The 72,089-nt window shown below is 41.0% G+C and overlaps 3 protein-coding genes across 9 annotated transcripts in view; 1 reads left to right on the forward strand and 2 right to left on the reverse strand.

Annotated features, from left to right (window-relative positions):
• The first annotated feature begins 761 nt into the window (after positions 1–761).
• mcfd2 (multiple coagulation factor deficiency 2, ER cargo receptor complex subunit) lies at positions 762–5,621 on the forward strand. 6 transcript variants are annotated; one of them, XM_060924659.1, is made up of 4 exons: positions 762–847; positions 1,330–1,496; positions 2,906–3,065; positions 3,462–5,621. In XM_060924659.1, the coding sequence occupies exons 2-4, from the start codon at positions 1,345–1,347 to the stop codon at positions 3,591–3,593; spliced, it is 444 nt and encodes a 147-aa protein (XP_060780642.1). In that variant the 5' UTR covers positions 762–847; positions 1,330–1,344; the 3' UTR covers positions 3,594–5,621. The 6 variants fall into 6 exon arrangements, with proteins under 6 accessions (XP_060780642.1, XP_060780643.1, XP_060780645.1 ...); XM_060924660.1 differs by having other exon boundaries at positions 1,333–1,496; XM_060924662.1 differs by lacking the exon at positions 762–847 and adding an exon at positions 858–1,162.
• On the reverse strand, positions 5,248–16,258 carry prop1 (PROP paired-like homeobox 1). 2 transcript variants are annotated; one of them, XM_060924658.1, is made up of 5 exons: positions 16,228–16,258; positions 10,339–10,422; positions 9,946–10,131; positions 8,901–9,127; positions 5,248–6,062 (listed from the first exon to the last, which is right to left on the reverse strand). In XM_060924658.1, exons 3-5 carry the CDS (start codon positions 10,001–10,003, stop codon positions 5,676–5,678), a joined length of 672 nt encoding a protein of 223 aa, XP_060780641.1. In that variant the 5' UTR covers positions 10,004–10,131; positions 10,339–10,422; positions 16,228–16,258; the 3' UTR covers positions 5,248–5,675. The 2 variants fall into 2 exon arrangements, with proteins under 2 accessions (XP_060780641.1, XP_060780640.1); XM_060924657.1 differs by lacking the exon at positions 16,228–16,258 and having other exon boundaries at positions 10,339–10,684.
• A 33,240-nt stretch (positions 16,259–49,498) lies between these two features.
• Positions 49,499–72,089, reverse strand: part of socs5b (suppressor of cytokine signaling 5b) — a 52,391-nt gene continuing 29,800 nt past the window's right edge. The window contains exon 2 of the mRNA XM_060924665.1: positions 49,499–52,808. Within this exon, the coding sequence (XP_060780648.1) occupies positions 51,112–52,791 (1,680 nt within the window). The 5' untranslated portion in view covers positions 52,792–52,808 and the 3' untranslated portion in view covers positions 49,499–51,111. The remainder of the gene's footprint in view (positions 52,809–72,089) is intronic.

Below are 72,089 nucleotides of genomic sequence, written 5' to 3' on the forward strand. Positions count from 1 at the left end.
TTTCATCCCTCAAAGATGAACACATCAGTGTGGATTATAACGCACGGGGCTGAGAGTTGATGTGTTGTTCACGAACGAGTCGGCTCTTTTACTGAACGCTGATTCAGAGTCGACTCGTGAAAGGTTAGATATGTTTGAGCTGTGTATGCGAGGGATAAGAAGAACAACCACTGGTCAAAATACCATAAACTCATTTTAGAAGAAAAACAGCAACGTGCAGTTTGGAAACTAAAAGAGTCGGTTCTTATTTGTGAGCTAAATGATCCGATTCACTGAAAAGAGCCAGAGTCGACTCCTAAGCTTTCAGGAATCGAGAGTCGACTCCAAAATTGAGTAGTTGATTTTACACAATGAAGCCCGACAGACGATGCCGTTACTGTCTGACATGACTTCCTCTAAACCTGATAGGGTTTTTTTTCCTAGAATCGACAAATTTATTATGTGGAATCGACTCTTTTAATATATTCAAGCAATTCACTCAACCATCTGGTCGTAAGCTTGTTTTTCCCATATCAATTCCGACAAACATTTTCTTCTGCGCTCGAATTGGTCAATATTGCTTCGACGAGTTACTTGCCCAATCAGGTCTTCTAACGTAAAACTACTGACCAATCATAGTGAAAGAAGGCGGGACTTTTGTCCGAAACGAGTGGGGAAAAAAAAGATTTTTTCATACACTAGAATGACGCGTTACTAGCAACCAATCAAAATTAGCTGTCGTGTCCAGAAGGTGAAAGGGAACTACGGCGAGCGAAGCGGACTATAAAGGTGTCGTCAGTAGAGTAGCGAGTTCTTACTGATTACTTTGGTGGACGAATCTGCAAATATTTAGGAGCTCCAGAAACAGGTGAGAGAATCTGAACTGCGCTTTTATTACGAGGATTACGTGTGTATTTCCTTAAAGTAGTAAACTAGCTGTTATTGAGGGGATTTTTAACGAATAAATCGCCTGTTGTGTCCTTAATTGATTAATTTGTGCCACTGTTTCTTTGGGTTTATTGTAGATTGATGTTTAGTTTCTGGAGCACATGCAGATCTTGTTGTTTGCATCATATGTATTTCCCCTGTAGCCTGCTTTCTTCAAACAAATCTTTGGTAAACAAGCTGTCAAGCAAAAAGGCTTTAAACATCTGGATATCCGTTTACACAGGTTTGCTTTGAAGTGAGGTTTTGTTCATCCTCATAAACTCTAATATGATGGATCATGGTCGTTTAACTGTTAAATTCCATAACCTGTTACAAACATGTAGCTCCACAATGGCTTATTTCAAGATCAATGGTCTTTTGAGGATGGACATGTTGGGATATTGATGTCCATTTGTCTTCTAGCAGGACATCATCATTATGGGATACGCCATGGGGCAGCTCTGGCGCTGCCTGCTGCTGTCCTGCTGTGTGCTTTGTGTTCACTCTCATGGAGATCATCATGGTCAAGTGTCAAGAGACCCACATCCTCCCATCACCCGCCTGGACAAGAACATGGTGCAGGACAAAGAGTGAGTTTCGCCTTAAAACTGCTATTTGTATGCGTGAAGTCTTTAACAACCCTGAAATGAAATGGGTTCATTAGAAAGAAAGGAAGCACAACTTTTATTCCTCACACACTTGTGAAATTCCTCTCTGCATTTAACCCATCCAAAGCAGTGAGCACGCACACACGCGTACCCATGCGAACAGCGCCCGGGGAGCAGTTGGGAGTTAGGTGTCTCGCTGAAGGGCACCTAAGCCCGAGGCCGTCCCATGTTAACCTAACCGCACGTCTTTGGACTGTAGGGGAAACCAAAGCACCCGGCGGAAACCCACGCAGACACGGGGAGAACGTGCAAACTCCACACAGAAAGGCCTCCGCTGGCTGCTGGGCTCGAACCCAGAACCTTCTTGCTGTGAGGCAACCATGCTAACCACTACACCACCGTATATGGCAAAACATAACGCCAAGTTGCAGAATGGAAGACCATGTGCAACACTTTGCTTTGTGAGGTTTCATAAAAAGTCTGGAGGAAAAATACAATGTGCAATCTAAACAGTATGGCAATATTAAAATAAATATGCAAATGTGGGTTGTTTTTAGGAGGGAATACAGAAGTGATTTAAATGATGAATAACTTAACAGGTGTCATAGTGGGTAGCTTTGCTGTCTCACAGCTCTATGGCCCCTGGTTCGAACCTGAGCTTGGGTTACTGTCTGTGTGGAGTTTTGCACGTTCTCCCCATGCCCATATGGGTTTCCTCTGGGTTCTGGGTTCCCTCCCACCTCCAAAACATGTGTATTGGCTACACTAAATTGCCTAGATGTATAAATGGTGTTTGACTGACGCACTGGCATCCTATTCAGGCTGTGTCCATGCCCGGTGTTGCTGAGAAGCTGAATGAATTAATAACTTGTTCATATACAGTGCAAATATTCGATCAGTGGTCTGATATGAGACCTAACTGGTTAATTGTCTCTTTTTATATAGTTTATCTAAGTTTCTTTATCAAACATGCATCTATGCTGTGTTTCTCTTCAAAGTATCCTTTTTATATGCATTATTGAACATAAAATGTGTTTAGTAAAAGCCCTTCTGTAACCGAACAATCAAGGGTGAATAAATCCTCGTGATTGGTCGTGAAATGTTAGGTCTTGGTGTGTCCTGTTATATTTGCATGAAAACTGAACTTTGATCCCTTTCCAAAACGACCTTTCTGCAAAACAAACTAAAATGCAGCTGACCTAATCTTGAATGTAATGTAAAACAATTCCTTTTCAACAAGGCTGTAATATACGCCATGCGGATGCTTTTAAAGCTCTGGAAGTAACTGGATACATGTTAGTGTAGTTTAAAAAAGAGAAAAAGTCACATTTACTTAGTTGTGCTGAACAGACTCCTTTTTGTTAATGCATGTCATCTGTTTTGTTCTTTAGCCACATCATGGAGCATTTAGACGGGGTGATCGACAAGCCAGAGTTGGACATGACGCCCCAAGAACTGCAGCTTCACTATTTCAAAATGCATGACTATGACGGTAATAACCTGCTGGATGGGCTCGAGCTTGCCACTGCCATTACACATGTACACAAGGAGGTGGGTGGTTTAAATCTCAGTCCTTACTGCTGTTTGCTAATGTAATATTTCAACGCCTGCGCTATCATGTCATTCCGCTAATCTTGACCGGGAGGGGGGAGGTTTGAGCCAGGTGCACTGACCAATCACTGTCACACACATGGTGTGTGTTTTTTATTTTTTAAAATTAAATATATATGGTTATTTCTTTAGATTTTAAGTTCAACATTTTTAATGTGGAATATCATGGAGTAGTAGTAAAGCAGCTTATTCTATAAATCTCTTGTCTTAGTGATTTTTTATTTTTTATTTTTTTAATATAAAGGTATTGCTAATGTCTTGTCTGTGTATGTAAAATGACCATTACAGTCTCAGCTTTGATTCATGCCTGCTGTCATGTCTTCCTGATTTTTCTAGGAGAAAGGTGAGAACAGTCCACCAATGAAGGAGCAGGACCTAATCAGTATTATTGATCAAGTCCTTCGGGATGATGACAAAAACAATGATGGCTACATCGACTATGCTGAGTTTGCGAAGTCTCTCCAGTAACTGGGAGGTGGGTGGGTGGTGTGGAGGAGTGTGCTGCATTACTGTGAGCTCTGATTTACCTCTAATCGAACGGTATCAGTGATCTGGGTGTCTGCGTTATCACATGCACAGAAAACCTACAGTGTTCCTTAGGCTGTGTTTCTTCTTGTAGTAGTGCACTTTTTTTTTTTTTTTTTTTTTTTCCTTCCACATTTTCAACACCATTTTATTGAACTCCTAAAGAACTTTAATTCAGTGATACCACAGTCCTCTCGGTCCATGATTGGACCTGAACAGCTCGGCTCTACTGATCATACTTTATCCTGTCAGAATAAACTGTGGGATGAAGTTAACTGGATTGTATTATGATGTGCGGCATCTAAAGAGAGTATATATTGCCTGAATTCTCCATTTGTCAGAATGAACCTGCCAAATACATCTGCTGTGAAGACACGTCCTCCTTTATTCTTGCTACATTGTGTTTGAAGTCCTGTTCTAATGCAGAGTAATAGCTGGAGTTGACGTGAGCTATGATTTACTTCCTTTCCTTACTGAGGAAACGTCCTCATTTAGCACTGCTGGATCATTTTGAGTTTACTAACTTTGAATGAAGTCACTTGTACGTTCTGATTTTTATATTCCACAGCACCAGATAAGTTTGGACACCCCTTCTAATTCAAGGTCTTTTTTGCATTAAAGTGCTTAAAGTAATGATGGATGGTGTTTTCTTTTTACTTAATCGAGTGGTTCTTGAAATAATATGGATTACTACAGTTGTGGAATAGGGCAATTATTATTTTTAATATTAATGAGGCACCCTTATTTTAATTGAAAAGCATTCCAGGTGACGACCTCATGAAGCTGGTTAAGATGATGCCAGTAGTGTGCAAAGCGTCATCGAGGTAAACGCTGGCTACTTTGAAGAATCTAAAATACGAAACATGGTTTGTTTGCTACGTAATGTTACATAGGTTATTGCATGGTTTTGTTGTCCTCAGTATTGTTTCTATAATAAGTCAAAAGACAGGGAAAATAAAAAACCTCCTGAATGTGTCGGTGTGTCCAAACTTGACTGCTACTGTAGACGGATGACTGGTCTAACAAACTTTTGCCAAATCCCAGTTCTTGTGTTATTTGCGTTTCAAGCCTAGAAGAGTTTCGTTCCTGGTGTTACTGTAAATGACCAGTGGCTACTTCTGGTGCTGTGTGTAATATCCCCAATCAGGGGCCATATTAATCACATTTCTCAACACTGATCCAGAATCAGTTTTTGCTTTTTGGTATGAATAAATGAGTCTGGAAGTGTGATTAAACTGGCTACCTAGTATGCTGTTGATCCCACAAATGTTTCCCAGAGCTGGAGTGCCGCAGTGGTTTTTTTTTTTTTGCTTTTAATTCCCTTCGTGTGTGTGTATAACCACGAACCTGTGTAGTGTAGCAGTTTTCTAGCAGTAACTGGGACTGAGAAAAACAAACTTGGGTGGAGTTTGACCTGTATTAGACTGATAAAGGAACTTTTTCTAGACTTTTTTTTTTTTTCTCCTTTCCATTACACAAGTTGAATGTAATTCAAGCCTGTCATGTTTGTCGTTACTGTTGTTGTTCGTTAAATTCCCAGCTTTACTTTATTTGTGAACAGGGAAGAAACATAAGTGACCATATGCCAAGTAATTTATTTCTACCAAAATGACAATGTTGAAAAAGTCGTTATTAATTAAATGAATGCTTAACAACCCATATTCAGGTGGTAAGAGGATTTTCTAGAAGGTCAAACATAAATCTAGTTAGACTATTCGGACTGTAAATGAGTGTTACAATTATTAAGTGTGATGCTAGTAGGGTTGTGAATGAAGTATTTTTGTTTTAGAGAAGTATATTAACTTTAAGGCAAGATCTGTTTTGGAACTGTAATAAAATGTGTGAAAACAATTTTTTTTTTTCTGTCCATATTAAAGACAGTGTGTACTGAATCTCACCCACACAAGCATTACTGTTAAATCATTGACCTAAAAAGAAAAGCAATAATATCTGAGCACGTGGCTCAAATAAACTAACAAAATAATAAAAATGAGCGGCTTTAGACTTTCATTCTTTCAGCCTACTCTAATTCCAGTGGACGGCTGGCTCCAGCGCTGGCACAGAGGTCAGGGAAAACACTGAGGCGTGGGGCAGGCTGGCAGCCGGTGCGCCGATATGCCTTAGCTGGCAGTACCAGTCCTCGTGCTGCCTGGCAGGCTGGGCCGCAGTGGGAGCTGAAGGGCAGGCCAGCTGAGTGCCGGCTGCTGTGTGGGGAGAGAAATCAGCAGAGGGCAGCACTGAGGAAAACTTGGGCATGTGTGGTAGGGAGTGAGAGCACTGGTACTGTCTTGCCATACCACCACGTGCACTGTTTGGGAGAATCCCACGTCCTGGCATCATACCTCCTTGCAGGGATTTCTGAGTGGCCCGCTCATGTTTCCGTTGCTTGGCACGGCGGTTCTGGAACCAAACCTGGAGAGGTTTGTGAGGAGAAAAGAAAGGAGGGGTGAGAGACCAGGAACTAGAGGCAAATATTTTATAAATATTTGTTTAAACAGATTATGCTGGGAAATCAAACTCAAATTGGAAAATGTAATCAACAAAAGCAATAAACTTTGTAGATTTCATGGTGTTAACAATCACATACTGTACAGAGTTGAGAATCAAAATATGTGTAGTTTTTTTTTTAATGAATAACTGCTACAAATTGTCAGATTGTATGACAAGTTTAAATGATTCTTTAATCAGAGCAAGAAAAGTCTGCTACTTATTAAAAGTAGCAACAAGAGGATTATGGTAATTGTGCTTCAAATGAGTGTTTTGGGGGAAAAACTCATTCAACTCTACTATAGCTTTGTGTTCTTTACACCAGCGTGCTACTTAAAGCATATACGCAGAGCCATGGCCTCACTTTCGTTTATAAATGCCTTGAGACCTCAAGAATGGTACAAGAATAGTTTTAAGCGTTAACAATAAATCTAATAGTAATTTTTACGATTAAAGTGATTTATATAGGTAGCCGTCTGAGTGAATGACCTTGACGTCCGTAACGTCACAGCAGGAAGTCTGTCGGTCTCATCGCCATTTCCGCTATACTAAAACACAGAGCTGACTGCAACTCCGATCCTCCATTTTGAGCTAATTTATTGCCATGCCACGTAGATGTGTTGCTGGCCGGTGCAGCAACACGACAGAAGGTGGATTTATGTTGCATTCATGGCCCAAGAATGTTCAAACTGCAAAGATTTGGACGTGTTTTGCGAGAAGTTCACGGGCACATTGGGCGGCTATGAAGAAGTGGTGCAGTGCTCTGCTCTGCACATTTTACTGAAGACTCGTACGAGACCTCTGATCTGTTGAGGAGCGTTGGCTATAAGCCCGTATTGAAAGAGGGTGCAGTACCAACAATTAAAGAAAACTACAGCAAAAGGAAAGTATTTATTTTATTTGTTTTTTTAAAAGGAAAGTGAGTTCAGTTGCACAAGTTCTCCCGGAGTGAGCCGAGGGTTGTTGCTAAAACCGGTGACGTCCCATTCCATCCCGGGTTTTAGTAATTGCCTGAGCAGAGCAGTAATGGCGGAGTACTCAGTCTGAAGAAAACAGTGAATGAGTGGAGCAGCCGTCTGATTTCTAAACTGGATATTGCTGCCATCTCGCCCTTACGTGGAAGAAGCAAATGAATGGAGAACTGAACGAACAACTGAAAGTCAGATTGTTTTTGAAACAATCAGCCACAAGATCGGCCTTCAAGAAGCGAGAACACAGACGGGTAAACTCCGACTCTCATTTGGATTAAAAAAAAAAACAAAAAACGTTGTTTACCTGCATTTAGATTAATACACGTAACTTGTACTGGTATAAGATTATTTAATTTGCTTCAGAATGTGATTGTCTCAGTTCATCTGATTATTTAATTAGCTTTTTACGTTTTATCAGTGAAAATGCATGCATGTACATGTATGCTGCATAAGTTATAACACCTGTCCTGTTTTAATGAGAGTCAACCCACAATCAATTAAGTCAAATCAGTCTTAGTTGAGCAAGTCAGTAACAGTGTTTCTTTCTTTCACCATAAATTTTTATTTATATGACTTTGGTCTATAGCTGTAAAAGGCCTCGGCCTTAAAACCGGTTACCGCTGTGACGTCACGCACTCAGGGCTGGCTGGCTCAGCGGGGCAGCTCCAATGCCAACTTTGCGGTCGATTTTAACTCTCAAAAAAATATTTGTTTTTACTCCCATTTATGCAGCATACAAGAGTCAAGGATGGAGATACTATCCACTCAGAAATGTATTTAAAAATAAAGGCTCTGCGTCTCTGCTTTAATTCTGATTGGTCAGAAGTGCAGCTCTGAAAGGCGGCCGAGCAAACCACAGGTTTATATTCATGTGATCTTTCTAATACGTTATAATTTCTATCATAACATTTTTGATCTAGTAGATCTCTATTAGCAGACGTTTATTTCACTTCTTGGACGGACTCACTAGTGTCAGATTTTTGTAACATTCAGAGGTATAGCCGTGACCTTCAGTTTTCTAACCTGGGAAAGTTTTCAGGGCAGGGGACTTTTTCTGGCTTCTTTCTCGTAACATGATCAGCTGAATTTTGTTTTTAACTTCAAAAGGGAGAAAAACAAGCTGGTGAAGGAACAACTCTTTAAAGCTGCTGTAATCTACGTAATAACAGGAACTAACTCGTTTCGTTCTACATGAAATGTAGCTACAAAAAGATAAAAAGGAATTTAATGGGACTTGTGTCCTGATGACGTAGGCAGCAAGAATAGGGAGCTCTGTTCGATTTGAAATAATTTATTATTATATTTAGATCAGCCCAGCTGTATAATTAGTGCTCGAACCTGTCCCAGGACTTGCAGTTATGTTTCCTGACACGAGCAAATATTCATGCAAAACAAATATGCTGAAAACTTTACAAATGCAGGCAAACGACAAAAGGAAAATGGCAGACACGAGACACAAAGGCAGATTTCGCCCATCTCGCTGCACGCACTTCGAGCCGAGCTTCAGTGGAAGGTTGGATATCTGTACATTTTTCAAACAACACCTTGAAACAAAATCTAGTCATCACAAGGAGCAAGCCGAGATTAAGGATGTACAGGCGAAAATGGGAAACATGCAGTTACTGGAAAATAATCCGTTTCAGGGTGGTCACATTTCTCTGCTTCACCGCTGATTATTTTCCTAGAACAGCATGCTCCATCGTTTGTGATTCCTCTGTCAGCAAGGACCACAAAATAATATTTTACAGGATTGTTCTAAAGGGGTCTCGCGCACCGTGAGAAGCCGTCTAACCTGGATGCGAGCTTCATTGAGTTTAGTTTGCTGAGCCAGCTCCTCTCGGCAGTAGATATCAGGATAGTGGTTGTGTCTGAAGGCTAACTCCAGCTGCTCCAGCTGCTCATGGCTGAAGGTGGTTCGATGTCTCCTGCGAGATGGAGACGGGTGGAGTCTTACTTGACCCGCCACATCCTCACTGCTTTCAGGCCCCGAGGGCTCCTTCTTAGGAGGACCCTGAACATCTGCATTCAACAAAGTGAAGAGGAAAAAATTTGAAAAGTTGAATCTTCGTGGCACAGATGTTCAATAAACAAACAAACAAACACTGTGTACACATTTCTATCTAGTTACAAGACAGAAAGAGATTTTTCAAAGTGTCATATACAGCTTGGAGGAATTTGGTTTGCAAAAATGCATCTTACAAATGGCAGTCCTGCGAAAGGGAAAGGGTTTAAGAGCATTAATGTTTCCGAACAAAAGGCCAGGAACCCAATCGGGTGCAGGCTTTGCTGCTTAAACCCAATATCGTGAGAGAGAGCGAGATACCACAGGCCAAAGGATTGAGACAAGATTAAGTGAACAAAAGCTAAAAAAAAGTGATTAATTTGTCAAATCGCAGGACTTGGATGCAATGGTTTCTTCTCACAATGTCAGTATGGGAGGTAGCGGGACAGGCAATACTAATCGAATTTAAGTTTAATTATCTTTCTGATTGTGTCCGACTGATTATAAATAAAGGAAGTAAAGGCAGGAATATCAGCAACCTCAAGAATATTAAAGTGGTCGAATTAATGAATATCAAATAAACACATTGCACGGTGAATATATTCACGTATTCCACGTAAATATTAACTGTATATACCAAAAGCGGTAAGATCTTTTATGTAAAAAGACGAATATTTCATCATATTTATTTATCGGTTAGTGTACAATGGTGTGGTGGAATATATTTATACACACTAAGAGAAAGCAAGGTGGGTCAAAGTCAAGTGAAGAAGTACATCTAGCACCAGAGGAGAAGGTCTGAAAGCTGGAAACACTGTAATAAAATCACTCTTACCTGCACTCGAGCTGACGATGACTTCAGAGTACAAGTCGGAGAACTTGGCAGGTTCCATAGCTGGTTTTCTCTGAGGGTTTCAGGTATGAGGAGAGACACAGTGGTCTCACCTGAGCTTTTCCATGACCACCCTCAAGTGACATCATTCAGCAATCACACCCCTCATTACCTGCTCTCCTGGTCCAACTAAAACATTTCAACCAAATACTGGATTTTTCTTTAGATTTTTAAGGAAGAGTGCTATCTGCCTCTTTTACCGATCTGCAATCATTCATTTTCTGGAACAGCACAAATAGTATAAGAACAATATTTGTCAGATTTATTAATTATGTGTATGTTGTAGTGAAGTGGCACAAAAAACCAAGCACTCTGTAGTTATAACACGCTATCTACCGATGTTACTGTCAGATGTGGTTCCTCAGAAGAATCATGAAAATATCCTGGAAGGAGATGAAGATGAACCAAGAAGTCTTAATCCTTGCAGGAGTAAAAAAAAGGAGCTTAACTGAAACAATAAGGAAGAGACAAATGAAATTTTTTGGACATGTAAACAGAAAAGGAGGACTAGAACAACTCAGTGTGATGGGTAAGATCCGTGGAAAGAAAAGCAGAGGAAGGTAAAGAATAAAATATGTGCAGAGCCTTGACAACTGGGCTACTAACAATAGCATCGACAACGACACGTTCATAAGGACCTCAAATGACCGAGAAAAATGGACGATCGTGATCATCAATGTCTGCTCCAGACAAGGCAAATAAAAAAGACGACGACTGTCAGAAAAAAGACTTCAACAGGAACAGGAAATACTATTCAGTTTAAAAGACCCAAAGTGTTTTTAAACTTTGGGCTGCAGTTGATGCAAGAGCGTTTGATTTACAAACGAGAGAATCTCACCTCCTCTTTTGTTTTATTCATTTATCATACAAATTACTATTGCAAATATCAGTCTAATTATGAAGGCAGGGTGGCACGGTGGTGTAGTGGTTAGCGCTGTCGCCTCACAGCAAGAAGGTCCGGGTTCGAGCCCCGGGGCCGGCGAGGGCCTTTCTGTGCGGAGTTTGCATGTTCTCCCCGTGTCCGCGTGGGTTTCCTCCGGGTGCTCCGGTTTCCCCCACAGTCCAAAGACATGCAGGTTAGGTTAACTGGTGACTCTAAATTGACCGTAGGTGTGAATGTGAGCGTGAATGGTTGTCTGTGTCTATGTGTCAGCCCTGTGATGACCTGGCGACTTGTCCAGGGTGTACCCCGCCTTTCGCCCGTAGTTAGCTGGGATAGGCTCCAGCTTGCCTGCGACCCTGTAGAACAGGATAAAGCGGCTAGAGATAATGGATGGATGGATTCACACACGACACATTTACAGCAGAGTGTACGGTACATGCTATTTTAGTCTTCTTCACTATTCTAACATGCTGCACAAATTTCTTCATCCATCTCTCTCCACTAGTTCCTCAACATCAAATGACTCTGACTCAGTGGAACAACAGAAGTCAAGAAAACAAACACAAGAAATTCTATCTGTTCAAGGCACTTCCTTGTTCAGTGCATTGTGCATTTGCTATTGCACTAGGGCTAGATTATCCCAAATATATAACGGTATATCTTCAGTTTGTGATCGATACAACCCCAATTTCATAAATTTGGGACACTGTGTAAAACGTAAAAAAAGCAGACTATGATTATTTGCAAAATTATGGAAACCATATATTTAATTGAAAATAGTACAAAGACAACATATCAGATGTTGAAACTGAGAAATTATTGTGTTTTGTTTGTTTGTTTTTTAAATATATGCTCATTTTGAATTTGTTGTCAGCAACACGTTTCAAAAAAGTTGGGACGGGCAACAAAGGACTGAAAAAGTCATGTAATGCTAGAAAAAAAACCTAATTTGGTTAATTGGCAACAGGCCAGTAACATGACTGGGGATAAAAAGAGCATCCCACCGCTCTGTGAAACACTGCGTGGGCAAACAGTGAGCAAACAATTTACAACGCCCTCCCTACCTTTAAGTCATGAAAATTTTTTTGTCCTTTAAGGTAGCACTGGAGTCAAAATCACCTAAACTGAGCCCAAGTCATAATCAAGACCAGAGTGTATCAAGACAGAGACAAGACCAAGACTTTGAGGGGTTGAGACCAAGTCAAGACCAAGACAAAGGGAGTGTGAAACCGAGTCAAGGCTAGGACCAGACCAGTGCGTGTGAAGGGGTGACAGCCGTTAACAGGAAGAAAAATTTAAAATTAGCAGTGATTGTATTTGAAGCAGGAAATTTTACATCCAATCACAGTAATAATGTTCACAAATAAATCAGAAAATACACTTGCAATTTAGTGATACAATGGTGCTTGAAAGTTTGTGAACTTTTTAGAATTTTCTATATTTCTGCATGAATATGACCTAAACCATCATCAGATTTTCACACAAGTCCTAAAAGTAGATAAAGAGAACCCAGTTAAACAAATGAGACAAAATATTATACTTGGTCATTTATTTATTGAGGAAAATGATCCAATATTACATATCTGTGAGTGGCAAAAGTATGTGAACCTCTAGGATTAGCAGTTATCTGAAGGTGAAATTAGAGTCAGGTGTTTTCAATCAATGGGATGACAATCAGGTGTGAGTGGGCACCCTGTTTTATTTAAAGAACAGGGATCTATCAAAGTCTGATCTTCACAACACATGTTTGTGGAAGTGTATCATGGCACGAACAAAGGAGATTTCTGAGGACCCCAGAAAAAGCGTTGTTGATGCTCAACAGGCTGGAAAAGGTTATAAAACCATCTCTAAAGAGTTTGGACTCCACCAATCCACAGTCAGACAGATTGTGTACAAATGGAGGAAATTCAAGACCATTGTTACCCTCCCCAGGAGTGGTCGACCAACAAAGATCACTCCAAGAGCAAGGCGTGTAATAGTCAGCGAGGTCACAAAGGACCCCAGGGTAACTTCTAAGCAACTGAAGGCCTCTCTCATATTGGCTAATGTTAATGTTCATGAGTCCACCATCAGGAGGACACTGAACAACAATGGTGTGCATGGCAGGGTTGCAAGGAGAAAGACACTGTTCTCCAAAAAGAACATTGCTGCTCGTCTGCAGTTTGCTAAAGATCACGTGGACAAGCCAGAAGGCTATTGGAAAAATGTTTTGTGGACGGATGAGACCAAAATAGAACTTTTTGGTTTACATGAGAAGCGTTATGTTTGGAGAAAAGAAAAATGCTGCATTCCAGCATAAGAACCTTATCCCATCTGTGAAACATGGTGGTGGTAAGATCATGGTTTGGGCCTGTTTTGCTGCATCTGGGCCAGGACGGCTTGCCATCATTGATGGAACAATGAATTCTGAATTATACCAACGAATTCTTAAGGAAAATGTCAGGACATCTGTCCATGAACTGAATCTCAAGAGAAGGTGGGTCATGCAGCAAGACAACGACCCTAAGCACACAAGTCATTCTACCAAAGAATGTTTAAAGAAGAATAAAGTTAATGTTTTGGAATGGCCAAGTCAAAGTCCTGACCTTCATCCAATCGAAATGTTGTGGAAGGACCTGAAGCGAGCAGTTCATGTGAGGAAACCCACCAACATCCCAGAGTTGAAGCTGTTCTGTATGGAGGAATGGGCTAAAATTCCTCCAAGCCGGTGTGCAGGACTGATCAACAGTTACCAGAAATGTTTAGTTGCAGTTATTGCTGCACAAGGGGGTCACACCAGATACTGAAAGCAAAGGTTCATATACTTTTGCCACTCACAGATATGTAATATTGGATCATTTTCCTCAATAAATAAATGACAAAGTATAATATTTTTGTCTCATTTGTTTAACTGGGTTCTCTTTATCTACGTTTAGGACTTGTGTGAAAATCTGATGATGTTTTAGGTCATATTTATGCAGAAATATAGAAAATTCTAAAGGGCTCACAAACTTTCAAGCACCACTGTATCCCCACAATTGTGGTCTTGACTGGTCCTGAACTAAAATCCCGAGTCCTCTATGTCTGAGACCGAGACAAAACCGAGTAAAAATGTGGTTGATTCTGAAATGAGACAGAGACCTTCAAAAAGTGGTGACCAAGACCAATCTCAAGTACTCCAACACTATAAAGGGTTCTCCAAACAACTTTTTTTTTTTAAAGGGCACCTTTTCTTCAATACTTTCAAAAAACATGTTTCTTATTTGGAAAATGTTCTCTGGGGTTTTATTTTAGTGTATTAAAGGTACTATTGCCATGTCCATTTGGGAGTGATTCATTAATAGGGTCATTTAAAAAAAAAAAAAAGATTTGGAAACTTCTTAATTAGCAGCATCCTGTCCAGAATTCACCAGTACACACCACTGAGTGCACGTGTATGTGTATTTAAATTACACATAACCTAATAGTCTGTGTTGAGGATTAACATGGCCCACAAACATGGACTATTCATTATCTAATAGTAGAAAAATTTTCCCTCAGATTAAATTCACCAATTACGAATGTCCTGAGAAGTCTGTGTCCTTGCTCCATTTCTACAGCAGAAAATGTGGAATGGAATTTAATTCTGTATATTTATCCCAAGTTTATCTGCCATGAACAGACTATTGACATCACCAGTGTCCTTCTCATATGCTCTCTGAAATGGTCCTTTATTTTCAGTGTTGCATGAGCTCCATAAATGATCATCGAAATGAGTATAAGACTATTAACTACAGACATTTGTGATGCATGAACAAATAGTTGGCGAGGGACTAAACCAGAATAAAGTGGTGGGTGATGAGCACAATGGAGCGGCTCTGTTCACAGTTTAACTGTATGTGACGCAGCTCGTGTGTCATCTGAGTGGGATGTGAGGAGTACCGTCAGCCAGGACCGGCTGCCTTCCATCAGCCTTGTACACACTACTGTTTTACTCACTTCTTTACTTATTCACGTTCATAATATTTCACTCTTCCGGCTGCTTGTTCCAGTCTAGTTTTGGTGTTTTATATAATCATGTTATATGTAAGTGGTACAGTGTATGTCCAGTATGTGTGTTTGCCATATGTTGTTGCCTGTGTTGTATATTCTTGCATTGATTTACATCCCAGCTTCATGATACCATGTACATCTGGTGAGTTTCTGATTCTGACCAGCTGGAATGTGAAATTAAGCCCACTTTGCTGCATGACTGAACAGATTTTTTTTTTTTTTTAGACACATGGATTCCTGTGAGCATGTCCTGCGTAAAGCTACATACTTCGTTCTTGTATATTTATCATGTAAACAATCCCAGATTATCCAATGTGTACAGATAAAGAGGGATGAGTTAAGGAATGGATGCAGGAAGTCAGAAATGGAACGAGGCTATAATATAAGCAGGATTTCAAGATGAATTAGACAAATCACGAATGACCTTTAAATAATTCAGTGTGACAAAAATGGAATGCCCACTGCAAAGACTGTTCTCACATTGCTGAAAAAGTCGTGTGTGTGTGTGTGTGTGTGTGAGAAAGAGAGAGAGAGAGAGAGAGAGAGCGAGCAAGAGAGACTGGGTAGTTATCTGAGACTGCAATTCTCTTCACCAGAGACGGGAATCATGGGGATTGGCTGAACTCTGCAGAGCCCCAGAACACTGTGGCCAGGCTGCCCAAGGAATTCTGGGAATTTCCAATAGTCTAAGAAGTTCTGAGTCAGACCCAAAGAGTACTGGGTGGAGGTTCTGCCTGTGAGGGCCAAAATTTAACCACATTCATACTCTCTCTCTCTCTCTCTCTCACACACACACACACATTGCACAATCATGCATATATGTTACACTGCTGTCTTCTTTGCCATCACTGCCAACTCAGATGTGAAGTAGTACAACACAACACAGGAGAGAGAGAGAGAGTGAGTTGGGAACTGAGCTGGGAGTGACCTGCCTGGCAGCTTCACAGCCCTGATGGAAGGAATGTAACCCAACTCCCCCCCTACCCCGTACTGCACTGGTGACCTGTGTGTGTGCAGACTTGAAGGAGATAGACAGATAGACAAAGTTTTCTTAAAGGATTATGTACTTTCAAAAGGACATTGTCTCTCCACACATTTCAGTGGGTACTGAAAAAAAGAACCCTTTTACATTCCCATCCCTGGGATTCATGACTCAAACAATGTCACCAGCCCACAGCTCTGGGTAAAGTCCCACCAATGTTCTTTTTACTAGTTCTGATATGAGCCTCGTAAAGTTTAAAACGATGCGTCAGTGAGGAGAGAGAATCTGGATGTAGAAATGAATGAGGATGTGGGATGCATGTGTGTATATGTGTGGGCTGTTACTGTACATGTGTAAATGCAAAACACAGGCGGCGCAGGGGCCCTGTAGGAAAGAAGACACCGCCACCGTCTGGACCGCACAAGCATCCAGACAACAGCTCTGCAAATCCGACCTGCCAAGCTCACCTGCCAACAACACACACACACACACACACACACACACACACACAGAGTAAGTTTGTCTTACTATCATTGTGAGAACCTTCCACTGACATAATTATTAATGCAGCTAATTATTGCTGTCTCTGCAACCAACCTCATTAACCAAAAGAAAACATTTTGCTTTTTAATATGCCCAAACACACACCCCTCTATGTTCCTGTACACTTTCTTCTACTAATCTCAGTACACCTCCTGCTCATTTAACTCCCATGGGGTTTAGAGCCTTTAGCCGTGTTGTTTCTCACCTCTGGAACTCTCTTCCAACCTTCAGATCCTACCTTCAAACACACCTCTTCAATCTTGCCTATTCTTTTTAAGATTTTTTTTGGGCTTTTTCCAACTTTATTGGATAGGACAGTGTAGAGACAGGAAATGAGCGGGAGAGAGACAGGGAGGGATTGGGAAATGACCTCGGGTCGGAATCGAACCCAGGTCCCCGGATTTATGGTATGGCGTCTTATCCACTTGAGCCACTCTGAATTTTGGTACTTGGACCTGTTACACTGGAGTAGACAGACCCCAGAATATTGGTAGAATGCAACACAGGAATTACATGCATTATTGCCTACATCAATAAGCTTACGTTGTGTACTGCATGTTAGAGCAGAAATCAGTAGGAAGCAGTGGTTTGCATTTATTTATAAGGCAAAGTTGTACTAGATAAGCCCTTCTGAATGAAGACATCTCCTGTCCAGAACTGCTGAGCTACAACACCATCACAGCATCATCATCTCTTGCAGCTGCTCTCAGGTGCAGTATCAACCTAATGTGTGATTTACAAACAAATATAAACACAATGATTACACAAGACAAATTGCTTAAGTTAAAAATAAATGTTTTTTATATATATATATATATATATATATATATATATATATATATATATATATATATATATAAAAAAGTGTTTCAACATTAAAAAAATACTATAAACAGCAGTAAGTTCATAATAAATGAAAAAGTCAATATCAGGAGTGAGATGACCCTTTGCTTTAAAAAACAAACAAAAAAACAACAGTAGTCTCAGGTACAGTGAGTGCAGTTTGATAAGGAAATGAGCTGTAGGTTTTACTGAGCATCTGACAGAACCAGCCTCAGTTCTTCTGGACACTTTGATTGTCACACTCGCTTCTTCATTTTGCACCAAAACCCAGCAGCCTTCATTATGTTTTCTTTTTTAATCTGAAAAGTGCTCTCTTATGTAATATGCTGCTCAGATACAAGCATTTTTTTTCTGTAACATTTAATTTTGTGCTGGAAAACGAACGTTTGGACTCTAAAATGTTTTTGTACTGACTCGATAATGTAGAAGTCATAAAATAGAAATCTTTAACAAAGTTTGTATGAAAAAAAATAGCGTGCCTTAGACTTTTGCACAGTACTCTGTTTTACAGTGCTGAGCGTAAATGAGTACACCCCCTTTGAAAAGTAACATTTTAAACAATATCTCAATGAACACAAACAATTTCCAAAATGTTGACAAGACAAAGTTTAATATAACATCTGTTTAACTTATAACGTGAAAGTAAGGTTAATAATATAACTTAGATTACACATTTTTCAGTTTTACTCAGATTAGGGTGGTGCAAAAATGAGTACACCCTACAACAAAAACTACTACATCTAGTACTTTGTATGGCCTGCATGATTTTTAATGGCAGCACCAAGTCTTCTAGGCATGGAATGAACAAGTTGGCGACATTTTGCAACATCAGTCTTTTCCCATTCTTCAACAACGACCTCTTTTAGTGACTGGATGCTGGATGGAGAGTGATGCTCAACTTGTCTCTTCAGAATTCCCCGTAGGTGTTCGATTGGGTTCAGAACAGGAGACATACTTGGCCACTGAATCACTTTCACCCTGTTCTTCTTCAGAAATCCAACAGTGGCCTTAGATGTGCGTTTAGTCATGTTGGAAAAGTGCACAACGACCAAAGGAACCAATGGGGGTGTACTCATTTACGCTGATCACTATATATATATATATATATATATATATATATATATATATATATATATATATATATATATATATATATATGTGTGTGTGTGTGTGTATATATGTATGTGTGTATATATATATATATATATATATATATATATATATATATATATATATATATATATGTGTGTGTGTGTGTGTGTGTATTTTATTTATATATATATATATATATATATATATATATATACACACACACACACACACACACACATATATATACACACACACACACACAACCCCGATTCCAAAAAAGTTGGGACAAAGTACAAATTGTAAATAAAAACGGAATGCAATGATGTGGAAGTTTAAAAATTCCATATTTTATTCAGAATAGAACATAGATGACATATCAAATGTTTAAACTGAGAAAATGTATCATTTAAAGAGAAAAATTAGGTGATTTTAAATTTCATGACAACAACACATCTCAAAAAAGTTGGGACAAGGCCATGTTTACCACTGTGAGACATCCCCTTTTCTCTTTACAACAGTCTGTAAACGTCTGGGGACTGAGGAGACAAGTTGCTCAAGTTTAGGGATAGGAATGTTAACCCATTCTTGTCTAATGTAGGATTCTAGTTGCTCAACTGTCTTAGGTCTTTTTTGTCGTATCTTCCGTTTTATGATGCGCCAAATGTTTTCTATGGGTGAAAGATCTGGACTGCAGGCTGGCCAGTTCAGTACCCGGACCCTTCTTCTACGCAGCCATGATGCTGTAATTGATGCAGTATGTGGTTTGGCATTGTCATGTTGGAAAATGCAAGGTCTTCCCTGAAAGAGACGTCACCTGGATGGGAGCATATGTTGCTCTAGAACCTGGATATACCTTTCAGCATTGATGGTGTCTTTCCAGATGTGTAAGCTGCCCATGCCACACGCACTAATGCAACCCCATACCATCAGAGATGCAGGCTTCTGAACTGAGCGCTGATAACAACTTGGGTCGTCCTTCTCCTCTTTAGTCCGAATGACACGGCGTCCCTGAGTTCCATAAAGAACTTCAAATTTTGATTCGTCTGACCACAGAACAGTTTTCCACTTTGCCACAGTCCATTTTAAATGAGCCTTGGGCCAGAGAAGACCTCTGCGCTTCTGGATCGTGTTTAGATACGGCTTCTTCTTTGAACTATAGAGTTTTAGCTGGCAACGGCGGATGGCACGGTGAATTGTGTTCACAGATAATGTTCTCTGGAAATATTCCTGAGCCCATTTTGTGATTTCCAATACAGAAGCATGCCTGTATGTGATGCAGTGCCGTCTAAGGGCCCGAAGATCACGGGCACCCAGTATGGTTTTCTGGCCTTGACCCTTACGCACAGAGATTCTTCCAGATTCTCTGAATCTTTTGATGATATTATGCACTGTAGATGATGATATGTTCAAACTCTTTGCAATTTTACACTGTTGAACTCCTTTCTGATATTGCTCCACTATTTGTCGGCGCAGAATTAGGGGGATTGGTGATCCTCTTCCCATCTTTACTTCAGATAGCCGCTGCCACTCCAAGATGCTCTTTTTATACCCAGTCATGTTAATGACCTATTGCCAATTGACCTATTGAGTTGCAATTTGGTCCTCCAGCTGTTCCTTTTTTGTACCTTTAACTTTTCCAGCCTCTTATTGCCCCTGTCCCAACTTTTTTGAGATGTGTTGCTGTCATGAAATTTCAAATGAGCCAATATTTGGCATGAAATTTCAAAATGTCTCACTTTCGACATTTGATATGTTGTCTATGTTCTATTGTGAATACAATATCAGTTTTTGAGATTTGTAAATTATTGCATTCTGTTTTTATTTACAATTTATACTTTGTCCCAACATTTTTGGAATCGGGGTTGTGTGTATATATATATATATATATATATATATACACACACACACATTCATATATATATATATATATATATATATATATATATATATACACACACACATACATACATACACACATACACATATATACACATACATATACATACACATACATTTTATTTATATATATATATATATATATATATATATATATATATATATATATATACACACACACACATATACATACACACACGTGTATATATATACATATATATACACACACATTATATATATATATATATATATATATATATATATATATATATATATATATATATATATATAAGTAAAACACACACACACAGTAGTATGAGATCTTAATTGTGCAGCTTACTAGCAGACCATGGAGAATAATACTGGTTGCAGCCCGGATAGTCAAATGTCTGATCTGATACGCAGTTCTTCAAAAAAAAAAAAAAAAAAGGAGCATATGTTCTGTACTTTATAACAATAAAATGACCTGTTTCCTTCAAAAAAGTTGAACTTTCTTTTTATAAAATTACCCATTTTCTGTGACTTTAGTCGTAAAACTTCACCACTAGATAGAGCTATTTTAATTACAGCTTTTAATTTTAATTTTAATTCCATATTAGTTGCAGTATGTAAGATGTCTCAGCTGCTCAGCTTTCTCAGTGCACAATCAAATGCAGTCAAAAAATGCATCAGCTTGTCACCAAAAAAGGTGGTGAGTCTCTGTCTCTGACACAAGCACTGATGAAAGTGAAACAAGTTTCTTACAGACTGCAACAAAAGTGGACTTTTTATAATGAGTGAATAAAGCTCAAAGCCTGCACAGTCTGCTCTGTACAGAAACAATTATTCTAAATTAAATTAAATCAAATCAATCTCAAATGAGAGTTTACAAATGAAAAAGTTGAAATTTAGCCTGTCTGATTTTAAAGGGAACCAGGGTTCTTTGATCTGCATGGGCTTCAATGAAAAAAATATTTAGAATAGAGAATATATGACCAGTATAGTGAATTCACACGGTCAGATCACTATATTGTGGTGGACTCAGTCAGAACTTGGCAATATAACCTATGACTCAGATCACTGCGTGCACACACACACAAAATTACACTATACTGTCTTTCTATTCTTGTGTGGACCTTCTATTGACCTTATTAGTAATGCAGACAATTAATGCCATGCCTACTACCGTAAATATAACCCTCACCATAACCTTTTGGCTCTTCTAGTTTTTGTTTAGTTTTAGGGAGTTTTCCTCTTGAGGACCAGACAACTGTCAGTACAAGGCCAAAACTGTCAGACGACATTTTACCCTCTTGCCAACTCCCCACACCACAAAAACAAACATTTGTCCTTTTAGCACCAGATTTGCCATACTTAGGCAGACTCTATATTTCATAACCAGTCATCTTTTTCCACCTTTAATGTGATATAGAAGCCAACAAATTGGAAGTGAAAAAAAACCCCCAGAAAGTTTTACAGAAAAAAAAAAAAGCAACAGCCAAACAACGAAGCCCTTTCTCTAAATAAATAAATACAAATACAAGCCTGTTTAAATCAGTCCAAACCATGTGGCAAGACGTGTTAAGGGCTGATAAGATCAAGATAGAACTTATGGGGCATGATTCAAAAAGATATATGTTTGGTGCAAACACAAGACAGGTTTATCACCCAAAGAATGACGGTGAAGCATGGTGGTGGCAGCATCATGCTATGGGCTGCTTCTCTTCAGCTTCATCTCAAAATATCAATCTTTTTTTAGTACAAACTCTGCAGGCCTCTTTCAGACAGCTGACGATGAAGAAAAGTTTTACCTTCCAGCACAATAATGACCCAAAGCCCAAATCCAAGTCAACAAAAATGGCTTCAGAAGAGGAAAATCAACATTTTTGAATGGTCCAGTGAAAACCCACATCTAAAATCCTGTTTAAAAAAAAAATTGTGGAATGACTGAAAGAGGGCTTTGCACGTACGATTCCCTCACAATTTGATACATCTGGAGCATTTTTTTACATGCAAGAAAGGAATAAAATTGCAAAATCAGCAGCATAAGCTAAATTATAGTCTCATACCCAACAAGATTGAGTCAGTTACAAGCAAAATGCTTCACCTCCCCAAAAAAATAAACCCCCATTTCTATTTGTTTTTTAATTTCCTAAATTTTGTTGGCTGCTATAATCACATTAAAAGTGAAAGAAATCTGACATGGGCTTAATTAAATTTTTACATTACAAAATTCCTGCTATTTTAACAGGGGTGTGTAGACTTCTTTTTATATCCACTGTATATTTAACAGTTATTCCACAAAATTGAGTCGGATTTGCGCCAAGCCTTTTATATATATGATATATAAGCCATATTTAACTGTTTCTATCCACATTCACTGGAGTTTGAGAAACAGAGCATTTTTATTTTTATTAAATTTGATAAATAAAAACTTTATACACAACGTCTGACAAAATCATTTCCGTTTAGAATGTAAACAAACTGGCGAAATGACAGGAGCAATTTGTGAAAATGCAATAATAATAATAATAATAATACTTGAAAAATGGCGGCACGGTGGTGTAGTGGTTAGCGCTGTCGCCTCACAGCAAGAAGGTCCGGGTTCGAGCCCCGGGGCCGGCGAGGGCCTTTCTGTGTGGAGTTTGCATGTTCTCCCCATGTCCGCGTGGGTTTCCTCCGGGTGCTCCGGTTTCCCCCACAGTCCAAAGACATGCAGGTTAGGTTAACTGGTGACTCTAAATTGACCGTAGGTGTGAATGTGAGTGTGAATGGTTGTCTGTGTCTATGTGTCAGCCCTGTGATGACCTGGCGACTTGTCCAGGGTGTACCCCGCCTTTCGCCCGTAGTCAGCTGGGATAGGCTCCAGCTTGCCTGCGACCCTGTAGAAGGATAAAGCGGCTAGAGATAATGAGATGAGATACTTGAAAAATAAAAAAAAGATATGCTCTTACCATCAAATACTTTCATTCCATATTTTGTTGCTTTTTTTGTATTTTTGGGAGTTTCGTTTTTGAGTAGAGTTTTTATCTTGTCCTCGGTTGGTTCAGTAACATGTGCCGCCATTTCATTTTCTTCTTTTTTTGGCGATTGGCAAACCAACTTAAAGGTGCATTACTGCCACTGACTGGGCTGGAGTGTGGAACAGGAGCTAATGGGGGGGATGGGGGATATATATTCTTTTATTTAGCCATTTCTGTTTCTTTTAAATACTTGATAACAAAGCGATATATCTGACTTGATGCGCGCCACCATTTTGTTTTTCTCTACTCATGGTATATGAGCTGATAGCCTAGTAGTAAAGCAACCAATCAGAGCATGTGATCGCTCATATCCAGGAGAGAATAATACCCTTTTCACTTTGTTGACTCCCATTAACAAATGTAACATCAATCCAAAACTTAACCTTCTGTTTAACATCAAAACGTATTTTGACACATAATAAGAAGTACCCCACAGTAAAACGTCAAATATGGCAAGTCGTTCAATAAAATAGCCACATAAAAATTAAAATGAATAATTTCTCACTGATAGTCATGTTTTATTCTTGACATCACAATTTTGGGGTATAATGGTATAAGCTAATATTTGTCTATTGTATACGTAAGTTGTTTTCTTGGTTGTTCATTATGATGTAAACTACCCTGTTCTGAAAATAAAAATTGTAACTCGTTTCAAAGGATGTGCAACAGAGTATGATGAATATTTTACCTGAAGGTATATAACAAGACTTTATTACATTTTGAGAACCAAAATATCAACTCACTCTTCAAGCTTATGAATCTCGAAATGAATCCTTGTAGCTGAACTATTTGAAGTCCCCCCCGTTTCTATTTCATAAATGTTATGTCCTCATTCACAGACATATGTGATGGGTGGTTACCATAAATAGTTTTTAAGGTTGAATTATTTCAATTAAAATGTACATGTTTTCGTTGTAGCTCTAAAATTCTGCGTTCGACTGTCTCGTAGTCGGCCCACCGGTTTTCAAAGTGGTTATAAAATGCTTTGCATATGAGCATAATAAGGCCTTCTGTTTGATGTACTAAATGACTTGCAAAAAGAAAATCAGACATGTGACAGATGACTGGAGCTAAACCTCTATTTTCTTTCCTGCGTTTTCTCCCACTTTGGTCATTTTACAATCCCCACCCAGCAGCTAACCGCAGCCTATCACATGACTTCATCACTTCATCCTAGACACATGAAGCCAGTCATCCTTTTGAACTGTTACTCATGCTATGTCAGGGACAGATGAAAACTGGGAAGGAAGTAACATCATCCCTCCATCCCATCCCAGAGAGCAGGGCCAGTTTTGCTTGTTTCGACTCCCGACCACAGATGGCTAAGGCATTTTTGGAATTTTAACTTGTGATCTCCTGACGATGAGATGAATGTTTTTCTGTCATGCCACTCAGGATCACCAAAACCTCTTTTCTTAGCAGGAGTGTCCTGCTTCACATGGCATGAATGAATAACTTGTAATGAATCCATAGCCTTAGGAGTTTAGTAGATGAAATGAAGGAGAGTGCCAGCTTCAGAGTCATGGCTGTGACTAGGAAAGCTGTTGTAAAGCAGGATGCAAGAGCCAATATCTATGACACAGTTTATTAAAAAAAATGAATAAGAATGGAGTTATAAAGTGATAGAGAAACATCTTAATTCTACTCAATTGCTTGTATTTTGGAAAAATCTGACCCTGGAATTGAAAACGTGTATGAAGCTAAGTAAAATGAAGAGGGCATGCTGTTGGTCCTGATGTCCAGACTTTTTTTTTTAGGATGATCACCTTATGAACTGATAGTAGATGGTTTAAAAAAAAAAAAGTTCTGACATAAGGAGCTACATTTAACTGTTTTTGGATACCATTTTATTCAAAGCTACTTCCAACAGCGAAAGAACAAAATCCAATCATGTATTAGCAAACCAGCAGCACGGTGGTGTAGTGGTTAGCACAGTCACCTCACAGCAAGAAGGTCCTGGGTTCGAGCCCAGTGGCTGATGGGTGCCTTTTTTTTTTTTAAAGATTTTTTGGGGGCTTTTTTCACCTTTATTGGATAGGACAGTGTAGAGACAGGACAGGACAGGAAATGAGCGGGAGAGAGAGACAGGGAGGGATCGGGAAATGACCGCGGGTCAGAATCAAACCCAGGTCCCTGGATTTATGGTATGGCGCCTTAGCCACCTGAGCCACGACACCTCCCGATGGGTGCCTTTCTGTGTGGAGTTTGCATGTTCTCCGGGTGCTCCGGTTTCCCCCACAGTCCAAAGACATGCAGGTTAGGTTAACTGGTGGCTCTAAATTGACCGTAGGTGTGAATGTGAGTGTGAATGGTTGTCTGTGTCTATGTGTCAGCCCTGTGATGATCTGGCGACTTGTCCAGGGTGTACCCCGCCTTTCACCCATAGTCAGCTAGGATTAACCAGGAAATTTTTAAATTACAGGGTTATGAAATGTCATTATAATACATTCAAACAAGATGTTCTTGACGAAAAAAAATTAAGTGGACTTTAGCATAAAAAACATGTTAAAAGTTGTAACATCAGTTTGTTGGGCCATTTCTCCGGGTGCGGCCATACTGGATTAGCCAGATATATGGATGTATTATATTAGGACACGAAAACAAGGGTGACGTTGCGTGATACAGGATTCCACACATTTTCTTCTTTCCGTCCTGGATCCGCCACTGTGTGCAGCCAAAGCTATTATCACCGTCCATTTATCTCATCTCATCTCATTATCTCTAGCTGCTTTATCCTGTTCTACAGGGTCGCAGGCAAGCTGGAGCCTATCCCAGCTGACTACGGGCGAAAGGCGGGGTACACCCTGGACAAGTCGCCAGGTCATCACAGGGCTGCACATAGACACAGACAACCATTCACACTCACATTCCGTCCATTTATTTCAAGCATTATTTTGTCTGTGTATTACATTTAAATTAGTATGATTCTAGTGGGGGCGGCACGGTGGTGTAGTGGTTAGTGCTGTCGCCTCACAGCAAAAAGGTCCGGGTTCGAGCCCCGTGGCCGGCGAGGGCCTTTCTGTGCGGAGTTTGCATGTTCTCCCCGTGTCTGCGTGGGTTTCCTCCGGGTGCTCTGGTTTCCCCCACAGTCCAAAGACATGCAGGTTAGGTTAACTGGTGACTCTAAATTGAGCGTAGGTGTGAATGTGAGTGTGAATGGTTGTCTGTGTCTATGTGTCAGCCCTGTGATGACCTGGCGACTTGTCCAGGGTGTACCCCGCCTTTCGCCCGTAGTCAGCTGGGATAGGTTCCAGCTTGCCTGCGACCCTGTAGAACAGGATAAAGCGGCTACAGATAATGAGATGAGATGAATGATTCTAGTGGTTTGTGAAGGAGTAGTGTCTTCATCTATATCTTCTCAAAGATGGGTAAATGCACCACCTACAAGTGTGAAAACCATGATTCGGGACCCAAGAAAACATCAGGATTGTCACGGCATGGCTATCCTTTGAAGGAACCAAGACGTTTGGCCAAGTAGCTTCATCAAGTAAAGTGAGAAAACTTTACTTCTGGAAGAAGCAGCAAATTGTGCAGGGAGCAGTTTAGAGAAGATTGTTTTGTTGAGGATTTGGATGAAAATCACACACATACACACACTATATATATATATATATATATATATATATATATATAAATAAACATATAAACTAGCCAGTACTTTATTTTGATTCCTTTTCTAACCCTGCATTGCCATAATTTTTGTCGAGAAATGCAAACAAATTGACCAAGAAGTCACGCTAGACCATATTATACTATAGTCAAGTATAGCATGCACTTGTACACCTCCGCTGTGCTCACGGAAAAAGACATCACACACGATGGAGTTAAGGCGGCCTCCCTGACAAAAAATAGTCCCATCTATTTTCATCACTTTAGTGGTTATATCATCTCATCTCATTATCTCTAGCCGCTTTATCCTGTTCTACAGGGTCGCAGGCAAGCTGGAGCCTATCCCAGCTGACTACGGGCGAAAGGCGGGGTACACCCTGGACAAGTCGCCAGGTCATCACAGGGCTGACACATAGACACAGACAACCATTCACACTCACATTCACACCTACGGTCAATTTAGAGTCACCAGTTAACCTAACCTGCATGTCTTTGGACTGTGGGGGAAACCGGAGCACCCGGAGGAAACCCATGCAGACACGGGGAGAACATGCAAACTCCACACAGAAAGGCCCTCGCCGGCCACAGGGCTCGAACCCGGACCTTCTTGCTGTGAGGCGACAGCGCTAACCACTACACCACCGTGCCGCCCCTGGTTATATCATTAAGAACAAAATTAACATGCAGCTTTTTTATAAAGGACAGAGACAAAGACTGACTTTTCGCTCAATTTGTTTATTTGTGAGATATTTCCTTTAAGGGCTCAACAGCAGCTTTCTGCACAATCTGAACCACAAAGCTACCACAGCCCAAATAATTCATTAAAACAACAACAAAAAAAAGTAAAGAAAATTCTTCAGTTTGATTGCAGAACTTGGCATCAATCCACTATATTTACACAAACTATTCCAACATCTGTTTGATGTCAGCGTCGAGGATACTGCACTTATTTTAGAATATGTACAGACATTTCTAAATAAACCCGCAGATATTTTCCTTACTCTGTTCTCCTAAATCCCTAGTGAACTTTGACCTCTGTGGATGTATGCCAGGCCACAAAAAGAACCTCTGCCCTAAAGAGGCCATGATGTTGTTTGAAAATGAAAACATGCAGCAAGGGAGGAAAAAAAAAACATAAGATTGTGGAATAATTATATAAAAGAGGGAGTAAATCAGGAAATAGCTCTTGGTTTGGGAAACATGGCAAGAGGGAGCTTTGCCACAGTTTAAATAAAAACAGGGTTTGAGAAAAGACGGGGGGGGGGACGGAGAGGGAAAGGGGTACGAAAAAGTTACCAGTGGTGACGAATAGAAGTGATCTGATTTTTTTTTTTTTTAAATTTGCACATGCCACTATGGTTTTTGTTCTTTCACGTCTTTTTATTTTCCTTTACTGTCACTCACACACACTTTCTCTTTTTCTACCTGTCTCTCTCTCTCTCTCTCTCCCGTGCCTGGAGCTCTTTCCTCACATTTTTAAACGGGTGTCTTCCCAATCAGGCTTTTACTGCAGGAAATTTCAGAACACCGCATTGCGTGAGGCGACGGAGTGCTCCATTCTTAGCTCAGCTCTGCACAGCGCCAGGCAGCATGGAGCTTGCCAAAGAACGAGGAGGGGGCAGTGACTTGGGTACAGTGCCAACATTACAGCTTGGCAAAAGTTTTCCTTTTCCCTTTTTTTTTAAACACAATAAGAAAGGTGAAGAAGCCACTCAGAAAAAGAAGAAAACACAGACAGTATTTTAGTCAGCGTTTTTTCTCAACTCTTGCTCGAGAATATAATTAGACCATCAATTCTGAATGTGTGTCTGTCTTGTACTTTATACTGAAGTGAGAAAAGCAGCTGCTGTCTTACTCTGCTTACTCATTTTTTCCTTCTCTTGCCCTTGCTTTCTGTGGTTTGCTTGGTCAGATATCGAGTTCTTGGGGCCCTTCTCTCTATATCCCCCATTCGGCTTTTTTGTTTTTCTACCTCAGGGTTGTGGTAGGCCAGCAGTTAAATGGGAATAATATTTGCTGTACTTGACCGCCTTCCTGGTCCTATTCTCCTCTAACAACAAGCCTTATTTTTAGCCCACAGTCAGGGTTTGGTCATTTCCTGCTGCTGGTGCAATGCAGAGCTTTATGTAGCTGGGCTGTGGTGGAGGCAATCGCAGTCCCCAGTGTAGGCAGAAGGCGTCATTGAGATCACATGCTGATCGAAGAACAGTTTTGAAGTTTCTTAAATAATGGTTAAAGCTAGGGTTGCTTCTATGATTAGTACAAGAAGGCAGTTTCTATCCAGAGCCTCAGTAGGCCCTGAGCAGACATATCAGTAATTAGGACCCAGAGGTAAACACAGAAATGGGTGTGCACTTGCACTCTCATTTACTCCAAGAGATAAAAAAGGATACGCTGACCTTAAGAAAGGGCCAGGATCCACTCGATTTAACATATATTACAGCGGGTCTCACTTACAATCACATTCTCGAAGCATTTTATTCTCATCAGGGTCCAGGTGGATCTGAAGACTGTACCGTCCATCACAGTATAGTGTCTCTAGAATTCTGAAAACTGGTTTGAATTCAAATTCATTTGAAGGATGGGACATCTCTCAAAAAGGTCCAAAACTCCTCTTTTGAACCTAGAAATGTCCATTTCTCACACACACACACACACACACACACACACACACACACACACACACACACACACACACACACTTCATAAATTCACTAAAAAATGTTGATTTAGAGTCGACATTCTGTCCCATGAGCTGAAATCCTGGCAACAGCTACCCAGACATCTGTGTGAGTCTGAGACTCCAATGAATCCCCCGGGGGCCAAAGATGGTTTGGTCCTGGACCTCCCTCAGTGCTTTAAGAGAGGGATGAAAGGAGCAAGGACCCCTCAGTGGTCACCCCTTTTTGATTCACCCTTCTGGGAAAGTGCACAAAAAAAAAAATCACATTATAATACAGTTAGCTGCAGAATTACAGGCCCCCCCTTAGTAAAGATGGGTGGAAAAAATCTATTAAAGCTAGATGGCCTTACGATTTCATAAAATCGATGAAATTTAGTTCCCTCTGAAATTTGGTCATTGTGATGCATGTTTATTTCTGTAATATCTCACAAAATATCAGGCCGTTCTGTGGCTGGGAAGTTATTTAATTTGAGGGGATTCCCGAGCAAATAATGCACATGAAATCGCTCACTTCGTGCAGTCACGCAGACAGAGGAAGTCCGGATGCGCAGGTTTACCTGCTTCTTCTTCTTCTTTTGGGTTTTATAGCAGCTCATCCAGTGTTGCATTACAGCCATCTACAGGTTTACTGTACCTTGACCGTGCACTGACAATACCATCATTCTGTCACACCGAGGTGCTCGCTGACCGCCGATATTTATTCGTTTGGTCCTGCGTTTCCTTTCCTTTGCAACATAACGTCTTTTCTTCTCACTTTCCGTGACTGTAGTCAGTCTTTCATGTTTCATTCACACACTCACGTCCTCCATTTCTCTCTCCTGTTTCAAATTTATATCCCACAATGCCTTGTGCGAACAGGGAAAGCCCACCATGTGATGCATGGCGTAGTATCTTGAATTGGTTCATGGTGAAGCAGGAAAAAATAGTAGAGAATTTAGGGCTACGTGGCCCTAAATTCATTAATTGTTCTATTAAAAAAAATAATAATAATAAAATTGAAGTCTGTGATTTGAATTCAGTAGCTTTTGGTCCACTGAACAAAAATAATTGGGTGTCAGGGAGAATTCTTTTTATGACCTACACTTGAAAAATCTGAAAGGCAGTCTACCTTTAAAAGAAAAAAAAATTGTGGTTAATTAGCTTAATCTCACACTTAAAAAAAAAAAAGACAGAAAGCTAAACTTTAGTTATTTATCCATAACGCCCTCTTTCACTGGGGACACAAAGATGGGATTCTTTTAGCCAATGATTAAAATGGGGAAGATTAGAGAATACACAAAGCAAATGAAACAAATATCTGTTGGGCTTCATAAATCAGGCAATGGATGTAAAAAGTAGTTCCACTCCTGAAAATGCTCACATTCACTTTTAGGGGATTAACTAATAAGTTTCAACAGATATAAAGCTTTAAAGGAGAACTGAAGTCATTTTTAAACTTGCTTTATTTCTTAATTAATGTGTTATTCATTTACATTTTTGGTTTTAGTAACCTTATATTGTGACTCGGGCAGCACGGTGGTGTAGTGGTTAGCGCTGTCACCTCACAGCAAGAAGGTCCGGGTTCGAGCCCCGGGGCCGACGAGGGCCTTTCTGTGCGGAGTTTGCATGTTCTCCCCGTGTCCGCGTGGGTTTCCTCCGGGTGCTCCGGTTTCCCCCACAGTCCAAAGACATGCAGGTTAGGTTAACTGGTGACTCTAAATTGACCGTAGGTGTGAATGTGAGTGTGAATGGTTGTCTGTGTCCATGTGTCAGCCCTGTGATGACCTGGCGACTTGTCCAGGGTGTACCCCGCCTTTCGCCCGTAGTCAGCTGGGATAGGCTCCAGCTTGCCTGCGACCCTGTAGAACAGGATAAAGCAGCTACAGATAATGAATGAGATATTGTGACTCGTATTGGCAACTAATTGCAATTAAATATTATACTTATCGGCCTATTCGGTTTTTAGCCATGTTGAATTTAGTTCGTTTGGTCCACGGCAGGCGTGGCTTATCCGCGCGATCTTCACGAGACTTGTGCGAGACTTCGAAACGTGACGTGTCAGCCAGGTGTCAGTGTTGCCATTTTGAAAACTGTTTTCCAAACGAAATATTGAACAAAAACGAGTTTAAATGACAATTACTGCCTACTTTTTTCAAACTCTCCTGATTGCTATCAAAACAAACAAAACTTCCAGCTTGATTATGTCAGCATTCGAAAGAGAGCGCGCGCGTCTTTTGACAACGTTGGCAGATGTTGATCACTTTGATTTCCGCTGTAGGTTTTACTTCCGTCCTATGATGTCTTGCACAGGTCTCAACGAATCTCGTTTACGGCCATTGCTTTGACATATGGACTGATATATTACAGAGCATTTTTCAAACACTCATAACTTGCTATAGCAGTGACAGAATAGCGATCAAAAATGCATTCCTATATTTAATAAAATGAGATAAATAGAATTTTGATCATAAAAATTTGCCTTCAGTTCTCCTTTAAGGGACCTGCTTGGAAGAGGACATGAGTGTATTTTTTCCCCATACACAGTGAGAAGGATATTTACGGAGACAACATTTTTTCAAGGATCATCGATGGAGATTTTCAGACGATGGTAGCATTTTTGGGTCAAAAAATCTCAAAATCTACAATCAGACGCCACCTCCACGCCAACAAAATATGTGGACAGTATGCCACAAGAAAGACTTTACTTTCATCTAACCATAAACGTGCCTCTGGCGTTTGCTTAGCGCTAATGGAACTTTTAGATGAGCCAGGATAAATGGCAAGATGCTTTTTTTTGGCAAAAAAACCAAACACTCAAGGTGGGTTTGGTGTAAAAATAAGGATGGTTATAGAGGGAAGAACCTAATCCCCACTGTTATGTATAAAGGAGAACTTGTGATCTTGTGGAGTTGTTTTATCTCCAAATGTCTTGAGAACCTTGTTAGGATACATGACATGTTCGGGGAGACGCATGAAGAGGTTTTAAATGAAAATCTGGCAGCAACTGCAAAGAAGCTACAACAAAGTCTTGGATCTTCCAGCAGGATAATGATTCAAAATATGCATGCAAATCCATACAAAAATGGTTCAATGACCACAGAATCAAGCTTCTGACAGTCATCCCAAGCCCCTGATCTAAACCATATTGAACACAGTGGGATAAGCTGAACAGGGGAGTGTACAAAAAAAGACCAATGACCTTGGAGGATCTCGAGATTCGGTATTGAAGAGTGGTCTCAGATCCCTTGCTCTATTCTCCAGCCACGTCAAGCATTATAGGACAAGACTTATGTGCTGTTATGTACTAAACACAGGGGTGCTAATAATTGTGACAAGTACTGTAGTTTTGTTTAAAAATATTTTTTGATAAGGGCTTTTTAAAAATTCTTTAAATAACATTTATTTCATTCATTTTCAACAGCACTAGCCTGCTCCATTGCAGGTATACCATGGTCAGGGTACACCCTGGACAGGTCACCAGTCAGTGCGTTTACATTCACATAGAGAAAATCGAATTTCTGCCGTTTTCGACTGAAATCGAAGTTCTAAATGGCATGGAAACACCTTAGCTCGGCTGAAATCGAACCGAACTTGATTTCTTGTAATCGAGCTACACGACCTAGATTATGCGATTGTAGCCGAGCTACTTAGTGCATGTATATCCTATCGAGCTACGTAGTCGAGCTACTTACTTCAGCACCGCCCCTTCCGGAAGTGACGAGTGACGAGACCACAAGCGGGAAACACAACAGCCTCGGTTGGCATGACAACGAATCATGACAACGGCATGAATCTTTTCTTTTTGTGGCATTGTTTGCACTGTTAAAATTTAGCTCACTTACTGTATCACCAAATACATCTGTACAGCTGTTGCATAGCTGTGAATTGTGTACATAAACAAGTCACTGTATTTGTGTGTATGTGTGTATATATATATATATATATGTCCAACATCTGAAGAATGTCAATAAAAACAAAACAATTGAACTTTGTGTTTATTAAGACACAAGTGAAATAGTAAGCAAAAAAAAAAATTTTTTTGTAAGCAAAAAATGGACTTTAGAAAAATATACAATTGTGCAAAATAAGTTGTCTTACAAAACAGTGGTCTGCGCAGGACAGTTTGTAGCCATACAGTCTGTTAGAGCAAGCCTAACAGCTTGAGCACGGAACTTGTGAACACGGAACTGCCAGTGTTGCCAGATTGGGAGGTTTTAAGTGCATTTTGGCGGATTTGAACACGTTTTGGGCTGGAAAACGTCAGCAGTATCTGGCAACACTGCTGATAACTTTGTGTATACTCTTGAATAGCTCTTCTTCATGACGACAACCGGACGTGTACCAACACGATGGGGCGTGTAGCGCCACCTGTGGCTCGGGTGCACAATGTACCTCACACAATAGCTCGATTTCCTTGTGTGCATGTAGGATTGGATTTCTCTGGCACCCCTGCTGGGACCCTTAGCTCGATTACCGACAGTAGCTTGATTTCGATGTGCATGTAAATGCACTGAGTGTATTACAGGGCTAACCCAGACACAGCCTTTCACACTCACTTTTACACTTATGGACAATTTAAAGTAGCCAGTTAAACTAATCTACAAGTCTTTGGTTTGTAAGAGGAAACCAGAGCACCAGGAAGAAACCCATGCAAGCTTGAGGAGAACATGCCAACTCCACACAGAAAGGCCCCAGTTCGAACCTGGAACCTTCTTGCTATGCAGCAACAGTGCTAACCACTGCACCACCATGTCACTAACTGTAATTAATTTAAAATGTTATATTTCTCTCATTTCCATTTAATTGAGCCATTTCATAACTTCTTTTCATCTCGAGAGCTGACTGATCTCTTACACTATAGCAGTGAATGCTGCACTTATAGAACTCACTCACAGAAACCGCATTATACCGGTCAGAGCTGCAGTGGATCTGGAGCCTATCCCAGGAACACTGGGCATGAGGCAGGAATACACCCTGGATGGGAAGCCAGTCCATTGCAGGGCACTATGCACACACACACACACACACATTCATTCACATCAAGGGGAAATTCTTCAACTCTGACAGTACCCTGAGCTTAGACTCAAACTCAATCAAATTTAAAAGGTAAGCTTGAAAGTGGAAAAATGGCTCTCTTTGCATACTGGTTCTTGTGGGTTACTGGGAATTTTGACCATGTATTCAGTTTTTGTACGAAGAAAATTAAGGCCTTAAAACTTTGCCTTGGCTTGCCTTATAAACACTGCACTCTGAAACATTCTGAAATGCATCCAATGAGAGATTTACAAGACGGTTACATCCTGTTAATGAAGGCAATAAAATGTCCCAATGTGTATTTAATGAATCATAGCTTTGAATGTATGGCCAACACTCTTAACGTTCAACGTCTTAACATCTCCAAGATGCACATACACAGAATTAACTGGTGTGGAATAGTAATGCATGCTCCACCCTTGGACCTATACCACAGTTTGATCATTCAACACACAAATCCTGGCTAGAGGTAACACCTCACCAGCATTACATGACATTACATTACAAGCATTTAGCAGATGCTCTTATCCAGACTGATGTACAACATACCCAGAGCAGTCTGGGGATCAGTTGGGGGTTACAGTGGTGCTTGAAAGTTTGTGAACCCTTTAGAAGTTTCTATATTTCTGCATAAATATGACTTAAAACATCATCAGATTTTCACACAAGTCCTAAAAGTAGATAAAGAGAACCCAGTTAAACAAATGAGACAAAAATATTATACTTGATCATTTATTTACTGTATTTATTGAGGAAAATGATTCAATATTAAATATCTGTAAGTGGCAAAAGTATGTGAACCTCTAGGATTAGCAGTTAATTTGAAGGTGAAATTAGAGTCAGGTGTTTTCAGTCAATGGGATGACAATCAGGTGTGAGTGGGCACCCTGTTTTATTTAAAGAACAGGGATCTATCAAAGTCTGAGCTTCACAACGTGTTTGTGGAAGTGTATCATGGCATGAACAAAGGAGATTTCTGAGGACCTCAGAAAAAGCGTTGCTGATGCTCATCAGGCTGGAAAAGGTTACAAAACCATCTCTAAAGAAAGTTTGGATTCCACCAATCCACAGGTCAGACAGATTGTGTACAAATGGAGGAAATTCAAAACCATTGTTACCCTCCCCAGGAGTGGTCGACCAACAAAGATCACTCCAAGAGCAAGGCGTGTAATAGTCTGCGAGGTCACAAAGGACCCCAGGGTAACTTCTAAGCAACTGAAGGCCTCTCTCACATTGGCTAATGTTAAATGTTCATGAGTCCGCCATCAGGAGAACACTGAACAACAATGGTGTGCATGGCAAGGTTGCAAGGAGAAAGCCACTGCTCTCCAAAAAGAACACTGCTGCTTGTCTGCAGTTTGCTAAAGATCACATGGACAAGCCAGAAGGCTATTGGAAAAATGTTTTGTGGACGGATGAGACCAAAATAGAACTTTTTGGTTTAAATGAGAAGCGTCATGTTTGGAGAAAGGAAAACACTGCATTCCAGCATAAGAACCTTATCCCATCTATGAAACATGGTGGTGGTAGTATCATGGTTTGGGCCTGTTTTGCTGCATCTGGGTCAGGACGGCTTGCTATCATTGATGGAACAATGAATTCTGAATTATACCAGCAAATTCTAAAGGAAAATGTCAGGACATCTGTCCATGAACTGAATCTCAAGAGAAGGTGGGTCATGCAACAAGACAACGACCCTAAGCACACAAGTCATTCTACCAAAGAATGGTTAAAGAAGAATAAAGTTAATGTTTTGGAATGGTCAAGTCAAAGTCCTGACCTTCATCCAATCGAAATGTTGTGCAAGGACCTGAAGCGAGCAGTTCATGTGAGGAAACCCACCAACATCCCAGAGTTGAAGCTGTTCTGTACGGAGAAATGGGCTAAAATTCCTCCAAGCTGGTGTGCAGGACTGATCAACAGTTACCGAAAACGTTTAGTTGCAGTTATTGCTGCACAAGTGGGTCACACCAGATACTGAAAGCAAAGGTTCACATACTTTTGCCACTCACAGATATGTAATATTGGATCATTTTCCTCCATAAATAAATGACCAAGTATAATATTTTTGTCTCATTTGTTTAACTGGGTTCTCTTTATCTACTTTTAGGACTTGTGTGAAAATCTGATGTTGTTTTAGGTCATATTTATGCAGAAATATAGAAAATTCTAAAGGGTTCACAAACTTTCAAGCACCACTGTAGGTGCCTTGCACCTCAAGTGCACTTGAGCTATTCCTGCCGGTTCAGGGAATTGAACCAGCAACCTTTTGGTCCCAAAGCTGCTTCGCTAACCATTAGGCCATAGCTTTCCCCCAGCACAATGTGCATAACATGAGTGCTAAACAGATTTTGCTTTGTATCCTTCAGCCCAACAACCAACACTTGTTCCCTAGACCTATGCCCTTTAGGATCCGAGTCCATTAAAAACCAAACAGAATCTACAAAAGCTGATGCAGATCCCATTACAAGGGTAACAGAGTTCCCAGTTGCTCCAACATCGAGTGAACTCATGCCTATCTCTGCTCTTGTCCACAGATGTCACAGAACTTCACAAAATGGTCTACATGCAACTCAATTATAGAGCCTGCAGAGCTCGACGAAGTCGTTATTGGGGAAGAGGGCTGAAATTAAATACCGGGCTTTCAGGTCCCTGAGGGAGGGAGAGAGGAAGTGAAGGAGAGAGGGAGAGGCTGAAGGGGAAGGATTTTGTCAGGACTTCATAAACATGTATATAGAGTGGAAACTCAGTGCCAGCATTCAGACTGAGGAAAACTTTCCAGAACCGGCTGGAGGCAGGAGGTGAGAGAGAACAGAGCTCGCAAGCACAGAGTTTACAGGAAGGCCAGCCAAACAGCAATGATCTAGTACATGGAGAAGGCTAGAGCCTAAAAGCAGAAAGGATAAAATGAGGAAGAGTGAGGGCATTTTGACCACTGAAATAGGCGCCTATTAACCAAATTAGTTAAAATCAATATCAAATATATGTGCTTATCAAAAATTCCGTGTCCATGCGGCTCTACCTGTTTCTCCAGGTTCCCTGGTTTCCTCCTACCTCCCAAAAACGTGCATGTAGGTGGATTGGCTATGCTAGATTACCCATAGATATAAAGGAGTGTGTAAAGAGGGTGTATTCCTGCCTCAGGCCCAGTGTTTCTGGGATCGTCTCTGGGCTACCATGATCCTGACCAGGAGATGAATGAATGAATGAATGAATGAATGGATATTGGTGCTTGAAGTCCAGAAGAGTTAGAATAGTTTGATCGAAGAGTTTTCACACACTGAATAGCTCGAAAATTTTCTGATAGTCATTATTCACATTAAATATAATTAATCAATGTTTAAATAATATTGGCTGACTTTTTTTTCATGGTACATCAGATCTATTCCATTCGGCTAGCATGATATTGAACGAGATGAAGATGAGTTCAATATCATGCTAGCTGAATGGAATAGATCTGATATACCATGAAAAAAAGCCAGCCAATATTATTATTATACATACACATTCAAAATTCTCTCAAAATCTTCCATATTTAATGAAGCAAACCTGGTGGCCATGTTTGTTTACAAATGGTCACAGTCGCTCGCTAGTACATAAGTATTACATGTAATATGCATCTTATGGCATTTTCAATTCACTGTGACAGTTTACCACGGGTTCTGCTCATGCGCAGCAGAAAACTCTCATTGAATATTCGCATCAGCTCCGACATGCGATGTTATGTCTTGACAACCATGCAATATCGTAAACCATATTCAACGCTTATTCTCCATTGGGTATAGTGATGTAATACATGTAGGATAAGTGATGTGCTCACGATATTGCATGCTATCAAACCAAATGAATGAAACCCGCTAGAAGGGAATAGAACATGTTTTATTCTATCGAGAAAGTGTCCTGGATGTATAATAATAATCAATATTACACTGTATCTCTATGCAAATATCAGTTTGTATAATCCTTACATTTATACAGTGGGGCAAAAAAGTATTTAGTCAGTCACCAATTGTGCAAGTTCTCCCACTTAAAAAGATGAGAGAGGCCTGTAATTTTCATCATAGGTACACTTCAACTATGAGACAAAACGAGAAAAAAAAAAAATCCAGAAAATCACATTGTCTGATTTTTAAAGAATTTATTTGCAAATTATGGTGGAAAATAAGTATTTGGTCAATAACAAAAGTTTCTCAATACTTTGTTATATACCCGTTGTTGGCAATGACAGAGGTCAAACGTTTTCTGTAAGTCTTCACAAGGTTTTCACACACTGTTGCTGGTATTTTGGCCCATTCCTCCATGCAGATCTCCTCTAGAGCAGTGATGTTTTGGGACTGTCGCTGGGCAACACGGACTTTCAACTCCCTCCAAAGATTTTCTATGGGGTTGAGATCTGGAGACTGGCTAGGCCACTCCAGGACCTTGAAATGCTTCTTACGAAGCCACTCCTTCGTTGCCTGGGCGGTGTGTTTGGGATCATTGTCATGCTGAAAGACCCAGCCACGTTTCATCTTCAGTGCCCTTGCTGATGGAAGGAGGTTTTCACTCAAAATCTCACGATACATGGCCCCATTCATTCTTTCCTTTACACGGATCAGTCGTCCTGGTCCCTTTGCAGAAAAACAGCCCCAAAGCATGATGTTTCCACCCCCATGCTTCACAGTAGGTATGGTGTTCTTTGGATGCAACTCAGCATTCTTTCTCCTCCAAACACGACAAGTTGAGTTTTTACCAAAAGGTTCTATTTTGGTTTCATCTGACCATATGACATTCTCCCAATCCTCTTCTGGATCATCCAAATGCTCCCTAGCAAACTTCAGATGGGCCTGGACATGTACTGGCTTAAGCAGGGGGACACGTCTGGCACTGCAGGATTTGAGTCCCTGGCGGCGTAGTGTGTTACTGATGGTAGCCTTTGTTACTTTGGTCCCAGCTCTCTGCAGGTCATTCACTAGGTCCCCCCATGTGGTTCTGGGATTTTTGCTCACCGTTCTTGTGATCATTTTGACCCCACGGGGTGAGGTCTTGCGTGGAGCCCCAGATCGAGGGAGATTATCAGTGGTCTTGTATGTCTTCCATTTTCTAATAATTGCTCCCACAGTTGATTTCTTCACACCAAGCTGCTTACCTATTGCAGATTCAGTCTTCCCAGCCTGGTGCAGGTCTACAATTTTGTTGCTGGTGTCCTTTGACAGCTCTTTGGTCTTGGCCATAGTGGAGTTTGGAGTGTGATTGTTTGAGGTTGTGGACAGGTGTCTTTTATACTGATAACGAGTTCAAACAGGTGCCATTAATACAGGTAACGAGTGGAGGACAGAGGAGCCTCTTAAAGAAGAAGTTACAGGTCTGTGAGAGCCAGAAATCTTGCTTGTTTGTAGGTGACCAAATACTTATTTTACCAAGGAATTTACCAATTAATTCATTAAAAATCCTACAATGTGATTTCCTGGATTCTTTCCCCCCATTCTGTCTCTCATAGTTGAAGTGTACCTATGATGAAAATTACAGGCCTCTCTCATCTTTTTAAGTGGGAGAACTTGCACAATTGGTGGCTGACTAAATACTTTTTTGCCCCACTGCAATTCATGCCATGGTTAATCGTACTTTTCAATAAAGTGTGTCAAGCAAGTAAATCTGGTAATACTGCCTCATTCTTCGTTTATTCATATCTCATGCTAATCCACTCCTGCAGATGATGATGGTGTGATGGGTGATGTTTGTTTCTCTTGGTCTCAGCAGGCAAGCTGGCGCATTGGAATTTGATTTAGGCCCTGGCTCCTTCTCCATCCAGCCTCTGCCTGCAGTTGTCCACAGTGGGTGTAAAGTACTGTCTGGGGAATATGTTTCTGGTATGAAATATAGATGGGAGTCTGTGTGTGTACACGAGTGCATGCGTTAAGGACGAGGTGAGTGAGAGGTCATCTCTCTTTACCGCCAAAGACTTGGAAGTCATCCAAAGTGAGAGGAGCAGCAGGCTTTCCTTCTTTAGTTTATCCTACAGTGGTTCAGGGTGATCTGGGTTAGTATGAGTGGAGTGTGTATATGCAGAGATTATGATTTAGGTTCATCTGTGTGTTGTTCAAGATGGAGGCACAGACCATGGACAGTATGAGAGGAATTCAGGAGAACAATGTTACCCTGACCTTTATGAGTGAGAGACAGTTTGTTCTGCATGACTGATTTAATAAACTATACCTGATATATCACATGGGACCAAGGAACAGGCATCACTAACCAAAGCTTAAACCATTAGGTATGCAAGTACTTGAAGCACTACCATACTAAAGTAATGATGCAGCAATGCAGTATCTTCGCTGAAAATAAAACTAGCCACAACTACACAGTGGTAAAGACCCTTTATTAGGGGTCCATGCATGAGGTCATGGAACCTTATTGTTTTGGATCATTTTTTTCTTCCTTAAAATGAATCAATCATGCAGGCCAAACTGTAAGTCATAGAGACATGATACGTGGTCAGTAGAGTTCCTTTACACCACTCAGGCAAGCAAGATGGGGCACATCAGCCAACTGGTGGCCCTGTAGTGCAGGGTTTTGCTTTTTGGCTCGTATCTCATGAACTGTAATTCCGACAAACAGGACTCATTTCCCACCGCTTCCTTGTGTTCTCTCAAACAAAAAAGCCTCAAAAACCACTTAGTTTCTCCCTCTTTGCTTTTTGTGCTAATTTGCACAACATGCGAAACGTTCTTTTGTGAACTAATCCTAGGAATTTTAGCCTGTCTTTATCAATGTGGTGTCAAATTACTCAGGAAAGTGTGAAATTCAATAATTATCAAAAATAAGTTGATATTTCTGGATAATATGGCTACCACATTCCAATCAATTCCAGGAAGCTAGAGCTGAATTTCCTCAAACAGCTATAGCTCATGATTGGCACACAACGATTCGCCCAAGATATGAAAGGAATATACAGGCCAAGATTCTGAAGTCAGAAGCAAAGTTTGGGGTGTGGCCATATGCAGGAGGTGGAGCTAAGTTCAGATAACAGTTTCTCAGGAACCATAAGTCCAATCAAGCTGAAATTTGGAAAACTGCATCTCTGTGCTTATCTGTAACTGGAATCGTGATGATGGAACTGGTAAGAACTGGACACTTGGGATGATATTTGTGAACGATGCTTGGACCCTTAAGTGTGTGTATATATATATATATATATATATATATATATCTCTCATCTCATTATCTCTAGCCGCTTTATCCTTCTACAGGGTCGCAGGCAAGCTGCAGCCCATCCCAGCTGACCACGGGCAAAAGGCGGGGTACACCCTGGACAAGTCTCCAGGTCATCACAGGGCTGACACATAGACACAGACAACCATTCACACCTACGGTCAATTTAGAGTCACCAGTTAACCTAACCTGCATGTCTTTGGACTGTGGGGGAAACCGGAGCAAACCCACGCGGACACGGGGAGAACATGCAAACTCCGCACAGAAAGGCCCTCGCCGGCCACGGGGCTCGAACTCAGACCTTCTTGCTGTGAGGCGACAGCACTAACCACTACACCACCGTGCCGCCCATATTTTATATATATATATATATATATATATATGAGTGATTCCACGCTTATGGGTACTGAAATGGGGACATGAACTTATTTTTAAAAATTCACCTAAAACCATTTCTTTTTTTTTACCATCAGGTCACAAAACATGTAATCTTTAATGAATGATATGTTAAAAGATAACTTTAATTTTCTGAGATGTAATAAAAACATATTTATATGCCAAAGTCAGAACATAACAGAAGTGTTGTGGACATATATATTCTCAATTTTAACAATGTAGAATTACTTTTTGAAACATAGGAAGGTGATGTTTTAGCAAATATAATTAATAAAAATGTGTAGTAGAATAAACATACACATTCTTTCAATAAGATTAACATGGTATATAGCTAGATTGTAATTAATTTGTAACAGACGCGAGATGGACAATCGTAACAGAAGTAATGTAACAGACATCATTTTGGAACTCATAGGCTTGACGTTGGCATATAAATATGTTTTTATTACATCTCAGAAAATTAAAGTTATCTTTTAACATATCATTCATTAAAGATTACATGTTTTGTGACCTGATGGTAAAAAAAGAAATGGTTTTAGGTGAATAAGTTATGGCCCTTTTCCACTACCCTTTTTCAGCTCACTTCAGCTCGCTTCAGCTCACTTCAGCCCGGCACGGCTCGCGTTTCGACTACCAAAAACCGGCACGACTCAGCTCGTTTCAGCCCTGCTTAGCCCCTAAAACTCGCACCGTTTTGGAGTGGGGCTGAAGCGAGCCAAACCGTGCTGACTGAGGTTGGGGGCGTGAGCAGACACTCCCCTGTGCACTGATTGGTGAGGAGGCGTGTCCTCACATGCCCACACACGCCCCGCGAGCGCGCTGGGATCTGTAAACACCGCAAACCCGGAAGAAGAATAATTACGAATTACGAGAATTTCTGAAGCCTTATGCGCCTCGCCTCATCTATACGCTCTTGCCAGTATCTGTTGGCGTTGTCAGTGACAACAAGCCACAGCACCAAGACCAGCCACACTAACGACTCCATGTCCTCCATGTTTATTGTTTACTCTCCGGGTCGTGAGATACCGCTTAAAAGATCACTGAATCAGTGACATACAGAGCATCGTGGACGAGTTCGCGGAGCGCAAGGCTCGCCGTATGCCCTTCAAATAATGCGCGCAGTAGGCTATTGATGTTTTTTTTATAAGCCATGTACAGTATGTCACCTAATGTTTTTTTGTTTCTGAGTTACATGTTCGTTTGAAGGACTTAATGTACAAAATAACATAGTTGCACCCCGTAGTGTTGAAATTGGTAAACACAGTGCATTCAGTGAGGTTTGCACCGCCCTCCTTTTATTTCTGACTCTTCCTGTCACCACTCTGAGCGCTCATTCGTATGCCCTTCAAATAATGTGCGCAGTATAGGCTATTGATGTTTTATTATGAGCCATGTACAGTATCCTAATGTTTTTTGTTTCTGAGTTACATGTTCGTTTGAAGGACTTGATGTACTAAATAACATAGTTGCACCCGGTAGTGTTGAAATTGGTAAACACCGCAGTTGCGGACATTTTGTAGCCTAAAATGATGTTATGATAAGCTTTAATAAAGGGCCCGGTCATTTGCCCCGCCCCCGGCCCGGCTCTGACTTGTTCCGCCACTGTCACTGATGTCACTGTTTGCGCTGCTTAACGACATCACGTGACGTCCACCCACTTTCGCTAACTCCACCCAATGTGTCCACCCACTTCCAGCCAGCACGGTTCAGCGCGGTTGTAGTCGAAATGCAACTCCAACAGCCCCGCTCAGCTCGACTCAGCTCGACTCGGCACGGCACGGCTCAGCCGCGTTTGTAGTGGAAAAGCGGCATTAATGTCCCCATTTCAGTACCCATAAGCGTGGAATCACTCATATATATATATATATAAATTATATATAAATAAAAGTGCTGTCAAGCGATTAAAATATTTAATCGCGATTAATGTCGCGACTGTCATAGTTAACTCGCGATTAATCGCAATTTAATCTCACATTTTTGTCACATGAAAAACCATTGTAATTCTCTTATCAGCATAAAAAAGTGAATGGGCTTGCTTTGTACCAATGTTTTTTTTTTTTTTATTGCAGAGCATAACACGTCTTGTCACAGCCACTGACATCCATAACTTCCATATTAGATGAGAAAACCAAGGGATGAAAAATAAAGTGCATATCACTGTGAAAATAAAAAAATGTTTTATTTTACTCTTCATTAGTTTCTTTTGAAGAGAAGTATTTGCCATAAAAGAAGAAAAAAAACAGATAAAAATAAAAACATTCATCATACGTTCAAAAACGTTCATCATAGTGTGGCACTGTATTATCTAATTCTCACTGCTTATAACTCTACACCTACCCGGTGGAGCTGAGCTGGGAAACTGAAGACTGAAGGAACAGTACTAAAAAATATTTTTCCAGTCTCACCTGTGAAAGGTAATCCCATGCGATCTCGTTTGGACGGTAAACCTGTTGGTACAGTTAAACGCAGCACATGAATGAGGTATCTTTATTCTCCACTTTGCCCCATCCAATATGGCGGTGAGGATGTTTGTGTGTCTATGCCTTTCTCCATCACTCACACGTACTCTTATTGAAGCAGCGCGCGACAAGCCTCAACAGGAACTACGGGTGACTCGCAGGGCCAAATTAGAATTTGCGTTAACGGCACTATTTTTTTTTAATCGCGATAAATTGAGATTGCGTTAACGCGTTATTATCGCGTTAACTTTGACAGCACTTATATCAGTTATAAAACATCAGATGAAATAAAGTACCCCAAAACTGTAATATTTGCTTCCTTTCATATCTCTAGGTCAGAAGAAGAAATATACTTATAAGCTTTGCAATACTTACTGTTCTGAAACTGATCATTAATACCATTTACAATTGATACAACACCACACATCTTAAACCACCTCAGATGCTTGACGTTGGACCGGAAGTGCTCTCACAATGCCTTGCTGAGAACATATTCATTTCACTTTTGAACCAAAGAAACTAATAAATTGCAATGAATGTCTCATTGTGCATGGTCTGAGATTCGGAAAATGCCTAACCTAGCAATGAGGCCATATCTGTAAATAATATCTGTAAGAGCGAGAGAGAGAAACCAGAAGCTCAAAAAAAAAAAAAAGATTCAATAAAGGGGTCTTGTTTCACTGCATGGAATACACTTGATGATTTTATTGGTAATATTAAGACAATGAAGCATTCACGAAGCACCAATAATGACAACTACAAGCATTGTATTCATTGGCTTTTAAAAACTGAAGTTATGCAAAAGACAAAAGCATGAAAGTGGAAAGCAAAAAAGGTCAGGGAGTAAACACAGACACTTCATCATTGAAACACCCCAATTCTATCCAGCTGATAGAAAGAAAGAACAAAAAGAAAAGGAGGAATATAATTAGAGTTAGTCTATATTTGTCTGATGAGAGCTTCTCCAGCCTGTGTCTTTTGATACGGACATTGTGATTGGTCAGGACATAAAAAAAGCATTCTGGGATGCACAATGACAACCATTAGTGCCCATCATTGTCAAGCCCTGTCAGCACGTCGCCTGTATTCATACAGCAACGAATGCGCGTGTAGAGCATTAAAGTGACACTACAGCGAACCACGTTTACATCACACTCATTGCATATTAGGGAGAAGAATTATGTAAACATGATTATCTTGTTAATGTGTTTGCATAAAAGTATTACACAACTCTCTTGACACTAATTCTAAAAATACAAATTCAAAGTCTGTAAAGTTAGAGCTTAGCATTATATACACACACACTCACCGGCCACTTTAATAGGAACTTGTTCTTGATTCTAAGCTTCCTGTTCTTGGCTGGCAGGAGTGGAACCCAATGTGGTTTTCTGCTGTTGCATGCTGAGATGCTTTTCTGCTCACCACGGGTGTAAAGAGCGATTATACGAGTTACTATATCCTTCCTGGCAGCTCCAACCAATCTGGCCATATTCCTTTGACCTCTCTTATCAACAAGGCGTTTGTTTCCACCCACAGAACTGTCGCTCACTCAGTGTTTTTTGTTTTCTGCACCATTCTGTGTAAACTCTAGAGACTGTTGTGCATGAAAACACCAGAAGATCAGCAGTTTCTGAAATACTCAAACCAGTCCATCTGGCACCAACACCCATGCCACAGTGAAAGTCACACTTCTTTGAGATCACAATTTTTCCCCATTCAGATGTTTGAAGTGAACATTAACCGAAGCTCTTGACTTGTAGCTGCATGATTTTATGCATCGTGCTGCTGTCAAGGCATTGGTTGATTAGATAACTGCAGGTGTATGGGAGTTCCTAATAAAGTGGCCGGTGAAATAAGTTAAGCCAAGCTAAACTTAACCTAAAATCAAAGGTAAAGTTTGGCTGAGACTTTCTCGAGACCATGCTCCTCCTCTACGTAGTACTGAAGGCTCATAGTCAATCCTAAAATTTATTCTTCTTGATAAATCTTTAACTCTCATACCGACAAAAACATCTAAATCTCACTTTATAGGGCAAAATATAACTTTATATAAGCGTGTACGCGAACAAAGCAGAGAGCCGACATCCCTTATTTTTCTGTAATCGTGGTACAAGACCTGCTTTACAGTTCATATGGGCAGCATGTGGCACTGCCATGTCTGACACATGCAACTTTCCCATAGGGAACAAAGTGTAAGAAGAGTTTCCCCAGTACAGAGAAGCTGCTTTCAGATTACACGAGTCATTTGATACAGAAAACCCCACAGTTTTAGATCATAATTATGAGGCACACTTTAAAAGCGACTTTAAAAAAACAAAACAAAACAAAACCGTATTCTTTGTCGCCCCGGCTCACCACCTTAGACTATTTAAAAATCAGCCGACAATGCCTGAAGACAAGGAGTGAACCAAATACACAATGGCCCCTGGCCATTAAACATGCCGCCTCAACCCTTAACCAAATAATGGCCAATTGTGGTTTTTAACTCCACCCTGCTCCCGACAGCAAGACAACAGAGTGCTCAAAACGTTTCAATGGAGCCCAGTGTTAGCCTCTTGCTAATGCTAACTTTAGCATAGCGCCCAAACAGTGTGGAAGCCAGGCAGACTACGCAAACAACAGCATTTCTGCTTTCAGCTCGACATATCCGAAAAAGAGGGTGATACCTAGGATGTGGTTGGACTGGGGAGGAAAGGAAAGGGGGGAGAAGAAAAAAAAAAAGTCCCTCTACTCTATATTTTCATAGAGCCCATCAAGAAACACAGACTGGTCCTTTTAGCAGGTGGTAAATTTAGAGGCTAGGTTAGTAAATTTAGCCTGTGATTAGTGCCTGTAGGGCAGGGCAGGGTGTAACTGCCAGGACAGGCTCATTTGCTGAGTGGTAGCACAGAAAGACCCATGTGTATGTGTGTGAGCAGGCCACATCATTCTAAATTACAAAACCTGAGAGTGTCAAAGCAGGAGATGGAAGGAATAAGGCACAGGTTGTCATTAAGAATTTAGGGACTAACTTGTAACACATCAACACCTTATTAAATTACAGTCCTTCTAATGTTTAGCACACAGAACACAAGTGTAACAGATTTGTTTTGTGGAGTCACTGCAGTCAGTCAGTCATTAAAAAGTGAAAACAGGGAGGATATAAAAAGGTCTTATATCCTTTTTTTTTTAAATTCAAGAATCAGGTTCGTGCAGACACTTTCAGTTGCTATAAATGCATATTACTCACAACACATTTACGCGGTTTTGAAATGTTGCATTGGTTAAAACGTTAGAGAGACATGATGGAAACCTCTCAAATACAAGTAAAGCTCACAAACACACCTTTGGTCGATGATCCTCAAAAACACAAACATTAAACAAATCACGTCTATTGTAGCATAGTATTATGCATAAGATAAACTCTGAGTTGACCTGAGCAGCTTTCTATATAGTTTAATATAGTAGTAACTCTTATGACATTAAACTCAATACTTGACTTTAGGTTGGCCTTTATTTGTCCTATAGCAAAAATATTTATTATCCTTTCCAAGGACTGAATCTAAGGATGCTTTCACGTAATGCAGCATTTAGTCTGTTTCAATAGAGCCCTGGTGTATTTTCTTCCTCTGCGAGGTGTGTTTAGGCAGCGAGAGTGAGACCACAGCAATCACGCTCAGGTTCGGACCAGAACGACCTGTCCGAGACCGTCTCGGTCTGTTTGCGACGAACTCTAGTGTGGTTTGATTACCATGAGAAACCCTGAATCAATCCAACTGCAGGTAGAAAAATCAAACATGCTGTGTATTATGGGTTGCAGGTAACATTTTTTTTTCCAGCTGTTACTGCTGGATGTAATAGACCCTTTTTCAGCGTCACGTGATCAAACAGTTGCGCGTGCACCCTGGCAACAGAAGCAGTAAGCTTCCCAATTGATTCTGGGACAGACTAGCCTACTTATCAATCATTTAAACGTGGATATATACTGTTCTCAGCATCAACATGTCTGGTTGTTGCGTATACGGTTGCACGAATCGCTATTCCACCGGCGGACTAAAGTTTTATAGGATTCCTAAAGGATCACACCCATTTCAGAGCAACAGACGGCGGCTGTAGCTGCAGGCGATTAAACGTGTGGACTGGAATGAGGACATAATAACAAATGCTCATGTCTGTAGCGCCCACTTTATATCAGGTAAGGTTATCTATCTACTGATTTTACTGGCAGCCTTGTTTACATTAGTGATTACCTGCATGGTGTAGAATAATGCAAACAAGGCTTCCAGTAAAATCAGTAGACAGATAACCTTACCTGATATAAAGTGGGCACTACAGACACGAGCATTTGTTATTATGTCCTCATTCCAGTCCACACGTTTAATCGCCTGCAGCCACAGCCGCCGTCTGTTGCTCTGAAATGGGTGTGATCCTTTAAGCCTAGGTCACAACCGGACGTACGATTTTTTGGCCGTGCGATTTTTGGCATTTCCCAAATCGCTGCGTTTTTTTTTTGTTCGTGGACAAAGACGCACGTTGGCCGTAAGTCTGTCTTGCAACCTGAAAAAAAAACGTAAGCGCCCATAGAGTTTGTTTGACATGACAAAGAACCTCTGCGGCCGGTCTGCGGCCAGTCTACGGCTCAAAAATCAGCACGACACACGCGCGCCCTCCGTGCCTTTCACGTGCGCCCTCCGTGCGTTTCTTGCACGTAGACCGGCCGTAGGAGCACGTACGGCCGGTTGTGACCGAGGCATTAGGAATCCTATAAAACTTTAGTCCGCCGGTGGAACAGTGATTCGTACAACCGTATACGCAACAACCAGACATGTTGATGCTGAGAACAGTATATATCCACGTTTAACTGATTGATAAGTAGGCTAGCCTGTCCCGGAATCAATTGGGAAGCTTACTGCTTCTGCTGCCAGGGTGCGTGCGCAGCCGTCTTTGTTTACAAACAGTAAATGGGTCTATAGACAAAACATGTATAGAATCAACAAATTGTTTATTTAACTTCAGCTCTGTTCTCCATGCTCAAGTGATTTACACATGCGTGTGTGTATTTCTGACCAATCAACGGAAGAGTTTTACAAGTAACTTTTGAGACATATACACCTCTTAGCCAAAGTGTTTTTGCTTTTTGGCTCATTTAATAACGTGCATTGTGACACCAAACCAAAAGTATCAAATTCATTCTGACTTGGACTCAGCAAACGGACTATTAGTTGTGAAAGCGCCCTTAGGCTATATGGTTAAAAGAGTTGGCTAAGCCATAATTTGTTACAGTGTTAAATGAGCCTCACTCTTTAGTGCACACAAAATTGACAGGAAGCATACTGAAGCAATATGCTCCACGATGGGTAAAAGTGCAATGCAAGTGGAACTAACCACAAATAAGAAAACAGGCCATCAATACTAATAACAAGTGTACAAATGGCATCTTTATATGCTGCGTCTATAGTGAAGACAGTCATAGTGAGGTGAAGGTACACGCCTCAAATATAACCCATTTCTTCCCCATAAAACCACAGGTAAATTTAACAATTTTAAAAAAGGACTAACTAGACAACACAGATCAGTGTGAAACACAGACCACCAGATTACAGTTTAGGAGTCGACAGTGACAAACACTTATGAACCCATGTCGGGTCGAAGTAATAACACTCATGTTCTGATACTGCATATGTTCAATTTAAAAAGTTTACTGCTCAAAAGACAAAGTGCCCGTTTGTCCCTCCCTCAAAAAGAAAAGCACAACAACAACAGACTAATTTCAATGGTGATCGTGCTGAGAGTTGACAGTGCAGCCTCGACCGTACAGCACATTATACGTGTCTGTGTATTTGCAAGTCCTCTGCGTAGCTGGTGGATAACAGGAAATATCTTTTACTGGTCATTTCCTCCTCTTCGTGTAGTACTTTTGTGCTAGGCATTAAAAAGACAAGCCTAGTGTTAAAATTTACTGACAGTCACCCTGCCCAATAGTTAAGTCTACCTCATAAACCCTGACTGTCTAGAAGGTATGGTTAATAGTCATTTTAATTTGTTGCTGGTAAAATAGCCACGAGTTATGTAATGAATCTTGTTCTATATGTCTAAATATTAGTTTAAAAGGAATGTAACTTTGAGTTAGCACACTTTAAAAAATAAAATAAAATTTAGCATTTATGTCGGTTGTTTTCCATTTTCATAGTAAATGTCCTGGGACCATATAAGGTAAAATGGGAGAGAATGCAGCAGTATGCAGACGTTTTAGCAGGCAGGCTGAAGCATATCCGCTAGCTATCGTCAAAGAAAATAAGCAGTGAGGAATAAACCATTTCGATCCAGTCCTGATCAACAAATAATCCTGCTTGTCAGGTAGCACATACTGACTATTACCAACCATGTATTCCAAGTGTTTACTATAAAAAATAAAAAAAAATTAATATATGCCATATGTCTAAAGTGTGGTGTTGAACTGATCCGACATGATTGGCAGAATCTCTTGCTTTCAATGCTCCTGCCTCCATCAGCCACAGAACTGGGGTTTATTTGACCTTGAAAGGTGGTTCTCTTTCTAGCCAGCGAACACGCACTTTCTGTTTATAGTGATACTCCTTGAGGAAATCCTGCATAGCTGGTGGCAGCGGCAGGGCACCGATGCCATCATAGGTGGTCTGACTGCAGATGGCAGCACGCGCCAGATGCTGCAGGCTGAAAGGAAAGGTCCTGTGGAGGGGGACTGTGAGCAATGGTTCAAAAAACATACAGGAGCTTGGGTCTTTGTAGTGCTCCAACAAACCTGTGACTGTTGTAGAGTGGAAGACACAGGGATCGTGCGCATCGAAGCTAAAGTTGTGGTTCCACTGTTCAATGCGTGCATGCAAAGAACGGTTGTATCGGCGGAAGCTGACAGAAAATAAATAGTCCTCCTGGGCAGAGTCACGTAGTAGAAAGGTGCCTTCTGGCCGGCCATCCAACAATGCCTCCGCCTGGTAGCGATCCATCACTCCCCAGTAACAGGAAAGTGCTGTGATGGCCAGTAGATCAGGCACCAGGCAATGGATAAAGTCAATCTGTGTGTGAACCTTCCAGGGTCCTGGCTGTTTGGAGGAATGTCCATCTCCAGAGGCATGTCTCTGCTTAGGCCTCCGAGCCTGTAAACACAGCGTGGTCGAGTCCTCCTCAGAGTCACAGTCAACAGGCTGGGATGGCACTGCCATGCTCGCCCCAACTTGGGCCATTATCCCAGACAAACCCACTGTTCCAGCCCCCATATTTTTGACCTCCCCATGTCCTTCTCCAGAACAGGGGGCCATCTTTGGTCCCAGCTTGTAAAGTGTAGCTCTCTGTGATGTAGCCTCCAGTGTGTGAATTTGTGCATTTGGAGGAGGGTCAACACCTTCCTCTATACTTAATCTACGTCGTTCACGGAGCCTCTCCTCCTCATCCTCTGGGGAGGAACGTGTTGAGTCAAAAGCATCCAGCATTGCATTGGAGGAATGAGGGCTGACTGGCGCTGTGTGCTGCTTGATGAGATGCCACTTGTTGGCCAGATCAGAGCCCGGTGGGAATGGGCAAGTTTCCAGCATCAGCTCTGTTATATGGATCTTGCGCTTAGAGGAAACCTGGCTCTTGGCCGACCGAGGGTGGCGGGGCAATGGCAGGGGCAAGCATAAGCCTACAGTGTCCTTTAGCCGCTGCCGTACAGAGCGAACACTTAAGCTCTGCCCACTGACCCCTCCTTCAGTGTCACCCACTTCCTGGATGGAGCTGGACCCATGGCAACGTTCCCGCCTGCTCGAACCGCCTCTTGAACGTCCTGTCCGCCTGTCTGCCTCCAGGGAGCTCTGTGTCTTAGTGGAGCAAGAGTGTTTCTTCTTACCTCCCCAAGGAGCATGCCGGGAATAAGAATCTCTACGCACAATTGGAACCCTTCGTGGATCCTCACTTTCTTTGTCAAGTGTGATCTCAATAAATTGGGGACTATCTGCCACACAGTTGTGGCCTCTATGTCCCCCGCCTCCTAAGGTAACCTGTGAAGGAGCAGAGCCCAGATCATCCTGGGACTCACCTGTGTGTGCTCCATGAGAAGGTGCACCCATGTCCACCACACAGTGGACACGATCCATATCCGTATTCCATACACTTGCTTCTGAGCCACTGGTGTTAAACAGGGTTTGACATCTGCTTCTGAGGTTGCTCCACATCCTTCTCACTTTCTCCATAGATTGGAGACGAGGACCTATTGGGTAAATAGAAATGAAAAGTTAGTCAATTTAAAAAAAAAAAAAAAAAACAACTACGAATGTACCCTTTAAAAGGTCTCTCTTCTGACTGCAAAAACATATGATTAGGATTTCAAAAGGGGCAATTATTTTATGAAGCATGAAAGCACTTGTAGGTTAAAAAATGTGGAGTGATATAAAGTGTGTTAAAATAACTTCAAAGACATTTTGTCACTTAACAGCACAAGGAATGTGTCAGAGTGAAATTTCTGGAGATACAGTAAATTGCACCTTCAATATGGTGATGTCCAGCTACTAGCACAAGTTGGGCATGTGAAGCATGTTAGGCATGATGAGCCAGATGAAGACAGGGTGCATAGCATATACCGTATGTGTGTTTGTGTGTGTATTGCACACGTGCATTTAAAAATATAAAATAAAATATTGTGTGACTTGTAGAGCCACACGACGTGCACAGAGTTGCCAAGCAGATATGCAGAGATGCAAGGCCACGGCTATAAATGAACCCAAGCATCTACTCCCAGCTGATCTGCTGGTATGTAATGTATTACTGAGCCAGTCTAGACCTGACTAAGAACTTTGCCAATCATAAAAGCAGATGCATACTAGGGGAGAAATACTGACAAATGGGAAGAGTAGGCACAGCAAGAAAGAAGAAAGTCAAATGAGGGTAAGAGTTAGGCTTTGCAGTTTATCTGTTTAAGCCTCGACTCAGACAATGAAAAGTTTCTCTTCCCCTTTCTACATCGAGACACATCTTGCCTTGTTTGAACAACAGTGGTCATGGTATGCGAAATTTGGCAGCACGATAACCACATCTTTACACTGTCTAATTCTCCCTTTTTTAAAGGGGAACAGAGGGCAATATATAGAGTAAATATAACAATAAAACACACATTAACGAACCTTATTCAAGACTTACAAAAGTTTTTTGTTCTAAGGTTGGAAAGTTATAGTGTTTTGAAAGTAGCTCGAGCAAACTATTTCCGCAGTTTGAACAGCCCGCCATGATATTAATTTTATCCAATCAGAATGCACGTTCATTTTCTCTGCGTAACACTCATGACGTATGTATGTGCCCAGTTGTGTTGGCTCATTGAGGTTGGGAATAGCACGTGTGAAATACCCGTTTCTGCCTCTTGCGACGATTTCGCAAGTCCACGGGTGGCGCCTATCTCATTGCAGCAAATAAATTCTGCTGGACTCGTGAGCAACTCCACGTTACATTTTCCACACGAGCACCACGCCGTGTCACCTGCACGCAGACGCTCTGCCCCACGCTCGCCATGCCCATGGTCAGCATCAGTCTCATCCTCGCCGTCATCCGAGCTTTCTTCTCTTATTTCATCACCGGAGTTGAGAGTTCAAACTGGTACCCTTCTAAGCCATAGCCTGCTTGCAGTGTGTCTTGCGGGATCTCTTCGTATGATTCGACAGAGCTGTCACTTTCACTTGATGCGCCCGACGCCATGATTACACGCTTATCTCCTCTATTTCGGAGAGTTCCGCTAGTGCAGTGGGTAGCGCTGACGTCACGGTCTTTTAAAAATGGCGACTCTTGTGCGGTTTAGCGTATAAAGTATTATATTTACAATTACCAAGATATTTTGTTGTTTTCTAGTACATAAATTTGATAGAATACTTAAGAATACGTTACTTTGTCACATCAGCAACTGTATATATTATATTTGGTACCCCTTTAAGGTGATTGTAACTGAAGAGTAACTTTTTCCAAAAGACAGGTCGCAGTCAAAAGGGCTGAAGTGTTTTATACAGCATTAAAACTTAGTATACTGATTTATCAACTTTTCTTTATGAAAGTGCGAAACCAACTGAGAAAAAAAAAAAGACTTCAGAGATCCCTTCATAAGCCTTTCAATTTATAGGAATTCACAGATTGTATATACAGTGGTGTTTGAAAGTTTGCGAACCCTTTAGAAGTTTCTATATTTCTGCATAAATATGGCCTAAAACATCATCAGATTTTCACACAAGTCCTAAAAGTAGATAAAGAGAACCCAGTTAAACAAATGAGACAAAAATATTATACTTGGTCATTTATTTATTGAGGAAAATGATCCAATATTACATATCTGTGAGTGGCAAAAGTATGTGAACCTCTAGGATTAGCAGTTAATTTGAAGGTGAAATGAGAGTCAGGTGTTTTCAGTCAATGGGATGACAATCAGGTGTGAGTGGGCACCCTGTTTTATTTAAAGAACAGGGATCTATCAAAGTCTGATCTTCACAACACATGTTTGTGTGATTAGCAGCACCGGAGCACCCCAGGGCACGGTGCTGGCCCCTCTTTTCTTCACCCTGTACACTGCGGACTTCTGCTACAACTCGGAGCTGTGTCACATTCAGAAGTTCGCCGATGACACAGCCATTGTGGGGTATATCAGGGACGATAGACAGGAGGAGTATAGGAGCCTGGTGAGGGACTTTGACGTTTGGTGCAACAGGAACCATCTGCAGCTCAGCACCTCAAAGACCAAGGAGCTGGTCATTGACTTTGGGAGGTCCAGACCAAGGTCTTGACCGGTTCTGAGCGAGGGAGTCGAGGTGGAGGCTGTGGATTCCTACAAGTATCTCGGGCTGTGGTGGGACAGCAAGCTGGACTGGACTTGCAACACCAACCACCTGTACAGGAAGGGACAGAGCAGGCTGTACTTCCTGGGGAGGCTGTGGTCCTTTAACATCTGCAGGAAACTCCTGTGGATGTTTTATCAGTCCGTGGTCACCAGTGTCCTCTTTTACACTGTGGTGTGCTGGGGGGGGGGCAGCACATCCAAGGACGACACATCCAGGCTGGACAAATTGATCAGGCGGGCCGGCTCTGTGGTCGGCGTGAAGCTGGACTCTCTGGTGACGGTGGCAGAGAAGAGGGCTATGGACAAACTACTGGCATCGTCCATGATGTTCAATCACCCTCTGCACACCGTCATCAGCAACCAGAGGAGCCTGTTCAGTGACAGAATGCTCCTTTCCGAGTGCAGGACTAACAGACTTAAAAACTCCTTTGTCCCTCATGCCATTGGACTGTACGACTCCTCTCTGGGGGGGAGTAGGGGTAACAGGAGGACAGAGGACGGGAGGGAGCAGTAGCCTAGCTTGACTAAAAGCAATACTGGACAAATGTGCAATACCTCTCCTGCTGGCCTTTTTTTTTCCTTCTTCATATCTTATTTTTTATATTTGTGTAAATACTTAATTTATCTAGAAGTTTTCTCAATTTTCTATTCTCTGTTTAGGTCACTCATTTTATATTATCTGGTTGACGGAGCCGCCGAAGTGCTGAGAAAAGTGCCGCTTGAAAAAAAAAAAACCATTCAACTTCATTTTTTATTTTCCCCCCCGCAGATCTCTCAAAAGATGCCGATGTGAAAATAATTTTATTTAATCTAAATTAAACATTAAATCACATCTTTATCATGACCATTTGATACCTCGCGATACAACTTGCCATTTTTTCGGTCACTGTATTGACCCCACTGTATTTGCGTCTCGAGAGTTCCCAAAGTGCATTGCGAATAATGGCGGCGTCCAGGAAGTGTGTTCATGCCATGTGAGAAGAATCGAATAACAAATCACAATGACTTCGTTTGTGCAGGTTCGTTTAAATGGGGGACAAGCTGCATTTAAGCAGTCTGCCGAAGGAGAAACTGTCGGAGAGTTTATTATGCGCGTGGCAGACTGTGCTCTGGCTGATATCCTGACCGTTAGAGTCGGCAATGACGGTCATCGAGCAGATTCGACACAAGCCGACCTACAGATGCCTATGACAGTTGTAGTGGATGAATTTGGCTACAAATTTTTTACAGCGGACATAACGACCGATCCAGTTGCAACAGATAAAAAAAAAAGTGACAGTTGCCCATCAGCATTTGATGTCCTCATGAATGTCCAACGAAAGTACACATCCTTGCCCGCAAAAAGGTATGACGAATGGCTGAACTTAAATTAATAATAAATATTTATTATTATAATCTAATATTATTATTATTTTTATTGCATTATTATTATTTTTTTTTCCTCTGACACATTTTTTTCATTTAAAAGAAAATAATTTTTTTTTTCAATCTTGTAGCCTTATTTTTTTCTTATTTTGCCCTACATCACACAGTTTGACCTGAAAAATCCGTCAACCAGAAAATAAAAAATGAGTGGCCTTATCCTGCTGGAATTTCAATTTCCCTGAGGGAACCCTCCCAAAGGAATCATCTCATCTCATCTCATTATCTCTAGCCGCTTTATCCTGTTCTACAGGGTCACAGGCAAGCTGGAGCCTATCCCAGCTGACTACGGGCGAAAGGCGGGGTACACCCTGGACAAGTCGCCAGGTCATCACAGGGCTGACACATAGACACAGACAACCATTCACACCTACGGTCAATTTAGAGTCACCAGTTAGCCTAACCTGCATGTCTTTGGACTGTGGGGGAAACCGGAGCACCCGAAGGAAACCCACGCGGACACGGGGAGAACATGCAAACTCTGCACAGAAAGGCCCTCGCTGGCCACGGGGCTCGAACCCGGACCTTCTTGCTGTGGTTAGCGCTGTCGCCTCACTACACCACCATGCCGCCCCCAAAGGGATCAATAAAGTTTTATCTAATCTTGTGGAAGTGTATCATGGTACAAACAAAGTAGATTTCTGAGGACCTCAGAAAAAGTGCTGTTGATGCTCAACAGGCTGGAAAAGGTTACAAAACCATCTCTAAAGAGTTTGGACTCCACCAATCCACAGTCAGACAGATTGTGTACAAATGGAGGAAATTCAAGACCATTGTTACCCTCCCCAGGAGTGGTTGACCAACAAAGATCACTCCAAGAACAAGGCATGTAATAGTCGGAGAGGTCACAAAGGACCCCAAGGTAACTTCTAAGCAACTGAAGGCCTCTCTCACATTGGCTAATGTTAATGTTCATGAGTCCACCATCAGGAGAACACTGAACAACAATGGTGTGCATGGCAGGGTTGCAAGGAGAAAGCCACTGCTCTCCAAAAAGAACATTGCTGCTCGTCTGCAGTTTGCTAAAGATCACGTGGACAAGCCAGAAGGTTATTGGAAAAATGTTTTGTGGATGGATGAGACCAAAATAGAACTTTTTGGTTTAAATGAGAAGCGTTATACTTGGAGAAAGGAAAACACTGCATTCCAGCATAAGAACCTTATCCCATTTGTAAAACATGGTGGTGGTAGGATCATGGTTTGGGTCTGTTTTGCTGCATCTGGGCCAGGACAGCTTGCCATCATTGATGGAACAATGAATTCTGAATTATACCAGCGAATTCCAAAGGAAAATTTCAGGACATCTGTCCATGAACTGAGTCTCAAGAGAAGGTGGGTCATGCAGCAAGACAACAGCCCTAAGCACACAAGTCATTCTACCAAAGAATGGTTAAAGAAGGATAAAGTTAGTTTTGGAATGGCCAAGTCAAAGTCCTGACCTTAATCCAATTGAAATGTTGTGGAAGGACCTGAAGCGAGCAGTTCATGTGAGGAAACCCACCGACATCCCAGAGTTGAAGCTGTTCTGTACGGAGGAATGGGCTAAAATTCCTCCAAGCCGGTGTGCAGGACTGATCAACAGTTACCGGAAACGTTTATTTGCAGTTATTGCTGCACAAGGGGGTCACACCAGATACTGAAAGCAAAGGTTCATGTACTTTTGCCACTCACAGATATGTAATATTGGATCATTTTCCTCAATAAATAAATGACCAAGTATAATATTTTTGTCTCATTTGTTTAACTGGGTTCTCTTTATCTACTTTTAGGACTTGTGTGAAAATCTGATGTTTTAGGTCATATTCATGCAGAAATATTGAAAATTCTAAAGGGTTCGCCAACTTTCAAGCACCACTGTATATTTCATTTCTAATAAATGCGATTTTAACTGAAGCATGTCTGTTGGTTGTACATAAGCTTCAATCAACTAATGTCTTAAGAAATTAAGTTTGTTTCTCATAATAGGGGCTGTTGTCATCTTCAAGGATACACTTGGACATGTTAAGTTTGAATGTGGTACTAGTCTAAGGCCACATCCACACGACAACGGCAACGTGATGTTATTTAAAAAAATATCGCCTCCAAATGGGCAACGATCAGTAGAATATCAGGTCCATATGGCAACGCAACGCTTGCTGAAAACGATGCAATACACATGCCACACCACTACGTGCGCTGTAAATGCTACACAGTCTCAATGCTGAATGATAAGATCTTATGTGATAACAGAGAACAAAGGTTTCCAAAACTGTTCCTTCAGAGGGGCCCCACTCTGCTGAACATTACATTAAGAATTAGACTTACAGTGACCTCCACAATTACTGGCACTCCTTGTAAACATGAGTTAAAAGAGTTAAAAACAAAACAAAAACAATCCACCTTTTGGTGAAGTCGCTTCATCTCACACTGAAAAAAAATAAAATAGAAAAATCCAACCTTTAATTGAAATGAATGTATCCAGAGAAATATCAGGAAATAATTATTTTCGAAACACATGTGCCACTATGGGCACCTCTGCATTTAATACTTTGTACAGCCTCCCTTTGCCAGTAAAACAGCACCAAGTCTTCTTCTATAACATTTTATAAGGTTGGAGATACAGAGCAGGGCGTCTGAAACCGTTCCTCTTTACACAATCTCTCCACATCATCCAGAGACCTCGGCCCTCTCTTGTGCTTCTCCTCTTCAGCGCAGGTTTTCAATGGGGTTCAGGTCAGGGGACTGAGATGGCCAGGGCAGAAGCATCATTCTATGTTCAACTAACCATTTTTGTGTTGCTTTAGACATACGTTTCGGATCATTCTCCTGCTAGAAAATCCAATGATGACCCAGTTTTAGATTCCTATCAGAGGCAGCCAGATTTTGATTCAAAATGTCCTGGTATTTCATGGAGTCCATGATGCCATGTACCCAAACAAGGCTTCGAGGGCCTTTGGATGAAAAACAGCCCCAAAACATCACAGAACTTCCACCATATTTTACAATTGGGATCGGGTTCTTTTCATTAGAGCCAACCTTCCTTTTTATGCCAAACCCACCTTGAGTGTTTACTGCCAAAAAGCTCCATTTATGTTACATCAGACCACAGAGCACGGTTCCAGACAAAGTTATAGTAGCGTTTCACAAAATCCAGATGATTAAGTTTGTGGTTAACTCACAGAACAGGCCTTTTTTCCCTGGCATACCTTCCAAATGATCTGTTGGCATGGAGGTGGCACCTGATGGTGGTTTTGAGGACTTGGAAACCCTAAGATTTTACTTTTTCTTGTAATACACCAACAGTGATCCTTGGGGAAGGTTTTGCCTCTCTTACCCTCCTCCTCACTGTACATGGGGGCAAAATAAACTTGGGTCCTCTCCCAGGCAAATTTGTAACAGTTCCAGTTGGTGTCCACTTTTTCTTTTCATCATTGCCCTAACAGTAGAAATGGACATTTTCAGCAGATTAGCTTTTTTTTTTTTTTTATAACCATTACCTGACCTGAACTATGAAGGTCAACACACTTCTCCCTCATTTGGTTTGTGAGTTCTCTTATCTTTCCCATGTTGATGGATGACAAAGGGAATTTGGTCTCTGTGTCACCTCATATTTGTTCCCCAGTTAATCAGGAAGTCATAGATTACAGCTTGAAAATTCCTCCATGCGTCAATCAACTCAAAAGTGTACAATTTAAACGGGAAACACGCTTTAGTTACATTATGTTGGCTACAATTTCCAGGGGTGACAATAATTGTGGCAAATGTGTTTTTATTGAAAATTATTTCTTGATGAAGGATTTGTTTTTCTCTGAATAAATTTTTCAATTAAAAAAGGTTGGATTTTTCACATTTTTTCTTTGTGAGATGAAGCTACTCCACTGAAAGATGGAATTTTCCTAACCCTTTTTACTACCGTATTTTTCGGGCGATAAGGCGCAGGCTTTCGTCTAAATGGGGGAACAGGGGCGCTGCGCCCTCTTACTCTCGGCGTGCGCCCCCTTACAGACTCCGTGAAAACATCCCAGCAACACTACGTGACAATGTGTCTGATCATCAAATACGTTATAATTGCTCCAAAAATATTCCAATCATAGTAGATACACCGCCAGACGGTGCAAAAACAATCCGAATTGGCGTTTTCCAGACTGAGGCGCCATGTTGTTTAGTTGTTTACTTGTCGCGGCTGCTCTCGCGAGATTTGACATGGGTTACATACAAGGTCAGCTGACTTGTAGAGCGAGATTTCTCGAGACTGAATGACCTTTCACCTACCGGCGCGGGAGCTTTTGACAGAAGTAGTTCGCGAGTTGGTTTTGTTGACACTTGGGCATTTAAAGATGTCATCCCACGGCACGAAGCGGAAGAAAGCCAAAGACTGTCCGGGGCAGAAGAAGATTACTTCTTTCTTTTTCAATGTTGACAGACAATTTGTTACAATTTCCCTCTCAGATAGCCTCAGAATGTCCCATTGGAGCATTTTTCAAAGGCTTTGCACGGCGGGGGGGGGACAACCGGCACCATCTCCCCCGCTTCGCTCCCTCGCCATGGTGAGCGCCCTCATACTAAATTTTTCTAGAAAAAACCCTGAGGCGCACCGGATTATATGGCGCACCATGAATTAACATGTCTATGTTCACACATAAGGCGCACCAGATTGTAAGGCGCATTAAGCAAAACAACACAGTCCGGTAAATCAAACTTTATTCTGCTCAGTTGTAACAACAAAATACCGGTACAGAAAAATACACTCACTTATTGATTCATTCCTCTTCCACAAATCCATCGAATTCTTCATCTTCAGTGTCTGAGTTAAACAGCTATGCGATTTAGGCATCAAGCATGCCCGGATCCCTCTCGTCATTATCCGAATCAGTCTCGTTGCTGTTATCAGTACTTGGCTGTTCAGTGATGATTCCAGCTTTCGTGAAAGCTCAGCCGACAGTTGCGACCGACACCTCAGCCCACGCATCAGCAATCCATTGGCAGATAGTGTGGCGTAACTAGCCCAGCGTTGCCTCCCTGTCTTGGTAAAGGTGTGTTCGCCTTCTGTCATCCAATGCTCCCACGCGGCTCGCAATTTTGCTTTGAACGCCCTGTTGACACCAATATCTAGCGGTTGGAGTTCTTTGGTTAATCTTCCTGGAATGACGGCAAGCTCCGAATTAGTTTGCTTCACTTGTTTTTTGACGTCCTGTTACGGGGCCGATCAGGTAGTGACACAGCATGCCATAATGCTCTGAATATCCATTGAGCGGAGCGGCTTCGTTGCTTACCAAAGTCGTACTTACACATCGACAAATTTTTGAGCGCATTGTACCACATAAAATCGGTCAGTAAGCACAAGTAGTAATCATACATAAGGCGCGCTGGATTATAAGGCGCACTGTCAATTTTTGAGAAAATTTAAGGATTTTAAGTGCGCCTTACAGTCCCAAAAATACGGTAATTATTACGGGGCGTGCGCATAATTGTGGAGGGCAATGTACATACATGTAACACTTGCACTGATCAACCACAACATTATGACCACTGACAGGTGAAATAAATAACATAACACTGATTATCTCATTACAGTGGCACCTGTCAAGGGGTGGGATATATTAGGTAGCAAGAGAACAGTCAGTTCTTGAAGCTGACGTGTTGGAAACAGGAAAAATGGGCAAGCGTAAGGATCTGAGTGACTTTGACAAGGGCCAAATTATTACGGCGAGATGACTGGGTCTGAGCACCTCCAAAATGGCACATCTTGTGGGGTGTTCCTGGTACGCAGTGGTTAGTACCAACCAAAAGTGGTCCATAGGGTTGCAAAATTCCCAGGAATTTTCAGAGTGGAAAATTTTTTTGGAAATTTTGGGAATTTATGGGAATTTGGGGGAACTTTCAGGAATTTTCAAAACCAACTTTACTTAAAAATTGATACCAAAAAAAAGGTCCTTTTATTCAGATTAGGATATTTCTCTGGGTTTCTGTTCTGTTCAGAAGAACATACAAGCAAAAACAAGTATGTAACTAATTAAACAACTGAGAAATTAATAACTACCAAATGTTTTACAAAAACAATATGGGTTTTCCCTGGTACATGTATAATGAATTAAACAATAACCTTAGACTTTGTGAGAACTTATCTTCAAAAGCAACTTTAACTTTACTTATGATTTTGAAGACTGCCTTCTGTAACTTTGTTTACTAATTACACTTCAACAACTTGAATTCCTTTTTCATTTTGCAACTGGTTTGTAAACCATATCTTGTCAAGTAATTTGTTTGCAAATTATCGGATTAGAAGTAATGATTAGGGTATACAATACTATTAAAACAAATGACATTAAACAGCCTTGCTCCAGATTCAAAGAAAAAAGTGGCACTAATATTTTACAAGCAGCAAAACTTATTTCAAGACTACTAGTAATTAGAAATTTTACATTTTTTATATATAAAAATAATGGTATTTCCCAGCTGGGAGGTCCGTATCGTGAAATACCGTGAACGAGGTCTTGAAAGTACTGAGCGAGACCCTCTGGGCCGAGGTCAGTATTCAAGGCCGAGGTCACGGTATTTCACCATACGGACCGACCTTAAGCTAGTAAATAATATATTTATTTTTTTCTTTACCAAATTCTAACAGAAAACGAGAGCGCCCGAAAGGGAAAACCGAGCCGAGCCACCATTTTGAATCCTCATTCACGGCTGTAATGCAAATTGCTTCCTCCTCAGTATACAAGTGCACTTCCATGGCAGGAGGAAAAAAAAAAAAAAACTACATTTTGCCACCTATGTAGTCCCCTATTTATACAAAATTGAGTCATTCAGGATTCAGCCATGTTTTTGCTCGGCGTTGGCAGTAGTTACAGGTTTTTAGCATTCTTCTGAAATGTTTTCTTTTATTTCTTCTGCCTCAGGGTAGTAAAACTCGCTTTCGCTGCGAAGACTGTCGTTATCGCTATCCATGATGTAAAATTAATGCTATTCTCCTGAGAAATGCAAAAATAAACGTTGACAAAAATTGCTACTATGTTTGTTGTTGTGAACAAGCGAGTCGCCAGAGGTCCGTAACTGGGGTCCGTACCATAGGCTATGGACCCGCTCGCCAGCCAATCAGAGCGCAGGATTTGATGGAAACCGGACCGCGAAAAAAATAATCCTTGTTATTTTATGATGTGATACCTTTGTGATTAAATCTGTAGACAAGCCTTCAAGTTTTGTAACATTTTGTAATAAAAATGGTCAAAATTGAGTTTTTGCAAGATTTTTAGAAATCACTACTTGTTATACAAGGAGTTAGATTTCCAGTTAATTCTTACCAAAGGGTACACTCTAGAAAAATAATCTATTCAATTCAAAATTACTAGATGTCCGAGGGACACTTAATAGAAATCTATTCAAATGCAGATTCGAGAGATCCCCAACACACACACAAAAAATTTATTCAATATATGTGTAGTAGACCAAGGGATACAAGACCTTCTACACTTTTGTGGTAGGGAACTTGGGAATGCGCATTTGACCTTTGACAATTTTGACTGGATTTCTATTAAGTGTCCCTCGGACTAGATAATTGAGATTGAGAATAATAATTTTTCACTGAAAAATCTGAATACTAATATTGAAAAACTAAAAGCCTTTTATTAATTGGCCTTTAGCAATATGTCCTATTCTTAACTAGAAAAGCACTCGGACAGCGCAGACCTCCACCAAGAATCCTTTAAAAAAAATCCAGGATCCAGAAGGTGATCCGGATCGCCGCCAAAATTTAATGGATCGTTACTTGTGCCCAGTCACACCTCTGGAAAAAATTTCAGAGCAAGCCGTTCATAACTTTTTCCGTAATGTTGCTAACAGACAAACCAACAAACAAACTAACCAACGCTACCGAAAACATAACCTCCTTGGCGGAGGTAATTAGCACAAAACAGTACATAATTGAAAGAAAGGCTTAACATGGGTTTTAATTTGTTTTTCTGGGTGATGAAATGTTTAAAACTTAATAAATACCAAAATTGAAAATTCCCAAAAATTCCCAGGCCCTTCAAAATTCCTGGAAACTTTCCAGGAAAGTTTCCAAAATTCCCAGAAACTTTCCACCCCTTTGCAACCCTAGTGGTCCAGTGGAAGGACAACTGGTGAACCGGTGACAGGATCATGGGTGTTGAAGGCTCATTGATTCACATAGAGCACGAAGGCTAGCCCATATGGTCCAATCCTGCAGAAGAGCTACTGTAGCACAAACTGCTGAAAAAGTTAATCAGCACATGACCTTGGTGCCATTTCACCAGTTGTCCTTCCTTGGACCACTTTTGGCCGGTAATAACCACTGCATACCATGAACACCACACAAGATGTGCCATTTTGGAAATGCTCAGAGACCCAGTCATCTAGCTGTCACAATTTGTCCCTTGTCAAAGTCACTCAGATCCTTACACTTGCCCATTTTTCCTGTTTCCAACACATCAACTTCAAGAACTGACTGTTCTCTTGCTACCTAATAGACCCCTTTCACATGACGTCACCGCGCCGCGAGATTTTGTTAGGCACCATATTGGAAGACCAAGTACATGCACTCACAATATAAAACAAAGTACGAGCGAGAGTAAAGTGACACGATGGATGATAATTCTGGTTATGTGAGTACATTACCAGCTGCAGAAAGGGCACGGTATGTGGAGAAACTGGCTGTGATTGATGGGTTTGACCCATATGATAAGACTCGCAGCAAGGGAGAATGGAAACATAAGGAGGACCGGACACCAATTCTGCCATCTGTTTGCTACCCAGACATTGTAAACTATTTGTTGTTTACACCCAGTGCCTACACTCAGTGTTCGAACTATGCCGATATTTTCGGGGTGTCCCTTTTTTTCTTTTGGGGGGGTGGGGGGGTGGGGGGGTTGGGGGCGCTTGCGCTTGTCTCGGAGCGCGAATCTCCAAACACATGAGAAGCCTATCTTACGCACATATCACGCGGACTCCACACCTCCACACACGCATCGCGTCTGAAGTCATAACTCATCAGGGGAAATCGTGTCCGCATTGGCATGTTCAAAAAACAACCTCACGTCAACAATGATACCACACGCAAGAAAAAAAAACAAAAAAAAAAACAGTCAGGCTACTCAACAACCAACCTGGCAGCAGCGAGCAAGCCCCAAACCATCCTAAATTATTATTATTATTATTATTAAATTGTAGAAGTCTGGGAGGCTTGCTCCTCATACAGTTATCAACTTGGGGCCAATTTAGCATGTTTTAAATCTGAATTTCTTGCGTTTGCTTACCTCAAAGTGTCCGCAGACCATGCACAGACTTATCCATTATATCCACAGTTTTTTGCCAAGTCTCACACAGGTTTCTTTCAAGTCTACTGTTGGGCCAATAAATCATAAATAAAACAGCTCAGATTTGTTTGTTTAAGTCGTTTGCCACTCCACTTTATTCTCGTGGGTTCACATACCGCTGCCGTTATTTCCCCCTAATCACGAGTTTGTTGGTCTTCCAAAATGGCGCAGGGTCTGTTTACTTCCGGTTTCGGGTGACGTCAGTGAAAGGGGTCTATATACGGTACACTATATTGCCAAAAGTATTTGCTCACCCATCCAAATTATCGGAATCAGGTGTTCCAATCACTTCCATGGCCACAGGCATATAAAATCAAGCACCTAGGCATGCAGACTGTTTTTACAGTTTGGAGCTGGCCCCTTCCTCTTCCAACATGACCGTGCACCAGTGCACAAAGCAAGGTCCATAAAGACATGGATGACAGAGTCTGGTGTGGATGAACTTGACTGGCCTGCACAGAGTCCTGACCTCAACCTGATAGAACACCTTTGGGATGAATCAGAGCGGAGATTGAGAGCCAGGCCTTCTCGTCCAACATCAGTGTGTGACCTCACAAATGCGCTTCTGGAAGAATGGTCAAAAATTCCCATAAACACACTCCTAAACCTTGTGGACAGCCTTCCCAGAAGAGTTGAAGCTGTTCTAACTGCAAAGGGTGGACCAACGTCATATTGAACCCTATGGATTAGGAATGGGATGCCACTTAAGCTCATATGTGAGTCAAGGCAGGTGAGCAAATACTTTTGGCAATATAGTGTATATCTCACTCCTCAACAGGTGCCACTGTAATGAAATAAAATGTTATTCACTTCACTCGTCAGTGATCATAATGTTGTGGCTGAACGGTATTAGTATAAATATATAATACTATTATATATATGCACACATTTTAGCTGTATGAACCCTAAGGCCAAAAAAAAAAAAAAAAAAAAAAAAAAGTGTGTTTCCGGTAACCCGACCGACCGAGAATTTCGGCGGCGAAACTGCCGACCGTAAAGTTTTTATTACAAATTTCCCTCAATATTTTAGTGTAAGTGGCATTAGTTTGTCATAATTTTTTGTTTCAACGCATTCAAGTTGTGAAAGAAATGATAAAAAGTAAAATGTTTCGCCACTTCTATCAGCCCTCCTGCATAAACATGGAAGCGCACTTGTATACTGAAGGAGGAAGGCAAAACTGAGCCGAGCCGCCATTTTGAATCCTCATTCAAGGCTGTAATGCAAATTGCTTCCTCTTCAGTATACAAGTGCACTTCCATGGCAGGGAAAAACACTACATTTTGCCGCCTATGTAGTCCCCTATTTATACAAATAGGAGTCATTCAGGATTCAGCCATGTTTTTGCTCGGTGTTTTTGCTCGACCCAAGTTCTACAGTAGGCTAGGCGAGGCCGTCTGCTTTTAATGGAAGTAGCCTAGCCTAGGACGTTATTTTCACGTTATTTCTTGATGAGGTGTTTTCATGTTATTACATGAAAATATCATGAAATAACGTGATAATTTTGTATCATGAAATTACGTGATGTTATGTTATTACATGATAAATATATTGTAAAAACTTTTAACAATATCTTTTCACGTAATTACTTGATTCTAAGCCAATTTTTTTTTGTGTGGCAGCAATACGCTTCCGTAGATCATAACTCGAACTCTCGCGGTATTTTTTTTTTATTCGTTTAAAGATTTAAAACACTTTTATTTTATTATGATGTGTGGTATAAAGGATTCTGTGTCAAAATACTATTTTGTAAGATGTTTACTTGTGTTAATTTTTTCGAACAAAATAAAAAAAAATTAAGAAAAAAAAAAAACCTTTTTCCTACCTACCGACCTTATTTTAGTATTTCATGTTACCTGAAACACACTATCTTTTTTTTTTTTGGCCTAATAACACACAACTCTACTCGTACTGCCTCAATATAAAGCAGCCGGCAGCAAACTCAAAACAACAAACAAGGAAAACATCAGCAGATACAGTGGGAGCGCCGTATTCATGGGGGATACGTTTCAAGATCTAACACAGATAACCGAAACCACAGATACAAGCGAACCATTTATGAAGCTTGTGTTTCATATACATACAGTCAAAGTAAAAAGTATGTGAACTCTTTGTAATTATCTGGCTTTCTGCATGAATTGGAGATAAAAAGTGATCTGATCTTCATCCAAGTCACAGGTACTGATATACACAATGAGCTTGAGCCAATAACACACACAAAAAAAAATTCTACTTTTTCATGACTTTATTATACAAATGCATTCAACATTCACAGTATTGGTGGAAAAAGTAAGTGAACCTTTGGATTTAATAACTGGTTGACCCTCTGACAGCAATGACCTCAACCAGGCGCTTCCTCTAACTGCAGATCAGACCTGTGCACCGTGCAGGGGGAATTTTAACCCATTCTTCCCTGCAGAACTGCCTTAACTCTTCCATATTCTTGGGTTGTCTTCTGTGTATGGCTGTCTTCAAGTCATTCCACAGCATTGAGATCTGGGCTCTGACTAGGCCACTCCAAAAGGTGGATTTTGTTCTTCTGAAACCATTGTGCTGTGGATTTGCTGCGATGTTTGGGGTCATTGTCCTGTTGCATCACCCAGCCTCTTCTGAGCTTCAGTTGACGGACAGACACCCTCACATTATCCTGGAGAATTTGTTGATAAATTTGGGAATTCATTTTCCCCTCAATGATGGCAAGCTGTCCAGGCCCTGACACAGCAAAGCAGGCCCAAATCATGATGTTCCCTCCACTATACTTTACTGTAGGGATGATGTTTTGATGTTGATCTGCAGTGCCCTTTTTACGCCAAATGGAGTTCTGCTTGTTCCTCCCAAATAGTTAAATTTTGGTTTCATCACTCCACAAAACATTTTCCCAGTACCATTGTGGAGTTTCCAAGTGCTCTTTTGCAAAATTCAGGCGTGCAGCAATGTTCTTTTTTGACAGCAGTGGCTTCCTTCTTGGTGTCCTGCCATGGACTCCTTTCTTGTTCAATGTTTTGCGTATTGTTGAATCATGAACAGAGATGTTAGCCAGTTCTAATGACATCTTCAAGTCTTTCGCTGTCACTCTAGGGTTCTTCTTTACCTCATTAATGATTTTGCGTTGTGCTCTTGGGGTCATCTTGGCAGGGCACCCACTTCTAGGCAGAGTAGCCACAATACCTAATCGTCTCCATTTATAGACACCTTGCCTGACAGTAGACTGATGAATACCTAAAATCTTTGAGATGGCTCTGTAACCCTTTCCAGCCTTATGCAAGTTAGCAATTCTTGATCTTAGGTCTTCAGATAGCTCTTTTGTGCGAGGCATGATTCCCATCTGGATATGCATCTTGTCAAAAGTTCAAACTCAAACTTTTCAGGGGTTTTTATCAATCAAAGTAATTCTAGGCCACACCCCTTTTTAAAAAGTCATTAGCTTAGGGTTCACTTACTTTTTCCAACTTTCAGTTTCACAGTTTGAATGATTTATTCAATATGGTCAAACATTCTTTGAAAATCTGTGTATCTTTAGTTAGAGGAGACCGTCTTTGTTCATGATTGTGACTTACATGAAGATATGACCATGTTTTATTTGGGAATTAGACAAATATAGAAAATTCCAAGGGGTTCACAAACTTGTTACTTTGACTGTACAGACCTATGATGAGTTTCAATTATAAATTCTGCACAATATGAGCGCAACAACAGTAACTAATAATAAAACCGTTATAACAATATACTGTAATAAAAGTTATATGAGGGTGCGCTCTCCCTCTCTTTCTCGCTTTCGCTCTCTCATGAACGGGATTCTGAGATTTCCTCTGAATAGTTTGTTTTACGGCTGAGGCACGGAGATGGATGTAAGAGCAGAAACCTTTCATTTACACAGAAATGTCAAAGTAACAAAACACACCAAGCATGAAAATGCGTCAGTAAAAATGAGAAAACAAACAAACAAACAAACAGTACACATCAGTATGGAAAATAAAACCAAAAGCAAGACAAACTAACAGAAACTGGGGTTTAAATAAAGCAAGTAATAATGGAAAGTGAAAGGAGGAGGTGTGCGTGGGTAATGCTGTCTATAAGCAGGGTGTGTAGTTCGAGGGGTCATGCTTGTATCAGTGTTCTCCACTTTTCAAAAATAAAAGGTGGTGGTGGGGGTTTGGGGGAAGCTGACGGACTTTGGGCTTTTTTGACAGTGAAACTGGCCAATAAATGGATTGGAAATGCTAAATCAATGTTAAAATCATTTTACAAAAAATTAACACACTTACTGTACATATCATCTTTATTGTCAATGTGAGACTCGTTTGACATTTCAGTTAAGACTGTTGCGCATCCCTGAATTAATTATATTTTTTTCTGTGTGTGAAAAATAAATGAACTTCCATGCAGAAACAAAATACCCAATTACAATAAATGCATACATTTTTTACAATACACATAATTAATGTTAATTGGGTGAAACCTCTACAATCCATGCATAAGCTGGTGCGCGTGCCTGAGACTGGCACTACAAAGCCACCCCGGCCTCCGTAGTTCGGGTCCTTTGACCCAGGAACCTGGAAGTCCTGCAGTAAACAACCACAGGGAGGCAACGGGAAGATGCAGCTCTTGCCTACGCAATCACAGATACATAAAATAAAAAGACCTGAACTTAACTAATGTGTGTGTGTGTGTGTGTGTGTGTGTGTGCCGTTATATGGATTACAGTAACTGTGTATGGTCAGAAACAGTGGTTGCGTTAGACTTTTTCATTGTCCGTCATTTTGACGGACAGGGTCGTAAAAATTCCGTCATTGTCCGTTATTATCAGTCATTTTATTTTAACTTTTAAATGACAATGTATATAGGCTATAAATGCTATATATTTAATAACTTGTGTTTTCATGGACTCATTTTCATTTAAAAATTAATTCACAGAACAAGCTTGTATTATTTAATCATTTATTTATGTATTTATGATGCAAAAAGATGAACAGAGATTCTGACGTTCGGTCACTTGTGAACCCATTTTCCCTCCGCTAAAAACATTGCGGCTGTTGTGCCTTAACGGGCATATGAACAATGTTATTTTACAATGTAGCAAGACAATTGCAGTTAAAATATGAACAGTCCACTACAACGATTTAAGTGACAATCTAATTTGACCTGTTTGCGTGAGCTCAAACCTTCCTTCTGGCCCGCATGGATTTAAATTGGGAGCTCGCTTGTGCATAATCAAAGTCGTCAATGGAGACTGCTGCCGAGGCAATTGTCATTAAATTTTGCGTCTTTGCCTCGGACAGATGACTTCTCATTGACGTTTTAATTTTATTCTGAAGGCTGAACCCGCGTTCTGCTGCGACACTGGAGACTGGAATAACCAGCGCCACTTCAGCCAAAGTTCTGAAGTCGGGAAACATTTCTCCCAGGGAAGTGATCAGAAGCCGGCAAGAGCCTCTGAAAGTTGGATTTCCCGACCCTGCTAGTACTCTCTTCATAGGGAGGAAATCCTGCAGCATGCGGTCTTTCTGCACCAGTGGTGCAGCTGCACCCCGCGGTGACCCGTAGTGGGCTGACACGGAAGGTCTTAAATAAAACGAAGTTATGTTTAAATGTTAGTTTATCTACCCGTGCTCTCATTAAAATGATAGTTTAGCAGATATTCGAGCAGTGATGTTCCTAAGCTTCCTAAGCTTGCTGGGGAAGAATACGATAAATCGACATTTGTTTCATTTTAAAAACAAGAAAACAACTAGCCTAAATGAGCGCTATTGCATTAAGACGTACAGGCAGGGAAACAACACAAACAACCCAATGCATCTCTTTTTTTAATAGCAAAAATGACGTGTCTTCTGCAGAGAAGGGAAACATTAATCCATCTCACTGTGCTAGTGGTTAGAAAAGTCCTAGCGCGGTCAGGAGCGCGATGGGGGGAACAGCCTTGCGCAGTGGCTACCGTGTATACATGAGTAGCCT

Source organism: Neoarius graeffei, chromosome 7, assembly GCF_027579695.1.
Source record: "Neoarius graeffei isolate fNeoGra1 chromosome 7, fNeoGra1.pri, whole genome shotgun sequence".
Taxonomy (NCBI): Eukaryota; Metazoa; Chordata; class Actinopteri; order Siluriformes; family Ariidae; genus Neoarius; species Neoarius graeffei.

What these genes read in the sequence shown, in the direction of transcription:
- mcfd2 (XM_060924659.1), top strand. Translation starts at nt 1,345, where the DNA reads ATGGGATACGCCATGGGGCAGCTCTGGCGCTGCCTGCTGCTGTCCTGC. An exon ending in AACATGGTGCAGGACAAAGA is followed by an intron (nt 1,497 to 2,905) that starts GTGAGTTTCGCC and finishes TTTGTTCTTTAG; the next exon opens with CCACATCATGGAGCATTTAG. An exon ending in TTACACATGTACACAAGGAG is followed by an intron (nt 3,066 to 3,461) that starts GTGGGTGGTTTA and finishes TGATTTTTCTAG; the next exon opens with GAGAAAGGTGAGAACAGTCC.
- prop1 (XM_060924658.1), bottom strand. Translation starts at nt 10,003, where the DNA reads ATGGAACCTGCCAAGTTCTCCGACTTGTACTCTGAAGTCATCGTCAGC. An exon ending in CATCGTCAGCTCGAGTGCAG is followed by an intron (nt 9,128 to 9,945) that starts GTAAGAGTGATT and finishes TGTTGAATGCAG; the next exon opens with ATGTTCAGGGTCCTCCTAAG. An exon ending in TCAATGAAGCTCGCATCCAG is followed by an intron (nt 6,063 to 8,900) that starts GTTAGACGGCTT and finishes AAACCTCTCCAG; the next exon opens with GTTTGGTTCCAGAACCGCCG.